We start from the raw sequence: 70,662 nt of genomic DNA on the forward strand, positions 1-70,662 counted from the left end.
AGGGAGAGTGCCATACCCAGGTAAGGAAACAGCCTAAGCCCTGCTTCACCTGGGGAAAGGAGCCGGAATGAGCCGTATGCTTAAATTGGAATGTTTATTTATTTTCATGGGGCTCAAAGGAGAATGGTTATCATGCCTAAGTTCTGTGTATGCTTGAAAACTCCATTTATTCTGTAAGTCTGGTTCTCTGCAAGGTTTGATGACTGTCTGAATGTATGGTATTACCCAATCTCTTATAAACTCTTAAAATTTCAATCCTTGCTTTCAAGATGAACGGAAAGGAAAGAAACTGATTGTGTAATGCACAGGCCGGAGCTCATGGTGGGGTCACAGTGGGGCCAGAATCTCTGCATGGGGGAACCGGAGGCCCCATGGCTCTTTGTTGGAACCCTGCCAAGTATCCAGTGGATTAAGATTTGTAGGAGGGGTGATTGGATCTGCCTATGCAGAAAGAGCTTTTCCTTCTGTCGCCCCCGCTGAAGACTGTAGGCATTCAGGTGAAGAGGAAAGGAGTGAGCTGAAAGCAGTGCATCACATGGAAAAGAACTTAATCCCTTCACTTTCAGATCAGCACAGATAGGAACAACGGGGCATCTAGCTGCATCTTTATTCTTTTCATATTAAAAAAATTCTCTATAATACTTACCAGTATGGCTGTGTGCACTGCAGCTGATTTAATGGAAAGTGCCCTAAAGGAGTTTCAATTTCCCAGTCCGTGCCACGGCCAAGCACTCAGATCCATACATTAAATAGAGCAGGAGAAGCGTCAAGGTGGAGTTCAGTTTGTCCTGTGGTACCTCATGCCACTTCAGAAAGCTGAACTCAGCAAAAGCTAAACTCCCAGAGCTTTACCAGGAATTTCAATTTTGCTAGTGTCTAGCAGCCAGTGGCTGATATTTGGGAAGAGAATATGGGGACTAGAAGGCTTCTTGTGAATTTTGGCACATTTAACAAGGAACAGCTTAGCAAAGCTGCGGTTGTGACAACAGAATGAGGTAGCAGAAAGTGAGATGACGTGTTTCTGTAGGATGGAGCAGTCCCTCTGCCCAGCACTTCCCCGTGTGGTTAAAGAAAAGGGGGTGTTGCCAGCACACGAAGTGGCTGTGTCAGCTGGCACAGAGGTCTTCTTGCCATGAGGATTACTGGCAGTGGTGTGGGAGAACTGTGATTTACACAACTGTATCGAGGGTTAAATGCAGACGTGGCACAGCACGCAAAGGTCGAAGGCAGGGGGAAGACGTGTAAGGCTTAGATGACACGGTGTTGCTCCCAGAGGGTGGGCAGCGCTCCTCGCAGGGCTGCAGGCAGAGGAAATTCCTAGTCACTACCAGTGGAGCGGGTAGCACAGGGGCTCTCGCCAGCCAGGGCAGAGTTAAGGTGAATTTTTTTTTTTTCCCTGAGCTCCACGTGGTAGGGGCAGAGATGCTTAGTGAGTAGACTTCTCTCCCATCACGTGCATGAGCACCGACACATGCACGCACACAGGAAAAATGCTATTCCTGGCAAAAGTGACCATCTAAGCCCCATGTTAGCTCGCAAGTTTGCAACTGAACACAGTGTTGGCCATGGCACCAGAGAACGTCTGCGCTTCCCAAGTGTTCCTTTCCCTTCCCCAAGGAGAAAGAGGCCACTGGGTGTGCATTTAAGTGTTTGCAATGCATAGCTTCTTGTAGGACCCGTGACAGAAATCTCAGGCATGGTCTGTGTCCTGAAAATGTGGACGGTTTTATTACCTGGGAGGTTGAGCACATCAGAGGCAGCCCGCGGCTCCTCTGCTCTTTCAGCGCTGTCCTCCCCCCGCCTCCCTCCCTGCCTAAAGCCCTCGCACACTGAAAGTCCTTCCGGCTCACTCTCCCCCACCCACGCTAGGAAGAGGCCGAGTAGCTGGAAACACCCTTTTGTGCATCACATATCCCAGAGTCAGCAGTTTGCCGGGTGGCCGTGTGCTGCCTTGGCATGCACTGCCCGAGCCCCACGCCAGGGCCCTTCCACCCACCGGGCCTCCCACACCTGGCAGTCAGAGGGTCTTAACCATTCTCGTGGTCGCCAGTCACTCCCCGCTCAGTCAGTTTTACCTAAGGGCGGCCTCTATTTTAAATGTTAATTTCCAAAATCTTTAAATTCAGTTTGAACTCATTCCCCACACCCTAACTGAGAAGCCTTTTATAGGCTGAGGCAACGATGGAGGGGAACTGGGGCCTTCTCAGGAGGGTCTGTCTTTGCATGTGGGTTGAAGGGAGGGCTTGGATTTCCCAAGGTGACAAAGACTTACTAAGCGCCTCGGGAAAGGCTCTGTTTTCCCCTGACATAGGAAGAATCATCCATCCCTGCTTCTTGCTGGGGAAAGGAAGGCCCTCCTGGAAGGATAAGGCTGCATGAATTCAGGTCCCTATCTGGGGCGGGGAGTAGGGTTCAGGTGCACCCACAGGGCTTCTCCTGCCATCACGGCATGGCTCGCGTGGGGAGGAAAGGAGGGGAGTTCAACGATGCTGAGAGGCAAGGCTCAGCTCCAGGGGACAGCCTGTAGGTGAGGGAATGCAGCCTGGAGGCACTGCCAGCCGCTTTGGCACCCAAGGCGTGGGTTTGCGAGCCCTGGGAAGGGTCAGCCTTGAGCCAGAGAGGGTCATGGAGCTGTGGCTCTGCAGTTTCCAAGACATTTGTGGGCCTGCTGTGCTGATGTCCCTGTTTACAGCTTGTAACGGGCTGGGGGAGCGGGGAGAGGCCCCCAGAGGGATTGCTCACTCGCTTAACTAGGCGTTAGTGCCTGGAGAGGTTATTTATAACATACACACCAGTCCTGTGGTGGTAACCATGCCTGCAGGGCACTCTACCTCATGCCTTGGAGAACCCAGCATTGCTTGGAGCTTGTGCAGAAGGAGGGAGAAGCACGAGGAGGAGGACAGAAGGAGAAGTCAGGCGGTATAGAGGAGAGGAACAGGCTGTGTGGAACAGGACTTGGCATTCGTTGTCCCCCCAGATTTCAACCAGTTCCTGACCTGATGCTTCATTTTGGGAGAGAGGCTGGAGCAGTGGCAGGACACGTGAGCAGTAAATATTTTCGTAGCAGAGATGAAGATGAAGCTAGACTTCACAAACAAGCTTTGCCCCAGACCCTGTAGCTTCCACAAGCAAAACTGACTTTTTGACAGGTGTCCTCATCTTCGTCTTTCAACCGAGCCTGTTTCTCTGTCAATTGATATAAAGGACTGCTGTGATAACTAATTTATTAGTGCTTTTTCTAGCCTTCCCTAATGCTTTCCCATTCTTTTCACAACGCAGCAGATTGAAATAAACAACTTTCACAGTCTTTCTGAGGTTCTATTTCCACTATTACAGTGGGGAAATAAAAGCTAGATATGGGCAGAAGAGGAGCCAAGTTTAAAAAACAGTTTGCTTATTCAACCTTTTCCAGTGTCTGTTTCTTTCCCCTTTTACAAATTCCCCTTGGATCTTAGTTTTGAGTTTGTTAATGGAGTTCAAGAGTAGAAGGCTGCATTTCTCTAGCAGTAGTCAGAGAACTGGGGTTTTGTTTGACGTGTTGCCTTTTGGATAGGCAAAAATCTCAGCTGCACTAAGCAGGCACCTCTTAACTTTTCCCCTCTGCTTTCTGCTGCACTTGTCACATCAAAAGCATTTACGTTTCACGTCTAGTGTGACAGCCACCGCGATAATATCCACCTTGCTGCCTCTGGCCAGGCAGGTCTTTGAGCTTGGGCTCCAAGCAGCTCTGCGGCCCCTGGGGGGGTGTGTTCATCCCCGGGGGAAGCTGGGCCACAAGTCCCGGCGGGTGCACGGGACACTGCCCAGGGCTGGGGCACATCGGTGAGCCGGCACGTGCCTGTGGACCGGCATCGTGGGTGGTGGATAAGGAGTTAAGAGAGATTCGTACTCAGCACGTGGCACAGATAAGCTCAGGTGTGTTTCTTTGTAAGCAGGAAAGCTCCTCTCACAAATGCTGTAGCTCAAAGTTGCATCTCTTATACCAAAGCAAATAATGACTTATTTAAAAAAAAAAAAAGAAAAAGAACAAACAAACAAAAAAACCCCCAACGGATATTGAAAGCCTAGCTTTGTGGGAGTTTTGAGGATGAGGAGTTGATGGGGGGTTTCAGGCCTTAATTTCTAAATGAGGTGGCATGACTTCCAGATTTTTAAAACTTGTTACTACTTTTGCACAGAAATAACTAGGTTCGTGTTGTACTCTGTAAGAACAGCGTTATGCTTCAAAGGTTGTCTTCCTTTAGGAGCAGCTTTTCTGTTCCCTTCAGTGCACTGTCATGCCTGTGTACAGAACAATCTCTCTGCCTAAGTCCCCTATCCCATTCCTGTGCCCTCCCCTCTGGCTTTTGTTTGGGGCTGTCCATGGAAGTTAGAAATTCTGCTTCTAGATCAAACGTGAACAAAACCCCCAACTCAACCTGTCTCCACTGTACCTCTCTCTTTTGAGAGCTCGCTCGGAGTGCCAGCATGACCCAGCCCCTCCGGAGGACTAGGCAGTTTTACCTTCTCAACTGTACTAGAGAAGGGCCAACATGTCCCCATCTGAGGAACCTCTGAAGATGAGCAGAGGCACAGCTCCGGGCTCTTGGAGAAGCTGAAAGACAGCATTTCTGGGGATGGACAGCAGCTGAGCTGTTATTTTAAGAGCCCTACTTTAAGCATTTTTTTTCTGTATTAGTTTGATCACTGGTCTGAAAGCATGCAGTGGGTCTTGAAGGAGCGTAATTCTCAGTCCAACAGGAGAAAGCAAGAATAAAGTGGCTTAAAACCATCGCTGCCCTCACTGAACTTCACGTTGCCCAGAGCAATCTGTACAGCTTCTTAGCTCTGGATGTGGGGATGCTGCCTCATTACCGTAACGTTTCCTCTCTCCTGGAGGAGCAGCGGTGCCCGGACCTGCGCTGTTTGCACATCTGCTGGGCTCCAGCTAATCAAGCTCTTCAGAGCACTCTAAAGCATTTTCCAGTGTTTTCTTTAGCCACAGCTGGAAACTCTACATCCTCTTTTATGGCACAGTAACTCTTACTACTGCAGGGTTTCTAGGAAGAGTCAAGCAGCATGGTGTTTCTGTCCCCAGTCCATATGGGCAGTCGATTTTTATTGTACTGAGCATTAGAATAGCCATATCCCGTGACAGCCTACGGTTACTGGAGGTTTCACTAACAAAGCTGGATGGTGGGAGGTTATTTCATTTTGGGGCTTTTCAGGGAAAAAAGCTAATGGAAAATCCATCTTTTGGAATTTGGATGTTTCCTTCTGTTTCCTTCTTGGTCCTGAATGGTAACTCTAGAAACATCATTAGCACAAACTGATTTTTCAAGCAGGTGAAATAGCTGCAGTCTACAGAAGAATATTGCTGACTATTTTATTCCACAGATTTAAGGATTTTAGGATAAACTTTTAAGGGGTCTAGAAGCGTACTGCAAGCAGATTTCATTTATTATTTACTAAAGGAGTTGAAACTCTCGGGTATTCATTAGGAGGGAAGAGTTGTGCAGACTGCTCAAGTATTCTCTCTGTGGTGTTGGAAGTGCAGATACAACAGGCTCTCACTATCAAAAGAAAAACATTAAAACTTGTAGGATAAGTGAATATAGACAATAGATTTGTAAACATAAATAGACCTTTTCAGATGTAAAAAAAGTGTACCTGAAACACTGCTATATTTATAAGTCTGACTAATAATCCAATCAATTTTGAAAAAAATGTATTTGAAACTCCTTTTTTAAATTAACAGCACACGTCAAAACCGACAAAATTTCTTTGGCAAATCCTAGGCGCTGCAGCCTTTGCTGTATGTATGAATTCCAGTAAGAAAGATGATGATTACTTGGTTTAGTTTCATATCTGGTTTTACTGGGAGAGAGGGGAAAGGATAAAGGAAACGAAGGGCATTTTCCTGGATTATACTGGGATGAGAAAACCTGGCTTGACTGACTTTCTAGGGACAAAAAACTGACTATGATTTCAGACTTCAATGTCTCTTTTATGTTCTTTTTTCTATCTGTTTTTTTTTTAAAGGAGGAAGTGAAAAGCTGTTTATGTTTTTCCTCCCCCCTCTCTCTCCTCAGGGTTTTTCTTCCAGCATACAGTTCATTATCAAGTTTCAGAGTGTGCTTTGCAGCACTCAGTAATGCACTGGGTAAAAATACCAAACATTTGATATCTTAGAATAACAAATCAGTTGGGAAGGAGCTTTTCTGCTGCTGTTGCTTCCCCTCATGTTGTACTTAAAGGGGTAGTGCCAAAATAAAAACAAAGGATGCAGTTTGTTTGTGGTTTAGGTGTATACTGTAGATGAGTTACTGGTAACACTTTCATAGCCTTTAACATGTAAGGGAAGCAGAGCGCAGCAGAAGTTCTTACCCCAAAACATAAGGTAGTTCAGCAGATTCAAAGACAAGGATATGAAAAAAGGGTGCAGATTTTTGTTCAAAATATTAATTAAAAAAAATAACATTGAGAGCACAACATGAGCAAAACGCCCATTTTTTTTCTTGTAGCATCTTGTAAACAGCAAGACCAGAAGACTTGGGTTGATGTTGCCTTTGGGTTAGTGATGACTAACAGACCACTAGTGTTGTTTTGTAATTTAATAAAAAAAGTAAAATATGCTTGAAAATGTTCTTGCTGGATGATGAGGAACACCCAAACATCGGTTTGGAGTCAATAATACAGGAGAACCTTAACTCTACGCAGAATCTGATGTCTGCAGAGGACCGCTATTACTCTGTTTTCGTCATCTGTGGAGTCCCAGTCCCAGTCCCCTTTAGGTGCCATACAAAGTGTTTGCTCCTACTCATAAACATCTAACACCAAAAATAGAGTGGGTGGATGCAGGTGACAAATCACACACAAGAAACCAGTGCTGAAGTGTTGGTCCGCACACTAGGAAATACTGTAAATCAGAAATCCAGCCTTTCTTTTTGCAGTTATCAGTGCTAAAGGGAGCGGTAAGGAGAGGTCTGTAGGAGGAGGAGGAGGAGGAGGAGCAAGTGGCAAGTCCATGCAAGAGGTGGTTACAATAACCGGCTGGGAAAATGATCCTTGCAGAGACACTGCAAATGGATATCAGCAGGAGGGAACTGCTCTGTCAAGATACGGGGAGAAGGTGTTTTGTAATCCTAACACGAGATGATCTAGATGTGGATGGTCAGGAAAGGCTGTATTTTGCAGATGCTTCTTTCAAAACGTTTTTAAGACTTAAACACAGCCAGGACATGGGGACACGGAGTAAAGACCAAATCCAAGGATACAGCTAAATTACCAGCCTAAATCCTGTGCAGTGGAGGAATACTACCCCCACTAGTCAAGGTTTAGAGTAGACAAATGAATCTCTATTGAAGAAGGTGGTTGAATTATTTCTCACAAATAGCTTACCAAAAATACGAGGCAGAGACAATCCCGTGGGTCCTGAAGTTGGGCCAAGAAAATTCTTCAGGAAGACACCCTGAAAGAACAGGGTGGAGGAGACCCAAGGAAGGATGGTGTCCTGGAAGCCAGGGGCAGGATAAAGTAACAGCAAGAGTAACATCAAGGTGCTGGTTTCTAGACTTGGTCATGGAGGAACTTAAGTGTCCCTACTAGTCCTCCTGCAGAGCTGCTTGGCAGGACTCACCAAGTCAGGGGAGTGAAGCCTGCGGGCATTTTTCAGCAGAGGCCTGGGGCAGGGCTTGCCAACGGGCAAGCCACAAAGCTTGCAGGCAGTGTGCACGCTTTCTCTGAGTTACTTCTGCACGCCTGTGGTGCCAGTCTTGCCTTTGGTCCTGTTAAAAAGCCAAAAGGAATTACTGGAAGAGATATTTAAACTAAAGTTGAGGCTGACCGCAATTAACGTATGGTGGAAAGCACTTCAGCAGAGGAATCAAGGGTTGAAGAGGTTGCACAGAAAAGACAAGGTAGCAAAGGGCCTGGCTTGCCTCTTAGAGACAAGCATGATGGTAATAACATTTTTTTGCCTTTTTTGAGAGAGAGCCGTGGTTCTGCATTGGAGCTGTTTTGCTTGGTGTTTGACTTGTCTTCTGAGCAACTCCTCTGGGTTGGGATGGAACAGTGGAATGTGGTGGAAACAACACTAACCAGCACAGGTTAAGGGAGTGCAGCTCAGCAGCCGCAGCGAGGTTCAGATCTGACGGTGAAGGGAATGCTGCTGGGCATCCCTGGTAGCCCAAAGCAGCAGGGTTTGACTTGAAGTCTCTGCAGCACGACCTCACAGAGCACTTCAAGGAAGACCCACTCTCAGACCACTCTCAGGTTTCAAAAATTCGTCTTAATTTTTAGAATTTTGAATAGTATTTGTTGCAATGCATTTATTTTCCTGAACCACTTCCCATAATATTTTTCACGGCTACTGTTGTTGGAGAAGGAAAGAGCCAAATCCTTCCCATTGGGAGTAAGCCAAGAGGGTAACCCTGGGGGCTGCATTTTATTCCTCACTGTATCCTCAGACCCTCTCTACTGAGAAAGAAAATAATCCGGGTTACCTTGCAGTAGGTGAAGAACTGAAACAGGACATTGGGGTGGTTTTGTTTCTCTTGTCTGAACCAAAACAAATTCGTATGATCGAGAAAACCGTATGTACTGTGGATACACTGATACTCGGGTTAATTTTCCTGTAATTTAAGTGTGGATTTGTCTGCCCTTTGCAGGCATGAATAACCGTGAAGTCTTGGAACAAGTAGAACGTGGTTATCGGATGCCATGTCCTCAGGACTGTCCCATCTCCTTGCACGAGCTTATGATCCACTGCTGGAAAAAAGACCCAGAGGAGCGTCCGACTTTCGAATACTTGCAGGGTTTCCTTGAAGACTACTTCACTGCAACAGAACCCCAGTACCAGCCCGGCGACAACCTGTAAACCCCTGGTCCCCAGACACTGTCATGAATTACCAGGCGTTTCTCAGCCCTGCCCCACCTGCCCTTCACCTTCCAACTCCGTGATCTCCAGCGTGCAGCATCTTCCAGCACCGCCGTGCGCAGGAGGGCTGAAGCTGAGAACTTCTGCAGCCCTTGCCTATGACCACTTGTCCTAATAATCTGAATGTCCTGGATGAAAAGGAGAAAAACACTTGGGTTTTTTTCTTAATCAAAGACTCCAAAACTGCATTGTATTGATGTTATGTAAACTGCAAAACCTCTGTTCATTGTAAATAGTAACTCAGTGCCAATAACTGATCCTAGTGCTTTCCTTTTTTTAAAACGCAAAACTTATGTGATTTTAACTAGTCTTCTCCTGATTCAACTAAAAGTATTATTTTCCAGAAGTGGCCTCTTTGTCTAAAACATTTTTTTTCATGTTTTAACTAATAAAAAAAAAAAAAAAATCAGGACAGGTGTTTGGTTTTTTGCTTTTTTTATATATAAAATATATATAATATATATACATACCTGTACATACAGTATATGGGTGCTATTGCAGGGGAAACTCATTTGGAAGTGGATGACTCCTGCTGCAGCAGTACCCAGAAAGCGATAATTTTACTGCAGACATGAAAACACTGGTGGGATTCTGAAAGCCAGTGATCTAATTTTTGGCTTTTGCCAAGCATGATTTTTTTAAATTGGATTGCACTTTTTGTTTATGATTATGTACCTGTAGATGGTTGTAACTTTGCTCTTTCAGGAATCATGTGCTGTATTTACAGTAATGTTTCCAATGTTTGACAAGTGTGTGATGATTTGTTCTTGAAATTAAAACGAACATATTTAAAGCAAGAAAACTACACCATCACCGTTTGAACTGGAAAATTGAAACTGCAAGGACTTCTTGGATCAAAACATGTATACTGAAATGTTTCAAAAAGATTTATTAAACAGTGTAACCACATTCAGATGGTCTTAAAATCATAGCATTTTAGCCATGTCCACCTGCTAAACTGTTGGTCATGCAACTAGGATTCTTCTGTTTTATGTGTAACATTTTTCCATTGTAAAATAAGTGTGTTAAATGTCCTGTACTGCTAATGAAATTACTTTCTTTATGTCTGCAAGTTCTCCAGTGGAATTACTATGCACTTCTTTACATTTCATGGGGGATGCACAGAACAAAGTATTACCTTTTCAGTTGTCTGTACCAGCCTTGAATTACTTACGTTTAACCAAAAAAAAAAAAAAAATTCCTTTCTATTTCTATTGAGTTTTTAATACTGAGTTGCAAATTTTAAAGTCTTAATTGCATTTTGTTATGGTTTATTTGCAAGTTTACATTTTAAAACTGTTTAACTTTCTTAATTTAGTAATTAAAAACAAAAAAAAAAAGAGCATTTTACATTCGGATAGTTGTTCTTTTGTTTAAACTGTGGAGATAATTGTGGAGATAAAAACTTTTCAAGAAGGGGTGTCGTGCCATTTGCGGCATCATATTTCATAGGAGTACGCAGACCAGTTGCCTATGGGACATCATTTTCCAAATTCTGAAGTCGATATGTTTTTTAAGCAGCTGGAGTTCAACTGTAAGGAAGATGGTTGAATGCATATCTAGTCTCTCATTTATCTGTTCTACAAACAGTTTTTTCTTTAACAGTTCTGTTGCATTTAACGTGAATACTTTTACATTTATCAGTGTTGCAGGAAAATATTTTCTATGCCTTGTATTTCTGTTATCGCTTTAAAGTATTGCAGCTGAGTAAGGCTTCTTATGGTTGAAACTTTTTTTTAAGTTATTTAATCCTCAGATTGTGAACTCATATTCCGAATAGTCACACATCTTCTAAAGAGAACCTTCTTCCGTTCCTGAAAACTAACCCAATAGTGAATTGAGATTCAGAGAGCAAATTGTCATCGTTTTAGTATTTTCTATACAAAGCACTGACTGAAAATCCTCTTGCAAAGGAGGCTTCCACACCCGGCCTTTCTTGGAGTGTGAATTTGTATGGCAGTGTTGCTTGTTAGCAGATTTCCATGGCAAGTCAGTCGGTTAACGTTTTACATGTCGAGTCTATACGTAATGCTATGTGTACACGGTATATTCGGCGTTGCTGTACCCGCAGCTGTGGAGTACTGAGGGGGCCCATCGACCTGGCTGGACTTGTGGCTTCCCCTTAGCACTTACGCAGCGAGCCGTGGTCCTCTTTTTTCCCCCCACAGCTACCCCCCCGCCTTAAGGCATCACGCAGCGTGCCGGGGACCCTGCAGTAGCCCAGCGGGCTGGCAAGGCCGCGGGCTCGGCCCGGTGCCGCCAGGTGCCCCACCAGCCATCGCTAGGCCACAGCCGCGGCCACGGCGCTTGCCATCTGTAGTGCAGGAGGAGCCGAAAACGTTCCTTTTGCCTGTGCTCCTCGCCGGAAGCAAGACTCGGATGGGGCACCGCTGGGGTGTTACGGCCTTGGTTTCTGACCCTTGGGTTTGCTGTTTCTTGTATCGCGTTCGGCCTGCGAGCGCCGTGCTGGTCTCTGCCGCACCTCTGCCTGCAGCCGGCTTTGTGTGCAGACTGCTGCCACCCGCGGGTGGCAAATCCGGACCGCTTCTCATCGGTAGCTCTTCTGCTTCTTTTTCTTAATGTTGGGAGTTTTGTTGTTTGGGTTTTTTTAATCTCTCAAATAAAAACATTAGCAAAAATTTAAACAAGGTTGTTAGCATCTTTGCTATAAATTAATAAAAGCTTTTTCTCCAGTACTGCGTGTATACCACAAATAGCTGTGTGGTGACTGTAAAAGTAGAATTATGAGATTAAGAATCTCCTGTGCTGTCCAGTAATTTTTTTTAATGTAAGGCTAAACGAATCCCATCCAGATAAAAACAACTGGCCACACGCTCCCCCCACCCGCCCACCCAGCTCCCGACTGGTCCGTGGTGCGGTGGCGAAGTTCCAGCGGAGGTGACCTACCAGCAGCTGAAAGGACTCCGAGGGGTGACCCAGGCATCTCCAGGCCAAGCTTAATCCAAAACCAGTCCCAGGAAAAATGACAAGCGGAAATGCCACGCTGCCACGCAAGCGACGGTTGGTAATTAATGCCTGTTAGCATTCCGCTGTGGGAAGGAAATGGTGTGAGACTTGGTGGGTCTTTGAAAAGGTCCAGAGCTCGTCAAAGGATCCAACGTGGTCGTCTTTAGCTCCTGCAAACAATGCTTGGCTCAGTTCTATGCGACGCGCTGGTTTTGATTTAATTACCGCAGGTAAATGCAAAATTAGAGAAGTGATTAACTGCTAAAATTACAGTAAGCACAAATGGATAATCTGTCTCCGGTGCGAGTGTTTCTGCTGAAGCCTCTAGACTGGAAAGGACTACCTGCGGCCGAGAAGGCAGATTGCTAAGCGTATTTGACCTTGCCACATAGCTTCAAGGTGAGTGGGAAGTTGCTCAAATTTATTTTAATAGGCACCATCCTTTTCTCAAATGCTGCAATAAAAAATGCAGTACACTAATGAATGCTACCACGTTGTACCCAAGGGGCTTAAGGGCCTCCCGTGGGGCTGAGCCCAAGCGTGCAAGAGCTATTAGGAGATAGACAGTAGCTCCTCTTCTAATGTGTAGACAATATTCATTCATCAAAGAAGTCTTTTCCTGTCTAATGGGAAATTACCACCAGTAGTGCAGACAAAAGGATATTTATTTTCTCCAATTGTGTCAGTTTGAGGGTCTGTCTGTCTTTCGGGAATAATTGAAGTCTGTTTGTAGCTCAGAAATCTCATTGTGTTCTGCAGCCTTGGTAAGCAGTGATTATAATTTCCTGTGACTCATACACAGGGAAATTTTATCGCTGAAGGGGCTCCTGTCAATTGGGGCAGCATTCCCTGCCATCTTAACTGAAGAAGGGGACACTTCAATTTTGGCTTTTCCCACACAGACCAAACCAGGACCCATGTTCTTTCAGCAGAAAAGGGAAAGAGGCCCCTTCCTAGGACGCCACTGGTGCAGGGTGTTAGTCTCTCAGTGCTTCTGAATTTGTCAGGAGAAATTCTGACAGCTAAAGCCGGGTTACTGAGGTTCATTTTGAATGTCAGAGGGGAAATGCTAGCTTCACTTAAGCCTGTGAGATATTTTCTGTTGATTTTTAATAAAGCCAGTGTTGTTATGTGTGTGCATATATATCTCAAAATGCAATTTGCACACAAAACCATCTATACCTACACAAGCATCTAACCATCTCCTTCTATTCCTCCATTGCAGCTGAATGCTTAACAAAAATGTAAGACCAGGACATGAGTAAATTAGAGAACAGAATGGTGTTAACAGCAACAGAGCTTCTCTCTTTTTTTTTTTTTCCTCTCTTTATCTGTGTTTTTTTCCTCCCCTGTCTCTCACTACATGATCAGTTATAATCCCTGTTCCCAGGCCAGGGGAGGGATGGTAGCAGCAAGCGCTGCTGTTCGCAGCCCAGTGATGCTGCGGGTCTCTCGCTACTGCAAAGAGCAAACTGTAGCTGATTTCAAAGTCGGGGGGGGGGGGGGGGGGGGGGGGGGGGGGGGGGACGGGGGGGACGGGACAGAGAAAACATTTCTCCCAAGGGCATGGCTGGAGTCTGGGGCCTGCGGCGTGAGCATGCAGGAGGGCTGGAAAGGGAGAGCAGTGCCCTAGGGAATACAGGTCATCAGCTGGCAGGCTGTGCACCCTGTCATGCAGAGGGAGATCCAAAGGTTGCGGTGCTTCGCCCTGCCCAGGGATTTAGGTGACCAGGTTAGAGCAGGCTGGTGAGCATGAACTGCAGCTTCCCTTACCAGCAGTAACTATCTTCTCTGTTACCGGGTGGGGGTAAATAGTGTACATCCAAGACAGGGGGAAAAGAAAAAAAAAAATCTCAGGACGGGTGTGCCTGTGACTGGAGGGCAAGTGTTGCATCTGACTGGGCAGGCCAGGTGGAAGTTTGATCTTTTGGCTCATTGTTTGGAACAACTCGGCGTTAAGACCTGTGAATAGCTAAAAGAGCAAAGAGCAACAAAATGAGATTATTCCCCCTTCCCCTACAGCTGAGGGCTCTGGTTTGCTTTTTTCTGTGGATCAGCATCCGTTGCTGAGCTCCCGCACCCGGAGTCTCGTGAAGTTTGCTCAGCCACTTGCTGTCACAGCTTCACACAAACCCCCTGAGCCCTGTAATGGCTGGGTTTTCACCTGGAAGAAGGAAAAAGGGCGCAGGGAAGCTTTCGGACCGTGTTGGAGCCTCACTTGCTGACCCTGGGGCCCGCCTGCCCAAAATCCCTGGGAGCGGCGAGGCAGAGGGGCCCCCGGGTTCCCCGCAGCCCCCCCGGCTGGCTGCGGGGCTGTGGGAACAGGCCCCCGGCCCGGGGACAGCGGGGAAGCGGGTGCTAGCTCCTGCTCTCCTGACAAAAGCAGAGATTCGGCAAAGAGCCGAATGGGGAACCGCTCTGCCTCCCAAAGGCAGGCGACAAGCTCCGTTGGATCACCCGAGAGCTCGAGTGCTCCCTCAAATTCCCGTGCCTCCCAAAAGCAGCACGGCCGCCAGCTGAGCTCTGTATACGACCTCATGTACATCCAGCGTATAAAACACACGCCACACACTGAACATTTGCATATGTTACACATCTTTTGTTCCGCTTGGGTGGCCTTCTCCTCCCCTTCCCCCTACCTCTCGGCCCGTTACTCGCCCACGCAGCTCCCCTCACGTCATTCTAGACGTGTCATTTCTGAAGGGCTACACATCCCAGTCCTGTGGAGAGTGGGGGCTCTGTTAATTGTCAAATGTTGAGGGGGTAATGATCAATGGATGACTAATTGGAAGCAAGAGGGTATAAAATAGGTATTACTTGGCTTCTGCTCTTAATTAAGAGGATGCATAATGCTGTGGGGAGAATCTTAACAAATGGCAGGAGGGTTTTTGTCGTTATGCAAGGTTTAATGAGAAGCACTGAACAAGCTAACAGCCAGGTACTGTTTTCTTTCCTTTCAGGTGTCTCTCCGGGGCGTGACAGAAAAATGCCAAAGCAAGAGCCTTAAAAAAAATTAAGTGGAAATATTTTTGTAGGCATGTGCCTAGCGATCTAAACAGCAAGAGATGGAAGAAAGCCCCAGCTTCCCTCACAATGCAAAAAGCAGCGAGGGGAAAGGCAAATGCAGAGGACCGGAGTGAGAGCGTGGAGCGCGTTACGCAGAGGCAGAGGGGATTAAATGCTGGTTGCAATGTCTCCAGGTTAATTCGCAGCACCAGTGTTAGAAATGGAGCAACGTGACAGTGCTTTATGTGAACAGTTAATCATTTGGAAGCAAAAACGTTTATGATTTAGTTCTCTGAATATATAGATGCAGTAGGAAATGCAAGAAGCAGCACTTGACATTGACATTATCTTCCTAATCGAAAAAGAAATAGTACAAGTCCTGAAAGACGAGGAACCACTTTCTGTAAACAAGCTTGCCAATGACAACACTCATCCTGCACTTGAATATTAATCTGCACTTTCTATGACGGGCCCAATATGACGCACCACGTTCTGCTTGTAAATAATGTACAGATGAGATACTAACTTTAAAGAGTTCAGAGTTTGATCCAGCTTTCAGTGAAGTCAGTCGGAAGACTTCAGAAATAGAAAACACAGCTTCAGAAAGCAATGAGGACGATCTCAATTTTGGAGACAGGGGAGGCTTTTGAAATGCTGAAATAAACTTGGGTATCTGTTATCTAAATTTCCTAATCCAGAAACAAGTTAATTGATAGCAGTTCCTACAACTCTGTGGGAGGGTACTTAGGTTTGGGCTGGACCTCATCTTTGCTTTGAAACCCACTCAGCAGACAGTGCTGTTAACACAGTCAGCAAAGAGTGTCTTTCAAGCTCTTTTTTTTTTTTCTTTTTTTTTTTTTTTTTTTCCTTTCTCAGGCTGCTAAGAAAGTACATAAAGCTCATGTAAAAGGGACTGCTCCAAATCCCTGCTGGTTTCTGTGGTTTGGCAAATTAAAGAGAGGACAGAGACTGGTCCTTTGGTCGTGGCTACAGACACCTTCACTTCCATAGGTGTGATTTCTGGACCTGGAAGTGCTCACACACGGGCCAGATTTCACAGCATATTCCCCAGGCATCACGTCCTTAGTGGCTGGGCTGCTCTGCGCTCCTTTCTTTGGGCCACAAATACCGCTTCCACTGAAGACACGTATGAGCAGTCAGGATGGAAATAACCCCAGGAGACTGAGTGCTGAGTGAGCTAGTATTAATTCCAAGGGGCATTTCTAGGTGGCCAGGCAAAATATATCTGGAGCTACTGGACAGGGTCCTGTGAAGTGCCACAAAGATGATGGACTGGAACATCTGACATTTGAGGAAAGGCTGAGAGGGTTGGGACTATTCAGCCTGGAGAAGAGAAGGCTTAGGAGGTACCTCATCAATGTATATAAATACATGAACGGAGAGTGCAAAGAGGATTGAGCCAGGCTTTTTTCAGTGGCAAGACCAGAGGCAGTGGGCACAGACTGAAACACAGGAGGTTCCCTCTGAACATCAAGAAACACCTTCTCACTGTGAGGGTGACCAGGAACTGGCACAGGTCGCCCGGGGAGGTTATGGAGTCTCCATCCTTGGAGATATTCAAAAGCTCTCTGTTCATGGTCCTGGGCATCTGTCCCTAGGCGGCCCTGCTTGAGCAGGAGGCTGGACCAGGGGACCTCCAGAGCTCCCTTCCAGTCTCAGCCCTTCAGTGATTTTGTGTGTGACTCTGTGTGAAAACTAATAGCCTGAGGCTTTGCGACTTCTCCGTCCAGCCACATCCCATATGCTTCAAACGCGTGCTGGCCCCCGGGCACCCCACCAGGCAGGGGCCCTGGCCAAGCTCTGCTGGGGCAGACGGGTGGGTCACAGCCACAGCCGCCCTCCTTTGGCCCAGCTGGCAGGTGTCTGCAGGGGGGGCGAGTGGCCACCGTTATTTGCTGGATGTTGCAGCCTGGTCTGTGGCGTGTGACTGATGGAGGATGGAAGAAGAGTGTCCATAACTGTTGTCGGCAAGGCAGTCTGCTCTGCTCCGTGAAGGGAGGTGTGTTTAATGGCTGCACAGCCGAGCCCTTTACAAACAGACCCCACGAATGCGGGTACTGACACAACATCCCCCTGGGAGACTGCCTGCCGCGTCCCCATGCCCATGGCAGCTGCCCTCACCCCCGGGGGAGCTGGTCGATGAACTGCAAACTCTGCCCAAATCCCTCACGTAAGCCCCGGCAAGGCCAGGCGCTTCTCAGAGCACCTCTTTCTCCCCACCCCGATCCCATCTACATTCTCTGATTTTGGCCTCGGCGTGGCCTCGGGCCCCCCGCCGTCCTTCCCCACCGTGACACACGGGCTGCAGCGAGCCCGTGGCTGCTCCGGGGTGGGAGACCAGCAAGGGAGGCAGCCCCCAAAGCCGGGTGAGGTGGCAGCCCCGCTGAAAATGCCGGCGCGTTCGTGGTGCAGACCAAGTGTGCAGCGGAGCCGCCGCGCTGGGGTCCAAACCAGAGGGATTAAACCTTGAGCTGAATCCAACCCCCCGGGGCTGTAACGCAGCCACTCGGGCCACGGGCACTGACCGCCCGGCGTGTCTGGGTCCTGTCCCGGCAGTCTAGGGGCGGCGAAGGGCGACGTCGGGGTGCCCCAAAAGGCAGGCCTGGCGTCCTGCTGGCCTGTGCCTCGGCGGAGGAGGGAGGAGGGAGGGATGCAGGGGGTCGGGACCGCCAGCCGGAGGGCCAGGCTGATGTGGGGCTTCTCCGTGGGGAAGGTAAGCTCAGGCTGTGGGGCGTCACTGCTCTGCCGCCGCCCCTACAGCCGTATTTCCTGCTCTGCCCAGGGGCACGCGCTGCTCCCAGCCGCTCGACTTTTCCCTCCGGAAACGTGGGCAGTCATCCCCTGGCAAGAGGAAACAAGAGCCTGGGTTACGGCTTCACCTCGCGACCGTAAACAGGGACTGGCGGGGCGGCGGGCACCCGGCCAGGGCCCGTTTTGGGAGGGGGGGGCGAGGAACGCTCCCGCCTCCGCCCCCAGTGCCCCGGGAAGGAGAAGCGGGGGCACTGCCCGAGCGAGGAGCTCGGGGGCGGTTTAGCCATCCCCGTGAGCGCCGGCCGGCCCGCCGGGCGTTAAGGCAGCAGCCCGTGGACTCCTGGAGGATGGGGGGCCGTGCACAAGTTGCAGCCGAGTCAGACTCCTCCTAGGGTTAAAGTAAGAAAACGTAGGCTAAAGACCAGGAAGAGCTTCTTGGCTGGGAGTCGCGCTGAGTTGGGGGGTCAGGAAAGCGGCGTGGGCTGGGACGCGCAGCTGCTGGGGAGCCTGGCACTGCGCCGACGAAGCGGCTGGTGGGGCTCAGCGGGGCCCCGAGCCCCACCGCCCCGTGCCATCGGCGCTACGCGGCTTTCCGGAGCTGTGTGGATGCCTAAGGGTTTCGGCTTGCAGGAAAAGCGAGTTCCTGCTCCTTGTGGGTGTAGAGAGAAACTTGGAAGGGTCTAGAAGTCTAACCTAAAAGAAAAAAAAAAAAAAAAAAAAAAACAGATGAGAAATCCTTTTTTTGGTTTTGTTTTTTTTTTTATATAGTTCTTACACCCATCATGTGACTGCCTTCAGTAGCCTGAATCACAGTTGATTTAACGTTTGGCATTGACCGTAAGTGACCGAGGACTAAAAGCAAAGGATGAGTTTCCTGGCGGGGCACGTTGTTTAGGAATCACACCGGGCTTCCCCTGCAGTTATTTGTCTGCAGGGCTCACACAGAGGCAGGCTGGCTTCCTACAAGAGAGGGAGCGAGCCGCACGCCGGCATTGCGAGCGAGTTTTAAGCCTCAAAGTGTCACTCCCCCACGGAGGCTCTCCCACCAGCGCGCTGTGCAGCGCCGTGCCGTGCATGCCTCTTCCACTTCCTGCTGCAGAGCCAGTTCTGCTGCTTACCTGGGAGAGGCAGGGAGGGTGTCGTAAAAGGAGGAAAAAAAAAAAAAAACCAAACCAACCACCCGGCCGGCCAAGGAAGGAGACCCAGGCACGCCAAGAGAGCGCCGGGGTGCACAGGAGGCACGCCAGCCCTCTCGCTCTCCTCGGCCAGCCCAGCGTGAGCCTCCCTCACCCGCAAGGTAAGTAGTGTTAGAGGTGCTGCCTTTCTCCGTCCCCGCTTGTGATGAGCTGTTGACCCACTTCTGGCTCTCGGTGGGGGTTTGTTTTCCCTCAAATTGCTGTCTCGCTCCCTTTCTCCCCCTCTCTCATGTAATGATAGCCCGAGTTTCACAGATGGTTACAACATGTTTCAGCCATTTCACTGCAGTTTTGCTGGGTTTGTGTTTTGTTTTGTTTTGTTTTGTTTTGTTTTTTAAATCAGGAGGGGTTTGGGGTAAACACTGGGAACAGACACGCCTGGTGTCGAAATGCTGTCCTGCCTATTTACGTAGCTGCCTGGCAATGCCTGGCAGCCAGGCCTGATCCCGCTCCCGCCCTGCACGACTGTGCAAGTTCAAGGTGGTTTGTTGGCCAATGGCCTCCTCCTCCCTCTCCCTCTCCCTCCTCTCCCTTTCCCTGTCCCTCCTCTCCCTCTCCCTCTCCCTCTCCCTCTCCCTCTCCCTCTCCCTCTCCCTCTCCCTCTCCCTCTCCCTCTCTCTCTCCCTCTCCGTCTCCCTCTCCCTCCTCTCCCTCTCCCTCTCCCTCTCCCTCTCCCTCTCCCTCTCCCTCTCCCTCTCCCTCTCCCTCTCCCTCTCCCTCTCCCTCTCCCTCTTCCTCTCCCTCTCCCTCTCCCTCTCCCTCTTCCTCTCCGTCTCCCTCTCCCTCTCCCTCTCTCTCTCCCTCTCCGTCTCCCTCTCCCTCCTCTCCCTCTCCCTCTCCCTCTCCCTCTCCCTCTCCCTCTCCCTCTCCCTCTCCCTCTCCCTCTCCCTCTCCCTCTCCCTCTCCCTCTCCCTCTTCCTCTCCCTCTCCCTCTCCCTCTCCCTCTTCCTCTCCGTCTCCCTCTCCCTCTCCCTCTCTCTCTCCCTCTCCCTCTCCCTCTCCCTCTTCCTCTCCGTCTCCCTCTCCCTCTCCTTCTCCCTCTCCCTCTCCCTCTCCGTCTCCCTCTCCCTCCTCTCCCTCTCCCTCTCCCTCTCCCTCTCCCTCTCCCTCCTCTCCCTCTCCCTCTCCCTCTTCCTCTCCATCTCCCTCTCCCTCTCCCTCTCCCTCTCCCTCCTCTCCCTCTCCCTCTCCCTCTTCCTCTCCATCTCCCTCTCCCTCTCCGTCTCCCTCTCCCTCTCCCTCTCCCTCTCCCTCTCCCTCTCCCTCTCCCTCTCCCTCTCCCTCTCCCTCTCCCTCTCCCTCTCCCTCTCCCTCTCCCTCTCCCTCTCCCTCTCCCTCTCCCTCTCCCTCTCCCTCTTCCTCTCCCTCTCCCTCTCCCTCTCCATCTCCCTCTCCATCTCCCTCTCCCTCTCCCTCTCCCTCAGGCCAGCACACCCAGTGAGGGTGTCTGGACATCATGAGGAGAACAGCACAGTAGTCCCCACTTGCACCGTTCTCCGTGGCGTTGGTATGGAAACCCTGGGAGCGAGGCAGTAGCATTTCTTGTTCATTAGAATGAAATCAGCCATCTAAAACCCGTTCCCACTTCACACCGTAAGAGATCGGTTCAGGATGTGGGTTCCGCAGGGGTAGCGTCGGCTCCAGGCTCGCGATTCCCTCGCTGAGCACCGGCAATGTCTTGAAGCATGCCGTATCTTCCTCCTGGTCCTTTTCACGGGGTCGGGTTTTCTTTTTTGCCTCCCTAAGGCTGGAAACAGGGCACGTGCAATTACGGCGCTGGTGTCTGTCAGTGCCCTCCACGCCCAGCAGCGGGTTTTGAAGCTTGGCCGAGGGTCCACGTCTGACACATGCATACATTTCTGCACGATTCATGAAAGCAACCGAGAGAGGCGGTTCTCACACCAGCTGAGGGAGGTGCGTCAGGCCCCCCGGGATTCCCCCCACCCTCCCACCACCCACGCACCCCCCGGCCCTCGTGGGGAGGGCCGTTAGGGACGAGGGAGGCGTCAGCCCTGTGAAATACTGGAGGTTCTCCCTTATTAGGAACTGGAGACTCCAACATAAGGCACGAATCTAGAGGAAAGCAGGCTGGGGAGATTTATGTCTCTTGGGGTGGTCCCCCCCGTCGAACTCCACTCAGGTAGCCCCAGTTTTGTGCCAGGAATTTTAGATGTCCCAGGGCTGTGGGATATCCCAGTTAGGGGGTTATTCAGTGTCTAGGGGAGTTTTATTAGCATCAGAAATGGATGGGAAGTAATCTCTGGAAAACAAACATATTTTTAAAGATACCTAAGATCACTGCAGACATTTTTATATTTCACAAATATTAGAAAACTGGCAGAGAATGCTGCCTATATGTGAGGTGCCTGTCTGGGTCCTGCTTGGAGGTATTGCTCTTCTAATCTTTTGCTATTTATTGCCTCGTATTCCTATTACATGCGTGTCAAAGTCTACACTAAAGATGCAGAAAACATCAGGTCTACAATAGCCTTTGCACCACGGATTTCCCACTGAAGCAACATTGGTGCTGCAAAAGGGAACGTGATGTTTGCCATGCAGGGAGGGTTGGAAGTCTGTTCTCCTGTTCTCCTGGTGCATGTAGACTTTCATGCCACGGCTGCAGAAAATACATAAGAGCAACCATATAGTCAGTGAGGAAGAGGAACTTTGTTTTCATATTCTTTTTCTACTTTTACCAGAAGTCGAAAAAGTAAACAATACCTGCCCTAGGGGGCTTAAAATCTGGGCTAGGTACATGACACATTGCCTTAGTCTTCACTGTGGAGGGTGCCCAAGGGAGAGGGCCCATGATGACAGCAGCCAAAATTCTTCATGAAGTGTGAAACTGCAGTTTGGATTTTCCTGGATGTGTTTATTTAGGTTGGAGACCCAAAACAGTTCCCACATTTGCACTTGCTCCTCCTAAAAGGATTTGTCTCTGGGGTTTTTTCAGGCGAATTTTGTCTAGTGTTTCTGTAGAGAAAGCTGTACTTAACGCAAGTGTACTTACACATTTACACTTATCTGACCCCATGGCAACAGCATTTGTTGCAATCTCGACGTGTGCATCCTCATGGCAGCTTACAGATTCTACATCTGCTTACTCCCATCCTGCAGATGGATATCAGCAGCACCAGGGAGCTTAAAGGATTCAGCCAAAGTACACAGAAATTATTTGGAAATCAAGAAATTCCTGTCCATCCTTGCCCCTTGTGATCTCAGCTTTGCCTTAATCTACACGCATGCCATTTCAGAAATGCCATGACTGGTGAATAAAACAACCCTTCCCTTGTATATTGTTTACCAATGAAGGTGAAATTTCTTTTTCAACCTAATATTTTCTTTTTTAATAATGTAGACAAATATAACTTTGATCAAAAGAGCAAAGACATTTTCCCCCTCTCCGGAAGTGACGTGGAGCGCAGCTTTGCTCACTTTGCAGTCTCCGTTCTGTTTCTTCATGTCAGAAGTTTTCTAATCAAAAACTGATAGATGGCTAGTTTGTGTTTTGGGACAGCTCATCCTGACAAGTCTTTGTTCTGGGAAACAGATGAAATACTTGACAGACTGGTGTATAGAAAACTGCCCGTGAGGCAGCCCCATGCGCTGGCAGCCCAGAACCCCCCCGTGCCCTGGGCTGCAGCCAGAGCAGGGGGGGCAGCAGGGCCAGGGGGGGGGTTCTCCCCCTCTGCTCCGCTCTGGGGAGACCCCCCTGCAGTGCTGGGGCCAGCTCGGGGGCCCCCAACAGCAGAAGGACCCGGAGCTGCTCGAGCGGGGCCAGAGGAGGCCACGGAGATGCTGGGGGGGCTGGAGCAGCTCCCCTGGGGGGCCGGGCTGAAAGAGTTGGGGGGGTTCAGCCTGGAGAAGAGAAGGGAGACTTTGTTGTGGTCTTTCAATATATATGGGTCTTATAAGATGGGGAAAGACTTATTATCAAGGTCTATAGGACAAGGGACAATAGTTTTGAACTGAAAGAGTGTAGATCTAGATAAGCTATAAGGAAGATGAGGATGGTGAGGCGCTGGCCCCGGGTGCCCAGAGCAGCTGTGGCTGCCCCCTCCCTGGAAGGGTTCAAGGCCAGGTTGGACGGGGCTGGGAGCCCCCTGGGCTGGGGGAAGGGGGCCCTGCCTGGGGCAGGGGGGTTGGAACCGGATGATCTTTAAGGTCCCTTCCAACGCAAACCGTTCTGTGATGATTTTATGATTTTGCAATCAGCTGCAAGAAAACTGCACAGATGACCCCGAGCCCAACGCTCTTCCTGGCCAGCCCCTTGCCTTAGTTGGACATTTTTTAGGGGGATTTGGCCCTTGCTTCAGATTTGGGAGCTCAGGACCTTCCCTCTTGACCTGCAGAATATTTTCTCCTACATTTATACAGTCCCTGCAGAATTCCAGGAGTGGCCATCACCAGCAGTGGCCAGCCACGAGCAGGAGGGCTGGGCAGCCTCCCTCCAGCCTCCTTGGCAGAAGCAGTGGAAGAACTTCCCCAGCCCTGGGAAGCCTCACAAGGGAGCTGGGATGGGATTTCTTCCCAGGAGCTTGGGTCACTGAGCACCCACCCGGGAATGGCATTTGCTGAATTAATGCATGTTTCAGAACTGGGTGTATGAGCAGAAGAAGGAAGAGAAGGAGAGAAGATGGTTTAAGGAGTTCCCTCAACATTTTTGAGAGCAGTCCAGGCCGGGCTACTTTGTCCCTTTAGGAAGGGCCTCTTCACTTTATTACAAGCAGGAATATATGCAATGGCTCCAGCTGGTTATCAGTAATCTCCTGCATAGTCATAGGTGCAGGGGGAATATTAAATTCTCAAAGCTTTCTGGCAATATCATGATCTGACTTGAAGCTGCAGTGTCTTTGGAAATGAGATCGGGCACGATCTACACTCTCCAGCAGTCTCCGTGCCAGAAAAGGGATCAGGCTACAGGTTTCTGAGGGTATTTCAATATGTTGAAGCATTTCTTTACCCTAATTCTTCAACGTGGGACACCTAAGTGAGTGATTTTTCTATCCTATGCATAACTACACTTGCAGGATAAGCTAACTAGAAAAGTCAAAGGAAACCTAATGAAACTTTACAGCAGGAGGTAACATAAAATACCAGGATAATGGGCTCAGCATTGGGTCTTTTTCCAAAAACTGAGGATCTTCAGCAGAACAGAAACAACATCCTGAAGCACTGCTTTATGGAGGAGGATGTTTCTGAATCATCTGTAACATTTCCAGCAGCATGGGGATTTCTCTCGGGAATTCCCATCCACACACCATTGCCAGCATTGCTCAAAAAATGTTCAGCACGTCCTGGGGTTAATTTATCCTCAGGGCCATCTCTATAGACAGAGCTCTGCTGTTGTAACAGCTTCTCTCTCCAGCCAGAGCTACTGAGGGAGGAGGAGGATGAAGTCACTTTTCCTTCTTTTTAATGATGTGTCTGTTTTAACACCAAAGCCTCAGCCCCTCGGTGCCTCCTACCTCGGCCCTGCGGGAAGAGGGGCTGTGCGTGGGTATCAAAGCTCAGCTTTCACTGCTCAGCTATCCTGCAGCAGGGTCTAAGCAAAATCATATTTTTAAAAACTAGAAGCTTTTGTAGGTGAAAAGACAAGTGATGGAATCAGGTCTCTCTTTTGTCTGACCGAATTGTTTTTATTCAGGTATTTGAAGTCATTTTCATAATGTTTAGCTCATGCTACACAGGAATGAAATAAGGCTGTCATTTAAATATTAAGTTGATTTGAGAGATAAAGAGCCCTTTATCCTTTCAGTGGTCTAAATAGGAAAGACATTTTTAAACTATTCTGAAATAAGCCATTTGAAGAGTTTGGTAGCTGATCATTTACGATACAGTTTAATAAAGTCTTAATATCCCTCCTCCAAAAGGCAGAGTAAATACATCAAATAAGAAACTTGAAGAAAACAAGTCTGAAATTTTTCTGCCTATGTTGTGCCTTTTATTAGGTTCACACACTCTGTGCAAGATCCTTTTCACAGATAGCCAGATGTTAGCAATGGAACTTAAAAAAAAGACCAGAAACCTTGGAGGTTGTAGTCTCCAAAGGAATTTCGTAACTTTAAATCCCAACAGACACCCAGTCCAAAACCTACTGAAGTCAATAGAAAGCTTCCCATTTGCTTCACTGAGTTCACTCTGGGCTGAGTTCTTGGTTTCTCTGCAGAAATCTGTTCTTGTCACGGTGCTAAACTAGAGGCTCTTGAATATAGAGGATCTGAATTTGAAGTGTTTTCTAGCATTTTGATCTATTTCGGAGACCATCAAAGCAGCGTCTTAGTGTATCAGGCATTGAAAATTTGTTTGTGAAAAGCTGCGTTTGGGTGTTTGCTAAAGATTATATCTAATGGGAGGGCCGCTCAGATAACGTGTGGCTAAAGAGGAGGAGCTGCACCCTGTTCCCCCACAGCTGACCTCGTGCTTTGTGAACACCGGGGTGAATTTTGCACAAGGAAGTTCACTGGAGATGCTCACCCCGGGGGCGAGGGGGAAGAAGAGTTTGCAGTATGATTTGTGCTGCCCGGGTGTGTGTCATTCAGCTTAGGAGCAAACGGACAGAGGTGGCCACAAGCCACAGCGTGTCTGAGCAGGCACTTCGAGGCCAGATGATCCAAGGGTCGGGTTTACAAAGCTGCTGAGATGAGCAAAAGGCAGCTGCCCTGCAGGGAGTCTGACGCCTGACTTCCGCAGGCGCGTCCCTACGTCTGGCAGGGGACCACTCGGCAGCTTCGCACCCCGATTTGTGTAGAGCTGACTTCGCGCTGCGCTGTCCTGGTGAGCTGCCACCGCAGGGCAGCCGTCGTCTGAACTGCCGTCGGAGCAAAAGTCCGCGGAAAAGGACATCTTTCCCACCGCCACAGAGGACAGCACAGCACAAGTCCCTGTCACCGCCCTGTGCTGGTTGTGGGAGCTCCAGCTTCTCCCTTTCCCGTCACATCGGTTCCGGCTGTGGGCGAGCCGTGGCTCAGCCAGCACGGCCGGCGTTCGTGGCGTGGGGGTAGAGGAAAGGGGATGGAAGAACCACAGGGAGAGGCGTGCGATGGTGGCGAGCCGACTGTCGGAGCTCAAGCCCGGGTGCTTGTGTGGGAAGGGGCCGGCCTGGCACCCGAGCCAGCGCGCTCACGCAGGGGGCTGCAGCTGTCAGAGCAGCCGCGCGTGCCCCGTCCTGGGGCAACTGAGAGCTGCCCTGAGGGCTTGCCTACATGGGAAAATTCACCAGCGAAATTATCCCACTGTAATCATCCCAGGACACCTCTCCCTGTGGACGTGCTTAGTATAACATAGGATGTGCATCGATCTATGGTAAATCTTCTGCGTATATGGGTTTTAAGTTACACAGAGGAGGGATATTTACATTGCAGCCCAGCAGCAGAGCACAGTTTTTATCCTACTTTCCAGCAAATGTTACACCCAGAATTTTCTATGCCAGAGGTACTTTCAGGTGAAAACACATGTTATTTGATCTGATCAGCATGAATGTAAAGCCTCGCTCTTGCCCTGTAGCACGGGCTACCTCATTTGCTTTTACAGAATCGCTGTGGGTGTCGGGGTAAAGGTTGGCACACTGCCTTATAACTCTCTGTGATCCTGTTCAACTGTTTTTAATACTGTGGTCATTTGAATATGTTCCTCGTCTGACCTTTCCGTTCAAGCTACTGCGATTGAAGTTGGGAGAAATCCTTGGATCGCTAATAGCTCCTCAAACATCTTGTGATTTTGGCTTTTTTTTTACCAGTCTTTCAAGCCAGATTCTGTTGCCAAACATTGTCATTCCTGTTGCTTGAGTGCTTAGGCCATTTGTCTTTGATAACTCTCCTACTCGGGATTTTAGCTTCCCCAATGTGATAGAAGGAAAATGGCCGGGGAAATGATGAGCACCAGGCTTGTTTCTCTGTGCTCCATAGTAACAGATAAAATTCACTGGGAGCAAGCTGATCTGCACCCCTACCTAAGAGGCTGAAGATGGCTGCACTCAACATTCTCTTATTACTGCTGCTGTCATTCTGCGTGAAGGTGGAGCAGAGGCGTCCATCATCAGGGATCACTTGGCTGGACCAAATTTATTGCCAGCACCCTGAAAAGGAAGTGATAATTTTGATGTTTGGGGGGGGAATCCAAAGAGTAACTAACATCTCTAAATTGTCTTTTAATTTTTGATGATTTGAAATAACAACAGCCATGTGATAATAGGCTGGGTGAAGCGGTTTGATAAAATAAGCAGCAACACTTGGAAACAAGCTTTGGAGTTGAAATTGCTCAGCTAGGTGCGTGGTGAAGTTTAGATCCAAAGCGTCAGTGTGAAGCTATTATTAGAAGGTCCAGAGTAAAATAATTGCAAGTGATTGCAGTCCCTGGCATATGCCTGAGCCAAACCTCAAGACCCAAGCAGCCTGCTCTTTTGTCAGGTGCAGAAATTACCTCTGAGGGACAGTTCATGCTTTCTCCCCCCCCCCCCCCCCCCCCCCAGTCTCAGCAGGAACAGTAAGTTCCAGAAATCCCATAAAAGCGTCTGTTTTGCACAATGTGATTTCCAGAACCCTAACTGGTATTTCTTTTCCAGTCTCTGAGATAGAGTTATTTTAGGATTATTGCCTGTGTGAAACTGTACCATGTTCAGAAGAGTTCTATCTCTTGTTTTCCAGTTTGCTGGAAAATCCTGGCCTTGCAGTGAGGCAGCTGACTCTCGTTTCCAGTGCGACTGCAGAACTTGGAAATGGCCTCTGGGTCAGGTTAGTCCAAATTATAACTCTGAGTTAGCCACATTCCAGCTAACTCTCTACTTTCTTACCTTGCCAAAATTTAGCCAGACCTTTTTTGCTGTTTTCTGCCTGTCTTAAAAAAAAAAAAAAAAAAAAAAACACAAAAATACAAAGAGTATAAAGAATACATATTGCTCTTCAGTACTCCAGTCATTGAGTGATGACTGATGACAGGCATTTGTCTGTACGGCTGTCCATCTACAGTGTTTCTTCTCTCATTATTTTCAGGCACTTTTGTGAGTCGAAGCATACCAGTCGAAGTGGATGAATCAATGCCATGGTCCCCACTTCCCGAACATGTCTTGGGAAAGGCTTTGCAGCCTTCTGGAGAGGATATGGAGAATGAGGAGTCCCAGAGACCTTGTGTCACTCGAACGCCTCAGCCCGCGGATGATCCATCATGCTTCTGCAGAGCACCAGCACATCATCAGTCAGCTCCGTCCGTGGAGCCGGACAGCAGTTTGTGGTCAAAATATACAGATCCTGATGGAGATGGGCACTTCTGTTCCCCCGGTGAAGCAATAGCTGGAGTAGTTCCCTCCGAGATGCATCTTGTAACTGTGGACAAAGCAGTCATGCAGCCCAGAGCCCAGCTTTCACCTGACACTGGGCACAACTCCAGTAAATCAGAGCAGAGCTTGTCTGATGCTCCGGAGGACTGGCTGGAGGAGAGCAGCCAAGGGAGCTCATGGTCACAGCAACCCTCGGGAAACAGACCCCCAGCAGAGCTGGGGGTGGTGGACACGGGGCACAACTCCCAGTCACGAGACGTCATGGGCATCAGGCACCTGGAGCCCCCCTTGCCACTGGTGTCTGTCCTGAACCCCCAGGACCTCCCAGGACCGCTGATCTCCAGGGAGTTCTTTGGGCCCGAGCATCAGCAGTGCCCCATGTGCCAACACGTGCCCCGTCCCAACGTCTCCCACCAGACCCATGGCTACTTTGGGCACCACTGCCCGGCACAGCAGCACCCCCAGGGCCCACGTGAGTAGCACCACTAGCCCCACGGGAGGTTGTCCAGGTGTATCACAGCCGTCACTCACCAAGCTGGTGTTTTCCTGCTGTACTTAATGGCAACGCACAGCATGCACTAATTAACCTTTTCAAAAATCTCTGCAGTCCATTTCATATTCCCAGATTTTCGGGTTATGCAGTTGGACTCTCTGAGGCGCAACCTCTGAGCCAGAGAAAAAGTTAAAGAGCTCACAGTCACTCATCAAATGAAGGCTAATGATTTTGCCTAGAAACTAGCCTTTGTCAGTCACGCTGAGCATACACAGCCTCCCTGCTGTTATTTCATATTCTAGTCATTTCCTTCCTCTTTGCATCAGTCATTCAGCAGCCTCCTATACTGACTTAATTCCTGTTGTTTTCATAGATGCCCTTGCTCCCACTTGGAACCCCAAAGTTGAGAATCTCCTGCCAGAATCAGAATGGGAGGTTACCCTTGATCTCTGCAAATAGTATCTCCCAGCATTATGACCAAACTCACCCATGTGTTTTATTTCTATGTGAAAAGAGCGTGACATCCATCATCCTCATTTTTTTTTCCTGTTGTCAGCTAAAATGAAAGCTCATTACTTAAAATGGAGCCCTTTCAGCTGCTGGTGATTGTATCGCTGAACGCTGATGTGACTCCGTCAATATGGGTGTTTTGGCTCTTGGAGACTACGACACAGCTTACAGCCTGCTATTAATTAGTATTCCTTTTCAGTCTCTGAGATTTTTATCTGTTATGAAGTGAGCTTTGAACATTCGACAGCAATATCATTGTTTTAATATAATTTATATTACACCAGACTCATGAGACCCTGACCCGCTTTGGACTGGCTTTGTAATAAAAAGCTGTAGGCCTGTTCTGATAAACCTTTTTTTTTTTTTAACCTTCTGTTGATTCCACAGCATTTATATTACATTTGCTTAAAGAGTTTTGTCATTCTAGCAATGTGCTATAATTAGGTATAGGAAAGAGAGAGGGTATCAGAGCCTCAGTTTTCACCTCTGATCTTGGAACTTTGTAAAGGGGAAGGGGCTCCAGATGGACTTTCATCAGTGTCTACAGCTGAACGTTTGCAAAACATCCGCTGGTTTTCTTTTCATACCTTCTCCTTTCAGTTCAGCTTTAAGCAGACAAAGAGCTGGTTGCACAACACCCCTGACTCTTTACCTCCATTTACCTCTCCACACGCGGGCATCGTGAGAAGTAGGACGCTTACTGAATGAGGCCATTTTGTTTTAAAGCAGGAACTCTGAAAGGCTTTCTTTAGAAAAATCACTACCACTTCAGCCATATCCAGAGGGCAAAAAGAGTAAAATAAACTCAGGTGGCTGGAGCAGATTTGGTTGGTCCAAGAAGCTGGCAACTGTACTCCCGTATCTCAGGTGCCCGGTGCAGCGTGAATCACCTCCTGACAGCTCCTTGCGTTTCAGATAATTGCTGGGCAGCGGGAACCCACAGCGAAGCTCTGCAGCCTGTGTGTTGCAACACGCCTGTCCCGGGGAACGGCGATTGTGCCCGCAGGCTCTAAACAGGCCCCGGACACCTGTTATTTGAGATACAGCAGCAAAACTGCTTCCGAAGTCAAAGAAACCGGGGACCATTATTTCAGATATTTACACATGAGAGCGGTTGGTGTGTGCGAGCACGCACGCTCGGCCATGCTGTGCTTCTGAAGTGCAGTGGTTGCACCATTAAAACACTGTAGTGTCAGAGAGATCCAGGGGAAGCCGGTGAAACGTTGGCCTAAAAACCTGCAAACCAGACTGAATGTCCCCGAGCCCTGCCACCTGCCCCAGAGCTGGTCACCAGGAACCCATGGGAAGACCATATTTACTTTCAATTTTGTTCTCTCAGCCTCTTTCAACCTGTCCCCTTGCAAATAGTTAAGAGGGGGAGCAGGAAAATCTCCTTAAACAATCTCAATAAGTACAATGTTGCCGACTCACAATTTCATCAGGAATCTCTGCAGTTGTGGCTTAGTTGGGTTTTTTTTAAGTATTGGCTCCTGGAATTGGACTGTTTCATCAAAGCTTTGTTTTCTTTCTTTTTTTTTTTTTTTCTCCCTTTTTAAAAATAATTTTAGTCCTCATGGCTGCTAGGAAAAGGAAAGCATGACCCCAAAATAGCTAAAAAGATTTTTAAAAACAGTCTAGGGGGCGGAAAAAAAGAGTGTTTGAGTACTGCAGCTTTCAGAGCTAGCTCATAACACCGTAATCATGCAGCGCTAATAAGCCCTGCCAGGCTGGACTTTGATCTGCACACAGCAGCTTGAAAGTGCGCAGAGCTGCTGCCTAATGAAAACTGCAAGCAGAAAGGCTGAAAAAAAAAAAAAAAAAAAAAAAAGTTTTCCCCATTTGGGAAACAAAGAACTTACATTGCTTTCTCTTTCAGTTTATGCCAACAGTTCCACTGCACGTTAGTTATTAAACATTAAGCATTACATGTGCACGGCCAACAACAGTAAGGTTTGTCAGAATTATTTGAGCAAAATTGTCACTTTGGGTTTCCCCTGCAGCCTCCTGGATGGCAACAGGAGCAGCAGCAAGGCCTTACAAGGTCACTTAGGCAGAAAATTCATACAGGGTGAAATATCAAATCAAAAGATTCTTTTTTCTCTTTTCATTTAGAATAATCACAATCTGGTTAGCCTTAGTGTTGTAAACTGATTTGTTCCGGGATTTCGCATCTGCTTTCATGAGAACATTGGGATGATTCATTTGCACAAGCTATTGCCAAAAAGAAATTTAAAAAAAAAAAAAAAAAAAAAATTACTGAGGCACGGTAAATGTAGGGACAAAGCAGCCCTGGATGTTTTACTGTCAGTTGTCCCAATAGCCCAACCCAGGGCGGGGATCAGAACCATGCTGCATATGAATGGGAAATAGGAGACTTCAGACTGCAAAATGTTACTTAATCCGGCTTCTTTCAGACCGAGATACCTGCAAATGCCGTCAAACTGCTCAGTTTCCCCAGACGCAAAGGAAGACCTGCCTGGAAAGGAATAAACAGAAACCGAGGCAAAGGTGTATTGGCTGAAATGATAGTTGCTGCCTTTATTTTCTCACCCTCCCAGATGGCAGAGCTCCTTACCAACATTTTGCACATACATCGCAACCGCTTCCTCCTGTTCCTGGACCTTGCATGAGAATTATCCGCCCAGCCCAGCAAGTCATCCCAAACTACTCAAACCTTCGTGCTCCCAAGGGCACCGGGGACCGACCACCCCCGAGGACGTGCTCCTCCCCTGCTCCTCCTCGCTTCCCGTAAGTGTGTCTCGGGGGGGGTGGGTTGTGGGGGTGAAAGCTCCTCTGGTCTGATTTTGTGGGCTTTCCACCAGTAATTCTGAAGCCCTGTGATGTTAGTGTGCCCGGGCTGCAAGGGTACAAGCAAGTCGCTGGGTAGATTTCTTTATTTGCTATTTTGCACTCAGCGGGGGCCTGACCTTACCCTAGGGAACTTCAAAGCCGGATACCTGATATGTTGTTACAGCACCCCCTGAAATGCACGCATTAAGGAAGATAAATGCTTGAAGGTTAAAGGGATGAAGGGTTGAAAAATCTCTCTGTTGAAACCTTAGAGCTCTCCTGCTCAAGAGCAAAGGTCAATTCGGCGGCTCACCGCGGGCTTCAGCTTTAAGCTGTACCAGCCCGGGACGCCTCAATCATTGCCTTCCAGTGATTTCCTTCTTATCTCTTCTGTAGCGGAGAGAAAAAGGGAGAAAAATCTTGTCCGTCGCTGACACATCTCTACATTGCAGTTTGCAGCCTTTTCTATTATTTTTCATATAGTAATAAAGCACCACATGTCTAGCACTTTTCATTCAGGGTTTTTTGACTGCTTCTCAAATACTACTGAGCCTTATATCTCCCTCCTTATAAGTATGTCATTAACAGATGGGAAATACTATCCATGCAGGGTTTTCTCCGGACTCAGCTACCTGAAGACAAAATGAAGCTTTGGGTATTGAGGACATCTAAAATCAGACCGGTTTTAAGTGCCACAATCCATTTAGAGGTGCTAAACTTACAGGCAGCCGTGTTTGAAAACGTCCACTTACGTGACATGGTCTTGGCAGAAAACTGGGAGACCAGGAGGAACAAAAGAGGGTGGAAAACTGAAATACCACGCTGCTCTGGCCTGTGAAAAGTTAGGTGCTATGACAGAAAAGTGGCAGCAAGGTAAAGCAGTGCCTTTAGCACTGAAGAGTGTGTATGAAAATGTAAAAATACTGACGAACAGTGGGTGTCCTCTGCAGTAGTAAAATTTAAAAAGGGACTCCTCATTTTTGGCACATTTGCTAGCTAAGGTGAAGTTTTGGGAAGATCTGTAAATTAGCTACAGGGTAGTTTTTTGTGGCTGTTGATGAGGTATGTGTTATTTTTCTTGGTACTTTCTTCTGCTAAAAGAAATCCAGAATATGCAGGGTCTGTCCTGCGGCTGAGAGGCTGGTGTTTGCATGCTGATTCCAGGAACGGCAGTTATATGTTGGTAATATTTGCCTATAGAGTATTTTGTAACAGAAAACATCTGTACCGAAATGAATAAACCAAATCTTAATGTGACAACAGAAAACATGCTGTGACCAGCCTGTCATCATTCATTTAAGGAAGGCAAAGGAAAAAAAAAAAAAAAAAGAGAGTGGGCTTGATTGACTAAACATCACTGCTCTGTGGGGAAAAGCTCTCAGAGAAACCTAACACTCATCCAACAGATTCAACCCAGCAGATTCAAAGCACACCTCACATTAAAATCTCTGTAGATTCACCTTCCTATTGACTTCAACTGTGAGGCCAAAGCGTAGTACGACAAGAACTGCTCAGCTTTCTAAAATCATCCCTTTCTCTCTCTTTGTTACAATGGAGAGGACACTAGTCAAGGTTTTTTGCAGGTCTGGAGCACAGATCCCTGACATGAGAAACCCTTGTCAGGTCTGCTGCTGCTGGTCAAGAAATTAACTTTGTTCCCTCTAGTAAAACTTAGAGTTTTGTCCAAAACTGGGGAGCCTTCAAGCTGTGCCAGAGCTGGAGGTGGAGTGCCCTTATATTCCCGTTTTCCCCAGTCCCCACCTTGCACTGTGCCTCCTGTGCTGCACAGGACATCCCGAGAGCATCCAGGTGCCATGAAGCACCCTTCAGATAACGGGAAGAGGTTACCCAGGTGCCACCCTGCTGCTAGATGTACCCAGCAACATCCACGGCACAGCAGTATTCTCACTCAGAAACGGCCTTTGCTTCTGCTAATTACAACCTGAACAGTTTTCAGCTATGAGGTGCATTTACTTCCTGTGGCTAATGTTGCTTCTGCAGTCAACTGCTTCTTGTGGTAGACTGTCCCCAAGGTATCCGATCAAAAGATGCTGAAATAACTAAGTAGGAATGCCAAGCTAAGCATTTCTACAAGAACTTTTCATAGCTAATATGCAGATAAAGTTCTTCGTGTGTTACTAAAAGAAAAAAAAAAAAAAAAAAAATCTGAATTTTGCCTGAAAAGAAACATCGTTTGAATCTTCACTTGCTTTTCTTTGTAGAAACCAATTATACAACCAACTACCTAATGGTCAGCTGCCCCCCAAGGCATGTGGCCCGGATGAAGCATGCCGTTGTCCTGACAATTTTCCATCTCCAGCTGCTGTCCCAAGACCTCTCAGTAACCCTGCAGCCAAGGGAACTCTGAGAACCAGCAATCTGCCGGAGGAGTTGCGTAAGTGGTTAGCAAATTTGTTCTGTGCAAGATTTTACAGCGCAGCCTGACAGCTTTAGGTGGGAAAGCTCCGGGGGGGAGAGGGCAGGGGGACCAACATTAAGACACAAAGACAACAAAAAAAGAAAACACCGAGTGGCATCACATCTGTAGGGTGTGAGCATTTGTGTTTGGTGGGACGGAATTATCCCCTTGAACCCTGAAAACATAATTGTCATTGATTGCTTGTTGTTTTGTTTGCAAAAAATAGATACCGTTTTGATTGCTCTCATGACTTCTTGCTAAACAGGATGTCCCTTTGAGGCAGGAGGCACCGAAGCTTACAGTAACAGACTAATAACAAACAAAGCCCCGGGGATAAAGCGTTTCTGCCTGTCCCAAACCAGACAACTACATCAAGTCTCGACCCCAGTTTCTCCCTGACCGGGTGACCGGGGAGGGCTTTGGGAGGGCTGAGGGCAGCACAGGCGCTGGCTGAGGGGCTTCCCCTGCCACCAGCCCCTCAACTGCTTTCACCCTCCAGCTCTTACGGGACAGTCAGGCTTCCGAAAACTGCTCCCTTCTTCATGCCGTGCTGGCTCGCCGGTATATACCGTTGCTGAGAGCCAAAACGTCTCTGCATCTCTCCCGAGGTTCTGATTTTTCCTTTATCCTTCATTTTGCGCAGCACCCTTCAAATCCAGAGCTGCATCTCTCTGGCCTGTAGGAGGGAGTTAGGACACAGGGTACCACGCCTGGGTAGTCCCTGCTTTATCAGTTAGTGTGCCCTGGGTACAGGAATCCCTCAATAAAACCGTGCCATTTGCGATACACGCGCAGCTGGACTAGATTAGCCAGCTGGTTTACTCTGACCTGCAAACCCACGATTCCTCAGTTAGTAGGAAAACTCCTTCCTCGGCGGCAGGGACAGCTGAAGACCTTGCTGTCATCAGCCATCCCTCCCGCCTGCGCAGCGCCCTACCGCTGTGTGCCCGGGCACACGGGGGGAGCCCGGGCACGCGGTGGGAACCCACTGGGCACGTGGTGGCAACCCACCGGGCACGTGGGGGGAGCCCGGGCACGTGGGGGGAGCCCAGGCACGCAGGGGGAACCCGCCGGGCACGTGGGGGGAGCCAGGCACGCGGGGGGAGCCCGGGCACGCGGGGGGAGCCTGGGCATGTGGGGGGAGCCCGGGCATGTGGGGGGAGCCCGGGCACGCGGTGGGAGCCGGGCACGTGGGGGGAGCCCGGGCACGCGGTGGGAGCCGGGCACGTGGGGGGAGCCAGGCACGCGGGGGGAACCCGCCGGGCACGTGGGGGGAGCCCAGGCACACGGTGGGAGCCCGGGCACGCGGGGGGAGCCGGGCACGCGGGGGGAACCCGCCGGGCACGCGGTGGGAGCCGGGCCTGACGCCCGGCAAAGGGCGGTGGGAGCCGCGGCTCCGCGGCCGCGCAGGGTGAGCAGCAGAGGGACGGTGCCCTCCGCGGCCTCCCCAGGGCCTGGTAAATAACCCAGCGAGACACAGGCGGGCAGAGCCCACGGCAGGGTGGAGGAGGGGGCCGTGAAAGTCTCGCCCGCCGAAGGGCGCGTTGTGCCGTGTCGCACGTTCACACGGGCTCTCTCTCCCAGGCAAGGTCTTCATAACCTACTCGGTGGACACAGCGGTGGAGGTTATGAAATTTGTGAACTTCCTGCTTGTAAATGGATTTCAAACTGCTGTAAGTATTTCTTCTGGAGAAAATGACTTTCAACCAGGGCAGAAAACTGACTTTTTTTTAGAAAAGCAGAGGTGATACGCTGTCCATTTAAATGTTTTTCTGTTTGTCGTCACATTTTGTACGTTAAAGAAGATACAGAAAGAATGAACGAGCCTTGGCTCTAAAAGGTGCAACTTCAATGATTTGCCCTTTGGTTTGCCCATATTTTAACTGAGTTTTATGCTTTGAAATGTGTTTTAATAATGACCCCGGAAAAATTTCATTTTGTGACACCAGATACCAGACGCGCATTAGGATGAGGTTTTGTGAACTATTCCATTAACATTGTCTCATACTTGATCCATAATATCAATATTAAAAAAGGTCAATTTTCATGTTCATCCCATCCCAGCTTTTTTTTCTGTGATGCTATTACATCGTTGGTTCTTCAGATGCGAAGAACCTGTCTGCTAAAAAATGATCTAAAATCAGTGTATTTCACACAGCTTAATGAAAGCCCATCTCATGGTTTCATTTGCTTTGTTATACTTTCAAAAGGGATTCTAAAATCACTGGCCTGAAAAGGTCTGTGTCCTACTCTCTAATCCAGATTTTCATTTAACTTCTTGTGAGTTTGCTTCATCATAACAGCCCTCTCTAAGGGAACCATCCACAGAGGCTCTAGGATTTGGTGTTCATCAAAATCTTGATTGATATTTTCTTATTTCAAGTGCATATGCTATCTGACCCCTCAACCTTCACTCTTTGGCTTCAATTCAGGAAAGCATTTAAGCAAGTGGCTATCATTAAACTGAATGAGACTCAGTGGGGGGCTTTGCACACTCTTATTTATTTTCATGAATCAAAGTTTTTTTCCAGAGTCTGCAATTATACTTCTCTCCTGCAGTTCTGCACTATGACCAATTCCTAAGAACGCTTTGGGCACGGTAGAGGTATGGACTAGAAGGCTCATTAATAGCACCTTTGCTGGACAGGCGGTTCCTGGAGCCTGCTGCAGAATAATAAATACAGCTAACTGGCCCCAAAGCAGGGGAACGGATATGTTCTCTACTTTCAAAAAGGGAAAAAGAAAGACTTGAGAGAAGCACATGACTCTTTTATCAGAAGCTTGGCGAAGTTAATACCTGTTCCATTGGTCACAGTCACTGAGTGCCAGTTTCTGGGCTTACTGAGCCTGCAGGGCAGTGAGCAGTCTCGGCCATGTTCAGTCCTGTGAAGCCCTCCACCTCCCTGCTGTCGCTGAAATCTGGGTTACTGCAGCCAGTATTATCAATGACCTGGCTGACTTCCTGCCACACACCCTGAAAATTTAGTTCAATCTGAAGCTAAAACTTGATCCTCGGTATATACCCTTTGTGTTGGTTTTTGCTGGGATACAGTTAATTTTCTTCACAGTAGCTAGTATGGGGCTATGTTTTGGATTTGTGCTGAGAATGGTGTTGCTCACCACAGATTTCCATTCTCTTGCAGATTGATATATTTGAGGACACAGTACGAGGTATTGACATCATTAAGTGGATGGAGCGCTACCTAGGTGATGTATGTAAAAGGCAATTTAACCTTGTTCGTGGCAGAGGTGACCTGAATGAAACGACTGACTTATTCTAATAGCAACAGGAACAGAATCAAAATGCAAGACCCTACTGTTGTCTTCCCTGCCCCTACAGAAACGGCAGAGGTCTTGCAGAGAGAGCATAGGCAAACCTCACTTTCTTCTGTATCTTACGGTCCCGAAGGTCGCTCTTTAAGAAACAAAATTCTAGTCCCGGCTTTCCTGCCAAATTCCAATGCTGGCTGTTAAATTCAGCCCGAAGCTGCCATTGGGCAATTGTTCCTCCATCTCATTTTTAAATAGTGGGGTTTAGCGATGCTTGGTTAAACTGATACCTGTATTTCAGCCCAGGCTGCATGGCAGTTGCTAACGTTCATCCTGCTTCTCACTTGTAGGTTTCAGGTTGCTATCTAAAACACTGAGGGGTTCTTCTGGATAAACCATCCTATATGTAAACTGGAAATTGCTATTCTGTTAGTTGAAGGATAGATTTGTTCTCATCACTACCTATCGTATCTACCTACGCAGTAAAATAGAGGTATATGGTCCTGCCAGTGCAGTTCCCCACAGCAACAACTTCCTCTGAAGTTCAGCTGAGCAGTGAGTGTACATCTCCTTTAGGATCAAGCCATTACGCCAGCACAGCCGGACACAAACTGGAGATTCTGTCGCCTGACATCTGCCCTCACGGGGCGGCTTCCTTTGATTCATGCCTTGCTGGGCAGCCACCAGGCCTCTGACTCACTCTGGGCAGATCTCCTTGGCTCGGGAGCAGGATGACAAAGTGGTGGGCTCTCTTCTACCCCAGCAAGGAATCTCAGCCGTCTGAGACAGCACTACAGAGGTTTCCCAGAGGTGTCCAGCAGGACACCTTAGATCAAGCTCACTACCGTGCAGGCGTGGTTCTGCTGCATGCAGAGCCAGCTTGGGGCCTCTGCTGCAGCAATGCAGTCATGCCTTTTGGGGCTTTCACCAGCACAAATGATGCTTGGGCTCACCATGTGTAATGGAGGTACTTGGAACTGGAAGCCAGGGTGAATTTGCTTTTGTCAAGAACATCATTATCGCTTAAAATAGACTGGCAGATCTCCTCTGGGACTCCTGCACAGTCAGTAGGAGAGACCAGTATGTGCAGAGAGCAATCCCCTGCCTCCACATGAGGACCCTTCTATGACTGCTTGCCCCAGAAATGTTTGTTTTCCTCCATTGACTGTAGAGGCAGGTTCTAACCAAAACTCTTGCACGTGTGAGGAAGAAGGGACTGCTCGGACCCAAGCAGGGGGGTGTGTGCAACCAGGCATGTCTCTGCAAACCCGCAACATCTGTAAGTGCTTACATGCATGTCAGGCACAAGCAAAAGTCATTCTGGAGTATGTTAAGTCAGTACAAGGGATAATGGCTCCTTACCATATTTGACCCTGTGGTGGGGCAAATTCCCTTGATATTGCACAGGAGGACAGAGTTAATTAGGTGCCAGGCTGCCTATGAGCCGCAGACTTGGAAGCCTCACACAGCCTGAGGTGGCAGGGATGAAAGACAGGCCCTGGGGAAGCGCAAGTAGGAGGCTTTCGTTAGCGGAGCCTCTTCACCGGCCCACGGTTAAGGAGGAGAGACGTTTCCCAGGTACAAGGGATGGCCCCCCCTGTGGAAACCTGAGCTTGGTGGGGGCCTGGGCTTAAACAGGTCAGAGGCAGGATCCGGGCTGTCCTGGCAAGGCGAGGAGCACTGCCTTCTGCCCACTGCGGCAAGGTGGGACGGAGCTGCTTGGTGCCCCTAACCCTGCCCGGGTCACCTGCAACAGCCCACCCCTCTGCACAGCCACATCTCTGCACACTTCACCGCTAAGATCAGCAAGAGAAGTTGCTGTTTCTGCTGCTGAGAGCCCTAGCAGTACATTCCGTAGACAACTGTCACAGATAACATAAAGCCTTCAGTGGCTTTATGTATAAAAAGCCATCGATGGTTAAATAGATGCACTTTTACATAAGCTGTTGGAAAACATTTAGGTCTGAATTTGAAGATAAAACTTTTCTGTGTATGTACATAGACACTCTACACTGATAAAAAGTAGCTTCTTATTACAGGGATTCCAACTGTGAACTGGTAGTTGCTAATATATCTCCTGACATTTAGTTTTTCTATATTATGAGATCTGGAGAAATAATGAGGAGAACGAGTGTACGAGTTTTCCTGTATTTCCTGCCAGAATGAATGAGATCCTCTCGTGTTTGCCAAGAACATAAAGATCACTTAAAACACAAACTGGCAGATTTCCGATCTGCCTCTACCAAACACGCTGCGTTTCCCAATTTCATAAAAGTGCTTTTCTCCCTAACAGAAGACGGTGATGATAATCATAGCAATCAGTCCAAAATACAAACAGGATGTGGAAGGGGCTGAATCCCAGCTGGACAGGGATGAACACGGCTTACATACTAAATACATCCACAGGATGGTAAGCAAGGACATGCATTTGCTGTTTTACAAAGACTCTGTCTCTTCTTCTCAAAAGACAAATCTGTCTCCAAATGGCAGGTTCTTTGCTTTGTTTTCCCTAATCCCCATAGTTAAACACCCCCCTTTGGAATTCATTAATCCTCCCTCTCATCAGCTCCGTATGCTCATTAACATCTGCTAAGAGGTTCAAGGAACAAAAATCCTATTAAACATGCTCGTCTTACTTCTCCATATTCTTCACCGTTCCAACGTTTTTCTCCCTCCTTCACCTTCTCGAGCCTTGTTGCCCCATCGCATAGCCCTGAGCACAGTCTTGTCTAACAGAGCCTGACCCTCCTGCCTATAAACCAGCCTCTGCCGCTCCGGCCACCCCGCAGCTGAGGTCTTCCTTTGGGCAGCAGTAAAGCTGACGGAAAGGTGGAATTGCAAAGCGAAGGCCGGGGCTGCTGGGGGGTGCAGGGCGGCAAGGGACCAGTGGGGGCCACAGATGCTCCCCTCTGCAGCCTGTCACAGGGTGGACATTTAGCCCAGAAGAGCCCACAGAGCTGTGGAGCTCGTCCTCTCCCCCTCAGCTGGAGGTTTGCTGCCTTTCCCAGCCTGTAACCCATCTGATTCTGCAGTCAAACTTCTCAGAAGCTGTCACCAACAGATGAGCTCTCAGCGGTACTTTGCCGTCCTTACCACCTGTGCCCAGGGACACGGGGAGCAGGCCAGATCCCAGCTCAGAGACGGAGCTGGGACGTGGGGAGCAGGCTGGCTCCTAGCCTGGGCACAGAGCTGGCCTCTGGCTGAAACCTTTCGCCCGCTGGCCACTGAACAGGGGCCTTAGTCGAGCTTCGTCAGCTCTGGATGGATTGCAACTGCAGCTAAACCCACAGTTATTTCACACCACAGAGCTAAACGCTCAAGAAATGTTGACAGATCTCTCCTGCATCATTTCTGTAGTAATGGGGAACCAGATTAAGTGGCCAAACAAAACGATACCGAGTCCACCAGCAGTAGATCAAATCGCTTAACAGAAGAGCAGTTTAAGTAAGCCACAAATGTTTTTACACATAGGATTCAGATGCACACGAAGGAAAATTAACATGTCGTTACAATAAATCTGGCAATGTGTTCTATTCTAGATGCAGATCGAGTTTATACAACAAGGAAGTATGAACTTCAGATTCATCCCTGTGCTTTTTCCCAATGCCAAGAAGGTAACATACATATATACTTGTCGCACGGTTAAGCACATATTATTTTGATCACAGTGCACCAGATGAAATCTTAAAACCCAAGCCCTCAATTTCTTGGTTCTTAATATCCCACCAGTAATATTACAAAGCTACATTTTACATGAAAAGTTTATAGCTTTATGTACACACAAATAAAAAACATTTCATCCACAATATAAATCAGCACATAAATTTATTTCTGATGATGAATGTACGACTAAAACTCAAATTGTCTTGAGCATTGAAAGAATTTAAATGGAGAGAGACAATCTATCCAGCAAGCATGCTTTTTATATTAACCCTTTTATAATTTTGTCCAGATGTAACGCTGATGAGTGAGATGGGAGAGATTTACGACTGATGTGAAGTGAGGATCTGGAAGAGGGTGGGTTGAGAATATAAAAATAAAGGGGATAATAAATATTAAAGTACTAGGCTGTTGCTTGAACTTTGATGGGCCCATCAAAGCAAACTGTAAGGTTTTTTAGGACTTGTAATTTCATCTGCCCTCCTTACTGGTTTTGAAGATTCATTTGAGAATAAGAAATAAGCAGTGCAGCAGATTCCCGCCTCTTCTTCCTCACTCTGAGAGAATCTCTTGGATTTTTACAGGGCCAGAAAAGTTAAATGGCTTCAGTTATAGTTGAGAGATCGCATTCTTCCCCAAATGTAGAATGGATGTATTGTATTCGTGTTCGCTTTTCATCACTAATTGCTGTGTGCACTGTTGGGTAGCTGTCACGTTACCCCTAGGTACAGCTGCATTTTGGAAAAGTACGGAAGAATTCTTTACATTTCTTTGGGTGCACAAATTTTGGAACATGAGTCAAAATTTAAACAATGTTATCGGTGACTGTATTGCTGTGAAGTCTCACTGCACTGTGAATTTTAGTGTAACGAAGTTCTTTATTTAGGCACCAATTTAACGTAAGCTCAGAAATCTAATGGCATGTCCCCGGGTATGGAAAATACGTGAGGTCCTTTGGAATGAAGGGTATTTCATGGCATTGGGCCCCCTTCCTGCATGATCTCGGCCTGGGACTTGCCTTAAGTGTGGAAGCGGGGCCGCGGCACCGGTGGGAACTGGGCAGAGCCAGGGCGGGGAGCCGGTCAGCGTTCTCAGTGAGTCCTTGCAGGCTGGCCTGGGCAGGGGCAGGGCAGCCCCTCGCCGTGGGGCTCCTCGGGAGCCTGCCACACGAGCAGCCCCCAGCCACGTGGCCCCTTACGGGCCGCGGAGGGAAGTGGCCCAGCGGGCACTATAGCCGCCGCGGGGCTTTCAGGCAGACGCGAGAACGACAAATTTACGCTAATTTTGGCTGAACTTCACGCATCAGAAGGCTGTTTAGCATATAGCAGCGGCTCTCTCAGACAGTGATCTAGAAGGAATTTCCAGGGTTGGTTTATTCAGCTGCTCCTATCAAAGCATCAGGCTCCAGGGAGCCTTCCTGCCCATCCTCTGTAGTCCACGTCGCCCGTCAGTTTCTCAAGAAGTGCCTTTCTCATCTAAATTATGCAGATCAGCACTTTCTATTGCTGCTAAGCTTTGCTCTATTTCTCCACACATTTCTTTGGTACATCATCTACCGTCATCTAGCTAGTGAATGATCATATAACTGAGGGCATCATGGGTGGAAGGAGGGCACCAGAGCCTGAACAAGTTGCAGTAATGAAGCCTGTGGGCAGTCAGAGGAAGTGAGGTACCTGAAAAATGCCACACGTATGTACAATTGGATGACACTGGTGGGCAAATTACTTTCATTTTCTCTTTTTTATACTGTCCTTTGCATGTTCAAGTACTACCATAGCTGGCAGAGGAAAAGAGCAGGAAAGCAAGACTTGGAAGGTTCCGTCTGGGAACATGGCTATTAGATGAGTTAATATCATCTAATCTCATACGAAGCACACCATTGAGCACTGCTGGTATGTGAAAGTTAGTCGGCCTCCGACAGGAACGGATCTATGTGATCCAAAGAGCGTTCATGAGGAAACTGGATAATGAGGGGGAAAAGCACAACACCCAGTTAAGGCGAAACTGGCGCTTTCAGCTTCCCGTCGTACGCTGCTAGAGGAGACCCGGGCCTTGCCGGCTCAAGGCTTGCACCGAGCCAGTCCACAGAATTGTGTCCCCCTGATCTGGTCACCCGATGACCAAAGCACGAAGCCGCGATTGCCCCATGCTGGAGGTTCCCTCTGGAAGGGCGGGGGCGGCCGGAGGGGTGAGGTGGGCAGCGCCGGTGCCAGGGAGGGCCGGAGAGCTCAAACCACCCTCCACCGACACCGCCCTGAATGCACGGCCCTGCCCTCTGCACTGACGTGCTTTGCCCCCTTCCTACCACCGTGATCCCCAGAGTTATCGAATACTCCCTCTGCGGTGAAAAGAGAATTTCCTCTCAGCTTACAGATACCAAGCCGAATAAAAAAAAAATTGCAGTGGTGATAACCATTTTCCCATTAATCCCACCCGCAATGACAGTTGGTGTTGTGTGGCAAGGAAAAGCTCCCTTCTCACTTTTTCTGCTCTCCTACTGGATCAAAATAGTAGCTATAGCTACCCCTTTACCCCTACACACCTCCCTCCAGTTAAAATCATTGCCAGAGTTGATTAGCATGCAGGTGCTTTTTGCATCGAGTTCATTATGGAGGATATTAAATGAAATTGGCCGCAGGAGCAGTTCTGGAAGAAAGGCACAGAGCCTGTCTCTGGACGTATAGTGCCTCTCTCATTATATCCCCACTTGCTGGTTTCTTACCTACTATACATTTCTCACACTAATTTCAATCTTTTCAAGCTTAACTAATGATTTCCCATGTGGACCTATATCAAATGCTTTACTGAAGTCCAGGTCAACTACATCTACTGCATTTCCTTCCTCCAAAAAATGTAGTTTCTTATCAAAGACAGAGAAAGGGCTCATTTGGTAAACCCTTGCTATATTTCATTGTGTTTCCTTTTATAGCTCTTAACAAGATTTAGTAAAGAAACAAATTTTATGTTATAAGGCTGTGCACGTGCACACAAACATAGTTATCTTTCTTTCTCCCAGTAACATTTGAATCTCTTGGCCAATTTCAAACAGTTTTGTCAACGGCGTAAAGTTCACAAAGTTTAAAATCCATTCCTATGCAAAAACAGACTTGCAGGTGCAGGCAAGAAATCTCATTCATTCTCCTACCAAAGGGAACGCTGCCGGATCTTACCCTTGCTGGGCAGCGAGATGTCCACCTGGAAGAGCAACGTTTTAAAACCTCCACTTTGGGGAGACCACTGACCAAAGTCTATACTTTCTTGGCCACCGCAGAAGGAGAAAGGCCAGGCTTGACAGATACCTCTGCCACTCACCAAGCTGCTTGTTCAGAGGCCTAGGTGAGGTCAGACTAATGGGCCTGTAGTTGCCTGCGTGACTTACCTCCTTGTTCTTATCCATAACTTCTATAGATCTAACAAAGCGGTTGCATCAGTTTACACCAACGGCTCCCTGAGCAGTGGAAACGATGCAGCCTTGTGCCTACAGCCGTACAGGCCAAGGAAAGACAGCCGATGTGAGAGGCACTGGGCTCGGGAGTGAACGACTTGGCCTGCAGCAGGGCTGTCTGCTGGCAGGCAGGACACGTGCTGCCCACGCCAGGCCAGCCCCTGGCGACGTGCCGGAGACCTGGTGCACGCCAGCAGGTTTTCGCTCTGCCCTCTCGGAGCTAGCTCCGCTGGCTTGACAGGGAGTGTGCTGCTCCTAACAGGGGCCGCCTTGGGAAAATACTGCCCTGCCAAATAAGAGGTCCAGGGAGCAAGTGCTGGATGTCCTGACTGCTCACGGTGCTCACCTGCTATCTCACTTTGGCTGCGTTTTGGTGTCTCCAACAACAGCTCTCCAAAAAGAAATCTCCATCCCCACAGTGGACGTGAACTGGATTTGGTCAAGGATCAGTCTTTGAACCTCTTTTAGTTCATTGTATGGTAACAGCCCCTCACCCCTACACATCCAGGTTGTCCACATGGAAACCTCTCAAGGCCGTGGAGACAAGGGAACACGAGGTCTAAGCAGGCTCCTCTCCATCAGCCTGCTGTCACTGTCCAGGGCCACGGTGGTCCCAGCTTCATTATGTTAACAGTCATTAGCCAGCCCCTCTGAAAGGCTGCACCTCTCCCAGGAGGCAGGGAGTGGTGGGGGTTTGACCCTGCTAACCTGGAGATGCATTAGCCAGAGGACACCACGCTTGGTGAAGGAAGGTGCAAGGGGAGGAGGGACAAGGCTGCCAGAATGAGAAATGCTCTCCTGGGGACCTGCTCCTTCACTATTGATTCTCATCTCGAGGTTGAACATGTTGTGTGGATCCTTCAGCAGCTAAGGTGGCAGCCTTTCCCTGGTAGGGGCACTGAAATGTCTCCCTTCTCCTCTCAGTGCTTATTTTCACAAGCCTTTAGATGCCTGTCATTGAGATCAGACTGCCTTTGAAACGTGGTGAGATTAGCCAACATGATGGCAGAAAAGAAAGAGACAGGCAAGCTGTGAGATCACATGAAGTTCATTTATTTAGGAACCCAAATACAGTTCTGGAGCCAAATTAAAATTTCTTGTTTTTACGGGAAGTGCCTAGAACAGACAAAATGAAATCTTGCTTGGCGGGGCCTGATGGAATCTGCGAAGTTCTGGTACAGATTCAGGAGTATTTATGAGATTTCGCCTTTTGTTTTTCTTGTTTTTCAGGAACATGTGCCTACCTGGCTGCAGAACACTCACATTTATAACTGGCCCAAGAATAAGAAGAACATCCTTTTGCGGTTACTGAGGGAGGAGGAATACGTTGCTCCTCCAATAGGACCTCTACCAACACTCCAGGTTGTGCCGTTATGAACGTTATTACTTAAAGTGCACGACAAGCAGTTGTTAAAGGGTTGTTGTTGGCAGGGAGCCAGCGCTCTTCCAGATGGCTCTTTTTGATGATAGAAGACACTCTTTCTGCTAAAGGAATTGGTTGTCTTGGGTAACTCAGGCTCAGATTGTTCTCTACCATGTTAAACATCCATTTCTGAAGCTGACGGGGCAGAACTCTTTTCTCTGGATCTTTAAATAAGCTGCAAATGGAAAGAACGCCCGGTTTTATTTTAACATCTGTTTTTAACATATTCCTTCATTAGTTGATATAGCAAACAAATACCAGAAATAATGTTGCAATAAGTGTAAAATAAAAATTACATCCTCCTTTTTGCTCAGGGTTTCTTTAAAGATATTCCTGCATTGTATAGCATTATTGAACGGTTAATTTGTATATACACTATTAAATATATTTGCCTTTTGTAAGGCAACCTTATATATTGCGTCAGCTTTTATTGTTGCTGGGAACAACAGAGGAATGGTAACTGTTGGGTAACACGAGCTTTCCTTAGCCTGTCTTGCATAAAGACACTGTCTTCAATTAGAGGACTCTCAGATCTGAAATCTCTGGAGTATCATTTCCTTACAGCTCAGCCCCTAACACCTTCAGCGTGTTGCAGCAACAGTCCACAAAAGGAGAGCTAAACTCATGACTACGTGTGTGCTGTCAGTATCATGGAACGCTGCAGTATTTTTTACAGCAGGCCTTTAGCTTCATTACTGCTCTTCAGCCCTTACTTAAAACAGAGCATGTCAAAGGGCAATTGGCATTTGGAAAGCCAGCGATTGTTAAGAAAAATAACATTGACTCCTACAACTTGTATGCTGTATTGAACAATAAAATAATCAAAGATGTTGGAGAGCCACGGGGTGTTGGCAACCAGGAAAGCTCGACAACATCACATCTGCTAAAATCTGAACTTTTTTTTTTTTTTGCAGAGCACATAAGTACGACTTTGGTGACGGTTTCGTTTTGTTGGGGTTTTTTGTTTTTTTTTTTTTTGTTTTTTTAAATGCCTTAACCTTACCGAGGTAACAGTGGACCCTGTTGGCTTAAAATTCTGCAGGCCTTATCCTTTAGAGTAGTCGTGCGAGACTGTCCTGCTCTGACACAGAGCACTTCATGCCTGCTCAGTGCAGGCTCTTTACAAGATCCTCCTCAGCTTTATTATTTGTTATAGAATGACCCAAACACAGCTTTACAAAAAAGTACATGTGCTTGGTAGTTTGTAAAGTAAATTAGCCCAGAAGATGATACTCCTGTTACATTACCCAAATTATTTAATTAGCTTTCCACGAAGGTGATGCCAGTGTGGTGTGTCGATACAGGACGTGCTTTGTGGTGCTCATGAGACACTGCAGATGTACTCAGCTTCTCCTTCAGCAGGCTACTGCATAAAGAGATGCAGCCATTTAAGAGTACTGGGAGAAGGGTGTATCCGGTGTTGTCAGCTCTTATAATTTTGACTGTGGTATTTGCTGTGCTTCTTACAACTCCAATTTCTACAGGGAAGTTCAACCAGTGAAATAGGCTAATACCTGCCGTGCTGGCAGCTTCCTGACAAGGCACAATACAGTCGTCTCAGGTAGTGGTACTTCTTGTTACCCACTCGCGTGTGGGGAGGGGAGGTTCATTTTCCATGTGATAAAATGAAAAACTAAGCTTCCAGTTAAGAAAATAACTTCCTAGTATATGGTGACAAGCCTAAATCCTTCTTGAAAGGTCAACAAAGTGAAGACAAGAGGAGTGGGATGTGGGTACCCACAGGCTGACATTTAGGGTCACCTGGGGAGCCCTATAGCACTGAGCTCAGCCTCCCGGTCGAGCAAGTCTCCCGAAATCCTCCGGCATTTCTGCCAACTTCATATGGCCGTCTCTGGTATTTTAAGATTTCCGAAGGGTTTCAGCACTGTGAACTAGTCTGTCTCAAATGGCTCCTGAGCCCCTCAGCCAATTTCTACCACATTTAGCAGGGAGAAGCTCAAGGGTCCCAAGTGCCCCTGAGTTTCGCCGAAATAATCACCGCAGCGAAGAGGCAGCCCCACACCTGCGTGCTGTGGCTGGCCAGCCAGGGCTAGCAGGAGTCACAGCTGGCCACCCGGCCCCTGGACAGGGCTGGCAGGGACCTGGGCCACACGGCCTGGGTAAGGCTGGGGGAGAGAAATGGGTAGGGGGTGAGGCTGTGCCAGGTTTGCTGCTTGCAGAGCAGCGTATGAGGGAGCGCAGTTAAGCGTTCGAAATGATTAGCGAGGCTGGGTAGCAAATTCCTTTCATCGTTTTGGCCGTCATCCTAAAATGTGTGCTCTAGATTTACCACAGATTTGCTTGGTTTGGGCCAGGGAATTTCATTAAGTAACTCCTGCATCATGTGATGCACAAGGTTGCATTAAATGGTCCAGCGATCATTTCTATTCTTCTGTTTCAATGGTCCTTTTATGAAAAACAATGCTAGCAGAGTGAGAAAGAAAAACTAAGTATTGGTGTTTAGGAAGTACAAAGAGCCCAATCTATTTAACTGCTGGGGCAGTATTTTTTTTTTTAATTGAATAACAATTCCCAGGATTCATTGATCTTTATATTAGTTAGAGCATCCTACAAGGACAGAAACCATGATGGGGAGAGTGTGAGTAATGAGCTAGCAGCCCAGTGAATCATTTCCCCTAAAGCTTTGTATTTGTGGAGAGACAGATGGTGGGAGCTGTGAAGAGGGAGAGGGAGGAGAAAAGCTGGTTTTGCAAACAACAAAAGTAGAGATAGAGGACAGTGAAAAAAATAAATAATCAGCAGGTAAGGAAGAATAAGAGGCTGAGAATACACCAGCTGTTTCGAAACGAATATGCTAGTGTTAAAATGTATTAGGGCTAAGGGAAAATATAAGAAGGAAATTACAGAAAACAAGAGCTTTGTGGCCAAGAGGGGAAAAATGTACTAAAAGCAGCCCTAAAAATGTATTTGTAGGTGAACTCTTGAGTCAGTTATTAACTTTATGTGTAAATAATGGGGAAGTAGCTAAAAGTATGCAAGTCTCCCTCCCGCAGGCTGGCAGGTACCCACGGAGCCAAAAGGCATTGCCTGGACGGCAGCGGTAGCGCTGGGGGGTTCTCTCACAGTCCCTGTACATTTGCAAGGGGTGTGTGGGAGAGGAAACACGCTATCCCTAATGTGGAAACTACGCAGCACAGCAAGAGAGTTACACAGTTAATGGTGGGATGAGTGCAGCATTAAGAGAGAGACAGAGATCACTGAGAGAGAGCCTGCTTTGCAGGCTTGCCAAAGCTCAGATGACATTAATGCATGTAAAGATCTTTTTATGCAAGTCACCTGTGTGACAAAAATACAGTTGTAATTGCCCTCTCCAGTGAGGGAAGTATACAGTGGCTCTAGTACAAAGTTAATGCAATAAAGCCTTGCATGCAAGACATGAAATGCTGCCCTAAGAGCTCATTTTCTCCTGGTAGGTTCTTAACTGCCATCATTCGGTGCCATTTAAGAAAATAGAGCAGCAGACATCCCTGCAGCCTCTCCGAGACCGGCAGCAAGGCAGATAATGAAGCTGGCTCATTAGAGAGCAGCCCCACTGAAGGGCACCTTGCTAGAAGCATGACCTTCCCTCGTCTCCAGCCAGCGACCAGGCTGCAGGTGCTGGAGACCCAGGCACCTTCATACCAGCATCAGTCTGGGCAGCAAACTTTGGCGGCATGGTCAGGGGAGCTCCACAATGACGTGTACTGACGGAGAAAAAGGAGCAGCTGCTACCATTTATCATGCTTCTGGGTTATCAGATTGGAGGCACTGGTAAAGCCGAGGGCGATACCTGGTCTTAAAAGGCAATGCAGGGGGAGAAGGGCGAGCTGCAGTGGAAAAGGTCTACTGTGGTAATGGAGGAAACGCACTTAGGAAAGTTTCCTCACCCTCAGTGTGCAGAACAGGTGCCCGTTATCTTCCAAAGCAAACATTTCTTGTTATGCTTTGGCTTTAATTTAACAGGTTCCCCCATGCCCACACCTGTGGGAGTCCTGCCACTGTTTAGCGTCTGTTTGGGAAACAAATGCTGCTGGAAAGGTCACGGCTTTCAGCAGTCTCCCTGCCACCACCCTTTACCAGGACACTGCTGCAGGAAGGCGCTCCCTTAACACTGGGTTTGCAGCCCCGGTGGGCTGTCACTGCCCCTTCCCCCCCGGCCCCCACACGGCTCTTTGGAAGTTCAAGGCTGGCGCACACAGCCCACCAGTACTGCTAGAGATCTTCACTGTGTCACTGCGGCTTGAGCTGTGCCAGTGGCTGCTCGCACGGGTCCCTGCGGCCAGCATGGACTGCACTGGCACAGGAACGTCTCAAAAAATCCACTTGCAAAGCCCTCTCTGAGACGCTAGGCCTTCCGACGTGCCCCCCTCCCACCTTGTCTAATGCTATTCTAACTAGCGGGGGAAGAACACCACCTATATTGGTGCAACATTCGTATTAAAGCTGTTACTGCTAACAGTGAGAGGCGTTCTCTGGTCTGCAGTTGCAGCACGCCTGGAGCAAGCAGAGGCAACCATCGCGCGCCCGCTCTGCGCCGCGGCTGCGGGCGGGCGCTGCACGCTGCTGCCCACAGGGGCAACGCCAAACCAGGCGCTCAGGCTCCAGCCCCGGGGAGCAGGAGGCAGCGCAGCAGCCTCTGCAACACCGGCTCCAAATTCAGCCAGCAGTAAGCTGGCTCAGCCCCGCTCCGGCCTCCGCAGGCTCCGCGCCCTGCCGCAGCCCGATCGTCGTGGAGGTGTGCGCAGACCAGCTGTGTGTCCCTGCCTGCGGCCAAGACCACTCGTAGACAAACAAAAAACCACCTAAACCCAAGGTTCCCAGCCTGCCCACATCGGCCAGCTGGGCTGCACTTCCAGGGCTCAGCGGTGCGGATAGGACCAGAGATCTATAAACGCATGTATCCCCCCATCGCGGCTCTGGGCACTGCACGCTGCCATGCAGATCCATGCAAAGTGGAAGAAATGCCACCAAAAAAAAAAAAAAAAAAAAAAAAAGGCAGGGTTTTTTTTTCAAACATTTGTTCTTCATTGTAGGGTATCAGGGACGTCTCCAGTTTCCGGAGGGTCAGTGGAACTTTGCAGCAACTTCTGCAGCCACCAAGCCCACAGGTCTAATGGATGGACCCAGGGAATTTCAGGCGAAACATGGATACACCCAGTGGGTGTAAATCCCTGCAGGACTGGCTGCTGTGGAAAAGGGAGAGGAGTGGCCCAAATCCTACCAGGGAGTAGGTGACTTCCCAGCACCTCGTTTGCAGGTTGGGCAGATTAAGTCCGCTCTGTTGTATCATGCCAGTCTTCTAAACTGGTGGTGGAAATGCATGCTGTGGGAAAGCCCCAGGGAACCACAGAGGTGTGGGGTTTTATGGGGCTGCAGAAAAAGTTACTGTAATGGCAGACACTGGAGGAAAAACAGTGATTAAAATAGTTAATGATTAAAATTGATTTTAAAAAATCATGACCAGCACCACCTGCAGTGAGCTCATCCTGGCTCAATTTCATACTTTGGATTTTCCTTTTTTTTTTTTCTAAGAGAGTGTATTCTGGAAATACTCTCTCAGAGCCTTTCTTCAGAGCTATCTTCCTTTACCTCAGCTGACAGTCCTTACAACATGTCTGTTCTGTTTTTCATCAGCTACCTCCAGTGAAAATCTGCTAGATGTGGTGCTTTGTGACTGGCACATTCAGCACTGCAACGCTCTCATGTGCCAGCCTCGGGATTTCCAGCAAGCAGCAGGTGCTGCAGTCCACCGTTAAAAAGCCTGCAGCCTTCAAAGGAAGCAATTTAGTGAGAAAGACTGCTAAACAGCTAACACTACCGGGGATTGAGTTGAGCGGCCCCGGAGCTGCGGGTGCATTGAAGAGTCTTTCGTCCCCAGGCTGGGAGACAGAATTGAGCCCGGCTTGGCACTGACCGCACCCAGTCAGGGCAGTGCCTGGTAGCATCACCTCAGCTCTCAGTGGGTGCGGCGTGCAGCCCACTCACGCGTGAGTGCACAGAGCCAGAGGCACACGGCTCCCGCCACAGCCCTCCTCCCAGAGCCTCCCCCCAAGCAGGTCGTGCAGAGACACGGAGCTGCAGCCCCAGCCTCGGTGCGGGCACTAGTGGCTCCCGAATGCCAAACCACCAGCACGCCGCGGGCAACTGACCGCTCCTCTTCACAGCAGACTAAAGATATCCCTGTCGACAGTGATCCCAGATGCTCGGCGCTGGCTCTCCCCACGTACCGGGCACTGGGTCAAGCCCTGAAAAATCATTTGGAAGACAGAAGTTTTATTCTCCACTTTACTACTGCATTGCTGCAAACAGTTACCAACTCGCTCCGCTCCAATCTCCTTACCTAAGAAGCTGAGACCCAGCTAACTGGCCACTTAGGTAAAGTTACTGGAGACTTACTGATTGAAGTACTACGTGCATACAATCAGGATTTATTTTTATGGGTCCGTTCTCCTCCCAGCCTTACAAGAGAGACGTTTTTCTCTTGAAGCACTGGCTGCATAGAAGCTGAAACAGCAGAAAGCCAGCAGTAAGACTGTCCCAAAAGAGAGGTGAAGGAGGGCTCTTTCAATAGGCACAACAGAAATCAAGAAGACAGACAGAAAGTATGATAAAGGGAGAAAGAGGAAGGGAACTATACTGTAATAAAATTGAATGAAGTAGCAAAACTAACCAGCTAGCACAGATTCATCTTTTTTGGCTTCATGCTTTATTTTAAAAGAGGTAAAATAATTTAGCATTTACTACTTTTAAAATGAAGAGGGAAACGACAGCAAAACAGTACTTTCCTCCAGGCTTTTGTGTCCTATTTTAACTTACTAGTTGGAAACCAACCTAGTAAAGCAGCACAGTCCCTCCTGAGGACACAGCCACACCGATGCCAATTTGATATATCAGTATATCAGCAGCAAAGAGCCCGATGGCTGCATCAGGACAAGACAGCCAGGTACAAAGTACGTGGAAAACGATGAGGTTTCCTCTAACACAGTGAACGAAAACTGCACATCTCAAGCCCTCACATCTGTTGATTGATGCGGGCCAGACCCCTTGCTCACTCCAGGCTGGAGTTAATTACTGCCAGGAGTAATTAACAGGTTGAATTTTAAAGCTCTGGGCTGGACGGACTTTGGCATTGGAGAGCCAGGTTTCACAGCTCCCTCAAAGCGGTGCCCGGACAACGGCATAAATTTTGTGACCTGCTTCACTGGAGCTACGCTGGGGAAAAGCATCATCCCCATCAAACCAGCTTGGGGGGGTTCTGTTTCTGTTGCCCGTATTTCTCAGTCTGCAGACTTCCCTGGTTTTGATGTCTTACAGAGTAGCTTGTCTTGAACTGCCAGATGCTCCTTGTCCCGGCGGCAGTTTCCAGTACACAGAAGGGTTTGTCTGGAGACCCACATCAGGCTCAGCCTGTGCACCCCTACACAAAATCAACGTTCAGTCTGGTGTGATCCTGTACTGCCTTCACACAAGCTTGGGAGGTGAAAGAAGAGGGGCAGCCAAGCAGCGCTATTGTCTGGGGACACGGTGGTGCTTGGGAAAATTATCCAGGGCATTTCTACATTAAGGTTGGTCCAAGCCTATATCTGCGGTGGTACCCAAACTGGTCTTCAGAAGACAGAAAGAAGGCAAGCCTTTATGAGATGCTGTCTGTGAAACAACGTCAGTGAGAAAATCCAGCCAGTACTAGAAAATCTGGTGTCACACTGCTTGCGACAGAGCTCAGTAAAATGAATTCCTTCAAGGAGGCAGAGCATCCCTCAACCTGCCTGCTCCCTACGGCCAGAAGAGTTCCTAGGTACAGCACAAGGAAATGCACTTTATCCTACCAGACGTCGAGTGTGCAAACTCAGGTTGCGAACGGCATGTCTGTGAGCTCCTGGCTTGTCAGACGAGTCTCATACCTCAAACCCTAGCGCACGCTGGGATTTAGCCGGCTTTCAACGCATCTTGCATTAGCCTAGATTATTGGCTCTGCTACCACTATAGAGTATATGTGCTACTGCCCAGCTAAAAGCATGGTTTCAGTTCTGATTTCTCTTTTTTTCTCACATGCTTTCATTAGCTAACCTCTAATCAAAAGCAGCAAATAGTTTCTCATGTGTCATCTGTATTTTACAACATTAGAGCCAGCTACATAGATAGCTGCTCCGTGCCTAACGCTGGAAACCAGAAGGCTGTTCTTATGAAGAGCTTACAGTCTGACTCTATCTGGGATTTGAGTGGCTACCTAAAATCCTTTGCAAATTATCTGTCGCTTCTTTGTAAGCCCTGCTTCCTTTCTTTGCGTCTCAATTTGGACTGGGGATAATGAACTTCCTGTATCATAGACTGGGATACAAGAAAACTCATTGTACACTCACCAAGGAAGAGTATATCAGTAAGTAGCTTATAAGGCAGCTCTGAAGGATGTTGTTAGAATGACTTATTCTCTGAGTTTCAGTGGTTTGATTAAGTGGATCATGTGATAAACACTTATAATGAACTTCTTCAGATGCTGCCAGGGGAAACCCAGCAGATAAAACACTGAATCCCACGGCATTGCTCTCTGCATAACAAACTGATTACAAATATGGAAAAATCCTGCAATTCACTGGCTGCTTCTCCTACTCAGGACAGCATAACAGTGTTAAACAATTTTTTCCCTGCTGCCCCAAATTAAAATATCCTTGCTACTAAATCCAGTTCAAACTAGAGCAATTTTCCTCCTACGACTCACCAAGCAGATTACAGCTAAATGTAACCACTTGTGAGCAAGTCTAGTCATGCTTCTGCGTGATTTCTTCCTTGTTAAAGAAAACAAAATACAAACGAACCAAAAAGCCCCCAAACAGCCTAAAACGGAGCGTAAACTCACAGGTAACATATGCTAGTTTGATTTGTTTAAAAAAATATAAATCTAAGTCAATCTGAATCACCACAGAGTAACCCTCATTTCATTGGCAAGTAAGAGAGGCCAAACAGCAGGCCATGTTAAAAGTATCTCTTGCAGTTTTGGGCAATACCTGTAGGACCAGTGGCCAGGGTGAGATACCAGCATCTGCCACGCTCTCTCCTCAGCCCCAGTTAGCGGCCCGTTGTTTCTCCCTCTCAGCAGCACAGCCTCTCTTCTTCATCCCCCTCTCCCAAGCTGTCTCCACGTCACAAGCTACAGCAGCTCTGCAAAAGGCATCATGGCTCGGGCATGAAGCATGGGATGTACTTGCTCCTGCCTCGTCACTTGGCGTAAATTACGGCACTGCTGCTCCAAGGCCAGCGCTGTATCCCTGACTGAGGTGTAGGCAGCACCACGTGTGGGGGATGGGGTGTCTTTAAGATAAGTCTTCTCCAGGTCCTGGGACTGAGGTGAGGGAAAGACCCCAATAAAGCCTCTGTTCCCCAACTAGCAATACCCACATGCTTCTGCTACCCTGGGCAATAGCTGTCTGCACCAGGACACACGTGTTGGTCTGACCCGCTGCGTGATGAAAACATCTGCCAAGGCTCTGCTCCACACAGAGGGCTCGGAGCTCTGCTGGCACTGAGGCGTGGGGTAGGGGAGGCAATCCTTTCAGCTGGAACGGTGCTGGTGTCAGCGAGCACGTGGAGGGACACGCAGCTGCTGGGCTCTAAGTGACGTAACTGATTTTACTCGGGACCCTTAGTTCAGCAAAGGGCTTGTGAGGGCGTGAATGATGCCCTTCCTCTAAGCTGCTTCCTGCCGGGTTTCCCCCAGTCCAGATCCCAGAGTTTACAGAGCGGTAGCTGAGATGGCAGGAGCTGCAAGGCCAGCCCCCTGCAAAGCCAGCCTGTCTTCAGGCTACCGCACACCGTAACAGCCCACTCGGTAATCAGCTCTTCAGGGTCACTGGGTGAGCCGCCTCACAGGGAATTGCGTTGGGAGTTCAGGCATCAGGAGAAACAAAAAGGCTAAAGGCTGGTAAAAGGCATGTCACCTCAGCACTTCTGTCCTGCACCTCACCAGCACGTCTGGCATCTGTAAACGACGGGTGGTGGAACCAAGCCGGCAGTGCCGACTCCTCCACCACACTTACAGCCCCTCTGTTTCCCTCCTGCCCGGCAGCCAGTGGGCACGAGGCAGGAGTGCCAGCCCGGCACAGAAGAAGTGTGATTGCTTGTGTATCACCCCGAAGAAGCACCGAAGGCCACAAGGCTGCCTTTGCACAGCGCGTCGCACAACGGTCTTGGTCATGTCTGGCACCAAACGGTGCTCCCCACTCCGTCTGCTTCTCACGCACACAACCAGCGTCCGCTGTACCGGGCAGTGTGTGCTGTGCTGTGCAACACCACGTCACCTCTCTGCTGTACCGGGCAGTGTGTGCTGTGCTGTGCAACACCACGTCACCTCTCTGCTGTACTGAGCACTGTGTGTTGTGCTGTGCAACAACATGTCACCTCTCAGTTGTACTGAGCAGTGTGTGCTGTACTGTACAACACCACGTCACCTCTCTGCTGTACTGAGCAGTATGTGTTGTACTGTGCAACAACATGTCACCTCTCAGTTGTACTGAGCAGTGTGTGCTGTGCTGTGCAACACCACGTCACCTCTCTGCTGTACCGGGCAGTGTGTGCTGTGCTGTGCAACACCACGTCACCTCTCTGCTGTACCGGGCAGTGTGTGTTGTGCTGTGCAACACCACGTCACCTCTCTGCTGTACCGAGCAGTGTGTGCTGTGCTGTGCAACACCACGTCACCTCTCTGCTGTACCGGGCAGTGTGTGCTGTGCTGTGCAACACCACGTCACCTCTCTGCTGTACCGGGCAGTGTGTGTTGTGCTGTGCAACACCACGTCACCTCTCTGCTGTACCGGGCAGTGTGTGTTGTGCTGTGCAACACCACGTCACCTCTCTGCTGTACCGAGCAGTGTGTGCTGTGCTGTGCAACACCACGTCACCTCTCTGCTGTACCGAGCAGTGTGTGCTGTGCTGTGCAACACCACGTCACCTCTCTGCTGTACCGAGCAGTGTGTGCTGTGCTGTGCAACACCACGTCACCTCTCTGCTGTACCGAGCAGTGTGTGCTGTGCTGTGCAACACCACGTCACCTCTCTGCTGTACCGAGCAGTGTGTGCTGTGCTGTGCAACACCACGTCACCTCTCTGCTGTACCGAGCAGTGTGTGCTGTGCTGTGCAACACCACGTCACCTCTCTGCTGTACCGAGCAGTGTGTGCTGTGCTGTGCAACACCACGTCACCTCTCTGCTGTACCGAGCAGTGTGTGTTGTACTGTGCAACACCACGTCACCTCTCTGCTGTACCGAGCAGTGTGTGCTGTGCTGTGCAACACCACGTCACCTCTCTGCTGTACCGAGCAGTGTGTGCTGTGCTGTGCAACACCACGTCACCTCTCTGCTGTACCGAGCAGTGTGTGCTGTGCTGTGCAACACCACGTCACCTCTCTGCTGTACCGAGCAGTGTGTGCTGTGCTGTGCAACACCACGTCACCTCTCTGCTGTACCGGGCAGTGTGTGCTGTGCTGTGCAACACCACGTCACCTCTCTGCTGTACCGGGCAGTGTGTGCTGTGCTGTGCAACACCACGTCACCTCTCTGCTGTACCGGGCAGTGTGTGCTGTGCTGTGCAACACCACGTCACCTCTCTGCTGTACCGGGCAGTGTGTGCTGTGCTGTGCAACACCACGTCACCTCTCTGCTGTACCGGGCAGTGTGTGCTGTGCTGTGCAACACCACGTCACCTCTCTGCTGTACCGAGCAGTGTGTGCTGTGCTGTGCAACACCACGTCACCTCTCTGCTGTACCGAGCAGTGTGTGTTGTGCTGTGCAACACCACGTCACCTCTCTGCTGTACCGAGCAGCGTGTGCTGTGCTGTGCAACACCACGTCACCTCTCTGCTGTACCGAGCAGCGTGTGCTGTGCTGTGCAACACCACGTCACCTCTCTGCTGTACCGAGCAGCGTGTGCTGTGCTGTGCAACACCACGTCACCTCTCTGCTGTACCGAGCAGTGTGTGCTGTGCTGTGCAACACCACGTCACCTCTCTGCTGTACTGAGCAGTGTGTGCTGTGCTGTGCAACACCACGTCACCTCTCTGCTGTACCGGGCAGTGTGTGCTGTGCTGTGCAACACCACGTCACCTCTCTGCTGTACCGGGCAGCGTGTGCTGTGCTGTGCAACACCACGTCACCTCTCTGCTGTACCGGGCAGCGTGTGCTGTGCTGTGCAACACCACGTCACCTCTCTGCTGTACCGAGCAGCGTGTGCTGTGCTGTGCAACACCACGTCACCTCTCTGCTGTACCGGGCAGTGTGTGCTGTGCTGTGCAACACCACGTCACCTCTCTGCTGTACCGAGCAGTGTGTGCTGTGCTGTGCAACACCACGTCACCTCTCTGCTGTACCGAGCAGTGTGTGTTGTGCTGTGCAACACCACGTCACCTCTCTGCTGTACCGAGCAGTGTGTGCTGTGCTGTGCAACACCACGTCACCTCTCTGCTGTACAGCAGTGTGTGCTGTGCTGTGCAACACCACGTCACCTCTCTGCTGTACCGAGCAGCGTGTGCTGTGCTGTGCAACACCACGTCACCTCTCTGCTGTACCGAGCAGCGTGTGCTGTGCTGTGCAACACCACGTCACCTCTCTGCTGTACCGAGCAGCGTGTGCTGTGCTGTGCAACACCACGTCACCTCTCTGCTGTACCGAGCAGCGTGTGCTGTGCTGTGCAACACCACGTCACCTCTCTGCTGTACCGAGCAGTGTGTGTTGTGCTGTGCAACACCACGTCACCTCTCTGCTGTACCGAGCAGTGTGTGCTGTGCTGTGCAACACCACGTCACCTCTCTGCTGTACCGGGCAGTGTGTGCTGTGCTGTGCAACACCACGTCACCTCTCTGCTGTACCGGGCAGCGTGTGCTGTGCTGTGCAACACCACGTCACCTCTCTGCTGTACCGAGCAGCGTGTGCTGTGCTGTGCAACACCACGTCACCTCTCTGCTGTACCGGGCAGTGTGTGCTGTGCTGTGCAACACCACGTCACCTCTCTGCTGTACCAAGCAGCGTGTGCTGTGCTGTGCAACACCACGTCACCTCTCTGCTGTACCGAGCAGCGTGTGCTGTGCTGTGCAACACCACGTCACCTCTCTGCTGTACCGAGCAGCGTGTGCTGTGCTGTGCAACACCACGTCACCTCTCTGCTGTACCGAGCAGTGTGTGCTGTGCTGTGCAACACCACGTCACCTCTCTGCTGTACCGAGCAGTGTGTGCTGTGCTGTGCAACACCACGTCACCTCTCTGCTGTACCGAGCAGTGTGTGTTGTGCTGTGCAACACCACGTCACCTCTCTGCTGTACCGAGCAGTGTGTGCTGTGCTGTGCAACACCACGTCACCTCTCTGCTGTACCGAGCAGTGTGTGTTGTGCTGTGCAACACCACGTCACCTCTCTGCTGTACTGAGCAGTGTGTGCTGTGCTGTGCAACACCACGTCACCTCTCTGCTGTACTGAGCAGTGTGTGCTGTACTGTGCAACACCACGTCACCTCTCTGCTGTACTGAGCAGTGTGTGCTGTGCTGTGCAACACCACGTCACCTCTCTGCTGTACCGGGCAGTGTGTGTTGTGCTGTGCAACACCACGTCACCTCTCTGCTGTACTGAGCAGCGTGTTAAACCACCTCCCTGAGTACCAACGTATGAAACCGCTAGGCACACACAACTACGCAGACAACCTTCCAAGTGAGGACGTGTGCTTGCATTCTGCATGGACAGTCGAGCTGGCCCAGAGGCAAGCCCAGGAGCACCCTTGAAGTACAATACCAACATACTAACATGCTACACGGGATGAGAGACTCATCACACCTAGTGCAGCTGTTATAAAGAGACCTAGGGATGAAAGAAACACTTGCCAGATGAAGAAGACATACGTGAATATCAAACTGACTGGTCAAATGAATCAGAGCATCAGCAAGGTGGGGGGGATGACTTGCTCCCTGGCTTGACCCATCAGAATACTCATCCATCAGTTCTGCTTTGAGGAACGGTCCAGCGGTTATGGCACCTCACAGAACTCCTAGGGGATGGCAAAAACTGTCTATGTTTTCTTCAAGCAGCCAACCTGTAAACAACTGCAGCTTAAAATGTACATTAAGCTTTGTATATTAGTTTTCCCATGCACCATTACTAGCCATTAAGTTTCCCTAGGTCGTGTTATTTTTCAATTAACAGGATTGCTCAGGTGTAATCGAAGGGATCATATGATACCAATCAGCTCTCATCACTTGTGATGACATGTGAGAAAGAGGGCCTTGTCTTGATTTATTTTACAGCCTAAGGGAATTCATGCATCTAATAGTGAGAAAAAAAAGGTGTCTTTAAAACATACTTTCTATGCAATCAGTAAGAATCAATAACTGTAATGATACTGCTATTCGACTCAGTCATCAGAGAGCAACAGAATTTTAATTCTGTAAACCAAGTGAAAATCTGCTCTTTAAATTATTTTGTTTCCACTTGACAAGGAGGACTACTGGAAATGTCGGCTCATTGTCCTTATTCACATTTTGGTATTCTTGAACTGAACATATTCCCCCAAAGAATTCCCTTCAGTTCTACCTGTAAATTTGGTATTTCAGATTAGGTATGGATGTTGGACATGAAAGGATTCTTCTTCCCTGCTTCACGCTTAAAACAATACACGTAAAAATCATTTCATTCTAGGAAGCAACTAAAAAGGAAAAAAGCCAATATGTTTTTTATGTTAAATCTGTGTGCCCCAAGCTCTGTGTGGCCCGTTTTAAGAAACTGAACCCCTCAAATTCCACAAGAACTAAAGGAGACTTTTGAAAATGTGACACAAACTGAAGCTAGATATTCCAAATAGAAAAGCAGGCTACAGTACTTCATTTTTCACTCATCTAGCATCACATAATCCTATTACACAGGTCTACTGTGAGACTTTAATATTTAAATATTTAGCAGCCGAAGAGCATCAGTGAGCATTAGTTAAGTAACATCTCTTTCCAATTTACTAATCTTTACTGTGTCTCTTCCTTCTATATGGCAAAACAGATAAAGGTGTTTGTGGTTTAAACCATGGATGCTAACCTATCCACGATCTAGTCTGAAATTTTGAATTAGGTCAATTTGGAGTACCATTCGGTAGCTGCCTTTTTACTAGTCTCATACTTGTATGTATTAAATTACGTCCAGAGATTTCCTGTGTAGGCCTGTCCCCAGGGACTGAAAACCTGGTGTACACAACTCATAAATAAAGCTAGTGAGACATGAGCAAGAAAAAACATAGCATACTTCTGGGAATCACTCCAGGAAAATAAATATGCAAGATGGCACATCACCCTACACAAAGCTGGCAAAGGTAAAATAACATTTGGGTTTGATCATTACGGAAAATAAAATAATTCTGTGCTCATATGTACATACTGGTCTTCCACTGAAACAAAAGGGCAAAGGTAAGACTAGAGTTTGACTCAGAAGAAAACAAAGCTGCTGGTAACAGTTGTAGCTTATTTAACTAAATGGGGGGATCAAGTCTGAATTTGATCCCTGATTATCAGAAGGCCCGTGAATTCTCTAGAAATGACTACCATAATTTATTCCCTCTCCCTGTGGTTCACTGCTCTACAGCAGATGCTTGCTTTTAAGAGCCCATCTAAGTTCTAGGTGTATCTTTCCTTAACAGTCACAATGCATGACTCTGTACAGAAGTGCTATTAAAACACGGTGAAGAACAAAAGAGGCACAATTGTCTTGCTTTCCTATAATGGGTTTGGATGAACAAACCCTCCCGTTTCCATCTGTGCTTTACTCTTTTTTTTCTTGAGAGTAGGATATTGCATTTACTGGCATTGACACTTTCCTCAGAGCTTACTCTTTTGCAACCCTTCTGCTCTGCTCTCATTTTCCCAGTCTTTTATGCTTTTTTTTTTTTTGTAGTCTCCTGAATCCTTATTTTCCTATCCAGCTTTGTACTATCTAGTCCCCAGTTTTGTTTACTGTTGTTATTTATGAGACATTGAAAAGTTCAAGCCACTGTACATAAGGTATGACGACAACATGGTTACAGAGAAATGCTCATTAGTTAAGGGATAAATTGGCAGAATAGACACCCTGCGACCATGCAGATTGTAGACAGACGTCTACCTGCGCTTCGCTTGGCTGTAATTTGGAAACGTACACAATTCTTTGAGAGCAAATGTGATGTGTTCTTGCCAATTTTTATTTCATTATGGATTGGTCCATACTTTTGCTTTTAGGGATGAAGGCTTACCGTTGTCTTGTAATTGTTTGCCTGGTGATGTTTGTTGGTAATTTTGATTGGGTTCTTAAATATGGTACGTGTCAGTAGAATTGCACACTTCCTATGCAGAGGAAGCTTTAAAACAAGCTATTTATTGATGTCACATTTCATTAGAAAGTTTTTAAATTTGGAAATTTTGAGTTTAAGAATAGTATCTTAAAATTAGCAATTTACACTATTATGAATGTGTTTTGAGGGAAAAATACAGACAGATGGATTTTCTAGTTCAGATGGAGCTCCCTAACCATCATTAGCAAAAATTGGAGGATGCCATTAAGTGCTCTGTACCCACTGGAGGAGAGGGATCAGCTGTACTTCTCCCTCACTCGTGACTGAAGGGATGGCCTCCAGGAGGTCATCCCAGCTGACAAAACTCACCAAGCGCATAAAATTTTTGTCAAGGATAGGGACTCCTGGGAGCTGATGGGTCCAGGCCAGGTTCCAGTCTGAGGTGGGAGAACTAGCATATTTACCTTGCTTGGACCCTTCAAGAATCACAGTTGAGTGAGGTGAGAGAAGCCAACAGATACAGGTGCTGGAAGTTCAACTTCTTTCAACCTTTCAGGATTGGTCACTGCTCTAAAGCCAGAAGACAGTTTAAAATGTCATGTAGCAATTCCTTAAATGTACTCAAGATATTTCATAGCTCCAGGAGGAAAATCTCATTTCCTTTGCCTATTAAATTTGCCTCAAAGAGGTCTTCTTACCGTTGATCAAGACTGAGTGAAAAGCAGCACTTCCTATTCCTAACAGCCATCCATCATGCAGACTAAGAGAGGGAACAACTTTAAGCACAGATATCAAACCATTCTTGGATTCATTGGCTCCAAATGCAGGAAGCCCATAAATTCTGCAGATACTCTATTCAGGATATCTGGAAACCAGGACTCTTTTGGCAAGTGGAGATTAAAAAGGTTAATTTTGCTGAGTCCTACTTGATTTTGCCAAGTAATCTGGGAATTAGAAGGACTGACAGGTAAGTATAAAAGGAAATGGCTATGCCTGGAACATGGAAATCATTGTCTTGTTGACTTGTGCTGTGAAGATGTCCGTTCAGGACAACTCTATTTTGAGAAGAGGCCTTCAAATGCTTTTTATTTCCTGTCTGTGTTTTGAAGAGGATTGTCTGCTGAAATCTTTTTCCCAGCTATTCTGCAGACTAAGCACAACACACAAAAAAAGATTTTATGCAAGTGCCACAATTTAATTTCTTCCTGGCACAGAGAGCAATGCCACATTCTCACACTTGAGACATATTGACATGAAGCCATATAAGATTGCTAACAATCATGATGGCTTTCCTGATTTAGGTATGTGTCCACTGGGAACTGGTTTAAGGGTCTGACTTAACTGGAAAGAGGCCATCCAAACACTATCAGATGACAATAACTTTCTTGTCATGACTATTGTGGTGTCAAGATCTAACCTATATCCTGTGAATTACCCATTTCCTACAGGAAATTCATCTTTCTACTATCACACAACAGAATAGCAACCACCTATTCTGCACTGAAATATTTGTCTGCTTTCTAGTGTTTCAGTCTAGCAAGCGTAATTCCCCTAAATTGATGGTATTCTTAGAGTAAAATGAGAGGTAAGGGTTCTGTGGTTTGAGGAAGCCAAAGGGAAATTCAATGCCTGATTCAAAACCAAATTTCCTTGTGACAATGTGCAAAGTGATGGGTTTCTGTTGCTCACTGTCTCCAACGACAAAAATAAAAAAGTTGAGGGATGATTTGATTTCTATGTGTGAAATATTCAGCTAATCTTCCTGCCTGACTTGTAAGAAACTGAGTGATGCACTCTGGGTTTGTTTTTTATTCCTCAGTACTCGGGAGCTCCATCTCCCAGGGTAAACGCGACCACCACAGCTATGTCCACAATGTAATGGAACAAAAAGTCCTCTAGACCAGAAGCAAGCACGGTACAAACTGCACCCCCTCTCCCCAAGCCCTATCCACTCTAGATGCACTACGGCAGCGAGGACCACCCGCTCGTGAGCATCAGAGTGCCAGTGCACCAACGCAGGCAGGCACCCAGCTGCCGGCAGCTCTAAAGAAGAGGTGGTATGCCCATATCCGAGGCCAGTCCCCTATGCCTGCAGCACAGAATACGGGTTAATGTGATTTTCAGCAAGGTTTCAGGTTTGCTTTCATTGGAGTACAGATCAAGGTCTTAAGCGATTATGCAAATGTAGTAATTATGTAAATCTAGAAGACTTATGACAATGGGAATTAAGGCTGAGAATGTAAATACGGACCTTGTTATCTTGCATTTGGTGAGAAAAGTTTTACTCTTCTGAACAACGTAACACATGAAAACCTCAATTCCAACACAAATCTTTACTAACAAATCAGGTTGATGGGTGGTAGGATAAAGGTTAAGCACAATTTGTTATTTACCGTTTTCAAAGTCATATACAAATCCCTGTGTTCTGAGTGCTAAACTTTTACGCCCCATACATATGTTGTTTGTTTTATTAGACTACATGTGAATGAAAAGAACAGCTGTGACCTCTCCTTGCACTTTGAAAGGGCTCTGACAAAAAAAAAAAACAAACAAATCCTCTTTAAGAAAAAATTTCTTAATTTGAGTTCATTCATTCTGCATGTGTAGAGACCCACAGAATTATTCCATATTTTCATTACATTAAAAATTAATACTGAAAAGGCAGCTAAGGTAGAATTGCACACCTCTCCATTTTCAGTTTTGGAGTTATCTCTTAACATTTCAGTTGTGCTGCATAGTTGACCACCACTGTTTTCTAATTTAGAGCCAGGCTCGTTGTAAACTGATAGGATGTTGGCGTAAGCCTCTACCTGGTCTGAAACTGTGAGTTCAAGTAATGCCATTTCCTCTTTGCACAACCTTCAGTTATCTAAAATACATTATTAAAATGATATCTCTTTCCATATATAGTTTTAACAATTATTTGTTGGGTTGGGTGTGATTTTTTAAGCATAATCATTAAGCTGATACTAGCGTTTAGCTTATTCTTAATAAATTCACTAAAATTGCTGTATCTGTAATGCAGGTTTATGTTGGTTTTATTACACCAAATGATTTGTTCCAAATAGCTAATGGTATAGAAAACCTGGGTGTGTGTAGCCCATAGTTAAACTAATGCAAAGCCCCATATAGCCTTTTAAAGATTTAACTTAAGTCAGTGAATTAAACAATTAATTGGGACAAATTTTGAATGTGACCAAAACAATGACACACTTATTTCACTGCTCAGCACTCACAGCAATTATCGATCGCCATCCCTTCTCTATGTCTCCCGGACTGCACGCACTCCTTTTCTCCCCAGAAAATACAGATCTTCAAATACGAGCCCAAGTAATGGGAATACAACCTCAACAAAACGGCAGAAGAAGGCCTCTGAGCTGAGTCGGAGAAGGAGGCTGCAGCAAGGTGCTGAGCAGCTGGCCCTCCTGTGAGGCAGCTGCTGACAGCTTCTGCCAGGCTGCGTGCTCGGTACGGGACGTGGGAGAGAGGGGATACGGGCGCTGGGAGAGGAGCCTGGAAACAAGGAACTCTGCAGATCGCGCTATGGTGGGGAGGGAGGGAGGGAGGGAGGGACGGAAAATGCAAGCAAACAACTGTTTTGTGACTCACTGACACTGTATATTTTATTTGCCTTGTTCTTGGCCTGTGCAGGTTTGATGATCTCTGTCTTTTGGTCTTCTTCCACAGACTCCCACTGCTAAGCCTCCCCATGTGTCAAACGACCCAGATGTTTCTCTTCCATCAACTGTCTTCCGATTTGACGGAGCTACTCCTGTCATTAACAGGCAAGGGGTACGCGGACAGGGTGCATTTTCAGTCATAAATTATTCAGTGCACTCAAAACTAAAAATTAATTAAAATATTTTTGACATTTAGGTAATGGAAGAGTTCGATCTGGTGTCTACTAATTTTGTTAATTTTCACATATAATCACATTTAAAGAAATTGAAATTAGATGATATATTACCAAAGTCTGTTACACCATTTTTCATTTTTAAGACTGGAGTAACAGAAAATTTGTTCATGCTTCCCGTATCACCGCCTGAAGAGTTACAGGAACAGGCAAAGAAAGCAAGTAGAATATAGCTGTAGCTGGCTGTGCTCGCGTAATCCAAATATTTAATAGCGAAATGTTCCTAACAATAAATAAGCAATACTAATCTATTCCGTATCAAAGGATATATTTGAACTCCCTTGGCAAGTTTTGGCTTAAGCTTCTGAGGCCTGTCATAGCTGAAAGGAAACGCACAAATAAAAGAGAAACACTTTCTGAATTATTTTACCAACAAAGAGGAGGGGGCAGGAATTACCTACACGCCCTGGTCCGTGCTTTGCTCCTGAAACAGGCAGAGTAACTTCCCTCGGAGCACACACTGTGAGCGGCACAGCCTGTACCCGGCCTGGCCAGACACACAAACCAGTGCCCACCTGGAGTCACGCAAAGCCACGGGCACGTTACCTGCATGCCCAAAGGAGTGATAGGAGTTTATTTATCCAGCTGTGAGGCAAGTGCAGGAAATCTCTCTGTGTCATTTTCCCCCCGTGTTCTTCAAACACAGTTAGGTAAACCCAACCCACACTTCCCTCTTACTATGTGGCAAATATAATCCTCCCTCTAATAATAATAAAAAAAAAAAGGATCTGAATCTGAAATACCATGTTAAATAATTTGCAGGAATGATTAATCATTCCGCTGACTGGTAAAAATCTGGTTAGAGCAGCTAGGGTATGATGGCTTTTTAGGACTAGGATAAAGTTTATTCGATTCTCTGTAACTGAGTGTCCTCAGTTGAACCTACCAGCCCTTTGCTGCAAGAGGATTGTAACTCACGCTGCAGTTGGATCAGACTCCATTTCTATTTTTAGTGCAGATCTTGCTCCTTATTTAGTCCTGATTGCATAGCCAGAACTGCATTCTCAGCAGCTCAGTGAAAAGCCTGCTTGTTCCATTTTATAACTTTTCCAGACAAAAAGATGGGAAGCCTGTAGCTTTCCAAACAGTCTTATTTTAGGAGCTTGTAATATGATACAGTCCAAAACCCAAGGGCCACATGAATCCCTGATGAAATACTATTGACTTTCCTGGAGTTTTACACAGCAAGAATTTGGCTGCTTCCAAGTTAACCAGGATATTAAAAAAAAAAAAAAAAAAAACAAACTAAAACAAAAAAAAACAGCAAACAAAACAACCCCCCCAAAAAACCTTCTTCACCCTAAATACTTAAAAGATATTTATTGAAACAGTAACATACATCTGGATCGAATTCTCCAGAAAACATGTTATCCTCCTTAGATTCATAGTTTATAAATCCAATTCATGGAGAAAACTACTAGCCAGAAAAGAAATAAAGAAGAAAAAATGGAAAATGCTGGTTTTAAAGAATCTCTTAGCAGGGATGACCACATAGAAGTCATTTTCTGCCATTCAATTAAAACCATAAGAACATTTTTGGTTTTGAACAAAGTGCTCCCACTACAGCAAGAAGTTGCTGTAATTCTGTCAGAATCCGCTACAGTGCTTCACTTCTTGGACTTGTTTCTGGAATATCTCCTTAGACATATATACTTAATAAGTTATATTTCCATGTGTTGCCCATAAGCGCATGACTAAAAACCAAGATTAAGACGAACAAGGCCATTGTGAGGCTGCAAACACACAAAATGTAAAAAATCTACACTGATAATACACGTAAAATACATTTTTATCTACATGTAGTGAAATATCTAGTCAGTAATAGATCTCACTTCCATGTGTGAAGACACTTTGCATCCTACTACACACTGAAACGACACACAGCTCCTAATAGGTCTTTTATTCCCAACCCAAGATGGAGAGCCATGTCCTCACAGGCACAGGTCTCTTAGGTGTAATCCTAAACCCCTGCTCTCCCAACTTGCCATAAATCATTATGGAATTGTTATGCCGGTCAGGCAGTGATCGCTGAATTCAGCCATCTTCATCGTACGTGTGAGGATATCCAGCACTCCTCCTGCAGTGGGGAGATTGATTGCAGATGGAAATTTCCCTCAACTGCCCCTGTATTCAGGCTGTTGACTAGTCCTTTTATGCCACACTGAGAACACAAAGGCAGATTTAAAAGAAAATTAACTGGAGGAGTAAAGAATTAAAATCAGTGAAGGGAAGGATGGACTAATACATTCTCATTGTAAATTCAGTAATTTAATTAGCCCTCAGTCAAACACTGGACAAATTACAAAGCCAAAACAAAACAGAAGGGCCATAAAAATTATGTATTCAGCAGGTCTGAATTTGCATATCCTGTGTTCCCCAAATATCCTATTAATTCTGTGGAAATGAAGAGTATTCCAAATAAATGAAGTCAAGTTCTTTATCTTGATTTAAATTACACAAGCTTGAGAGAGAGAAGTTGAATGCCACAAGAAGTACTCAAGATCACTATCTCAAAGGCAGGAGGTTAGAAACTGAAAGGACTGGAAGTTATTAACTGAAAACAAAAGACCCGAGTACTTGAAAGCCTGTTCATCCTAACTGCTATCAGGAGCATTGCATCCTTGTACCGTAAACGGAGACTACTGAAATTTGGGTATTTGGGATATGGAGTGTCTTCACTGTGCTTCCCGGTGTGACACATAAAGTTGAAACTCTAACACATTTAGAAAAATATAATAAAAAAATACTGGTACTGAGGTGCCAATGCTTAAATCAGGGCAATGGCATAATGATATATGTGCCTATAAATGAGAAACAAAAATTTAAGCATGACCATTCTGATGCAAAGGTATTTAAGAACAGAGCTTTATTCTCAAAGAGCTGTGAAGGCCACTCAGATTTTTTTCCAAGATTACACTGAAAGAGACTGAACTGCATATGCAATCCTTCAGAAAACGCCTAAAAATATAACACAGCCAGAGACTATGCTAACTTCCTTTGATCCCTTTTCAAGAAAGGGCTTTTGAGCTGATGCATGTCAGAGGGGCCCAAGAAGCTGATGCTGAGCTGCAAGGGGCCAAGACACAGTATGGAAGTCTCTACACCTTGATGAGAATATACCATGTGCCAGGAAGGTCTGGAGGATCTTCCACAGGGAGACTCTATATCTAAGAATAAAATTTAGAGAAAACACCTTAAGGAATCATGACAAATTTTCTCTAGCAATCCCCTGGCATGAACTTTCTTATGAAACAGCACAGTATAGTGCAAAAAGTATCAATTTTCCAATAACTACATTCTGGACATGATTTTTAATAATAAAAGTGACTGCTGAATCCATTTGGAAGAAATACTGATCTAAGTATATGAATCTTTGTTTGTAACCCAGTACTATAAAGAGTACCCTAACAAATTATGAGTGTTTTGTGTCTGATGTAATAACTATTTCTGTATTTTCAGTTAGGAGTGACCAGTTCTGTGTTTTGAGTTAGGAAATGTGCATAACATCAAAATAAATTATTCAAGTGCCATTTTAAGTCAAAATGAAGTAGGTCACTTTGAAGTCAGCTTTGATGGGCAGTTTTGTTGTTGGGTTTTGGTTTTGTTTTGTTTTTTTTTTTTTTAAATGAGAACATGAGTCTGCTCCCTCAGCACCACTTAATCACTGGTCACTTTCATGAAGAGCAAACAAAAGGCCTCTTTTATTTATCCATTATGTTCCTAAGAGGTGAGAACAGCTTGATGCAAATGAAAATCATTAAAGCATTCTGCACTACCATTAACTGCCTGAATATCTGTCTATGCAAATACAGCACATAACCCAGTGAAACTGCAGCCTTGTGACCTTCTGCATTGAAAACCTATGCTTTATGACTCTCTTAACAGTTAAAATACTCTCTCTGATGTGCCTTTGTGTAAGTGCTCGGTTTGGATAGGCATGGAAATGGAGTGCAAGCAATTACACAGAAACATACCCAGTTTCAGATACCCCTTCACCCTGATGGGCAAGGGGTAACATCAGAGATATCTAACTTGTAATAGTGCTATAGTATGAAAAATAAGCTAAAATATGATTGCCCAGGTCTGATCCTGCATGCAATTACACCCATAACTTCATTCAAATGAATAGTTCCATTTAAGACACGATGAACATATAATAATGTGTCGTGGTTTAACCCCAGCCGGCAGCTAAGCCCCACCCAGCCGCTTGCTCAGGCCCCCCCAGTGGAATGGAGGAGAGAATCAGAAGGGTAAAAGTGAGAAAACTGTGGGTTGAGATAAGGACAGTTTAATAGGTAAACCAAAAGCCACGTACACAAGCAAAGCAAACCAA

At 47.6% G+C, this 70,662-nt stretch overlaps 2 protein-coding genes across 8 annotated transcripts in view; both read left to right on the forward strand.

Moving 5' to 3' along the window:
* FYN (FYN proto-oncogene, Src family tyrosine kinase) overlaps nucleotides 1–11,538 on the forward strand; it is a 149,595-nt gene extending 138,057 nt beyond the window's left edge. For all 5 annotated transcript variants that reach the window (XM_042796063.1, XM_042796062.1, XM_042796061.1 and 2 more), the window contains 2 exons: nucleotides 1–20; nucleotides 8,649–11,538. The exon at nucleotides 1–20 is cut by the window's left edge and continues 112 nt beyond it. In XM_042796063.1, the coding sequence (XP_042651997.1) occupies nucleotides 1–20; nucleotides 8,649–8,857 (229 nt within the window). In that variant the 3' untranslated portion in view covers nucleotides 8,858–11,538. The remainder of the gene's footprint in view (nucleotides 21–8,648) is intronic.
* A 6,872-nt stretch (nucleotides 11,539–18,410) lies between these two features.
* TRAF3IP2 (TRAF3 interacting protein 2) lies at nucleotides 18,411–46,553 on the forward strand. Of its 3 annotated transcripts, XM_033002902.2 has the most exons (10): nucleotides 18,411–18,959; nucleotides 27,504–27,590; nucleotides 27,849–28,604; nucleotides 31,694–31,883; nucleotides 34,148–34,320; nucleotides 35,929–36,017; nucleotides 37,488–37,556; nucleotides 39,908–40,024; nucleotides 41,154–41,228; nucleotides 45,950–46,553. In XM_033002902.2, exons 2-10 carry the CDS (start codon nucleotides 27,575–27,577, stop codon nucleotides 46,094–46,096), a joined length of 1,632 nt encoding a protein of 543 aa, XP_032858793.2. In that variant the 5' UTR covers nucleotides 18,411–18,959; nucleotides 27,504–27,574; the 3' UTR covers nucleotides 46,097–46,553. The 3 variants fall into 3 exon arrangements, with proteins under 3 accessions (XP_032858793.2, XP_032858794.2, XP_009970688.1); XM_033002903.2 differs by lacking the exon at nucleotides 18,411–18,959 and having other exon boundaries at nucleotides 27,471–27,546; nucleotides 27,825–28,604; XM_009972386.3 differs by lacking the exons at nucleotides 18,411–18,959; nucleotides 27,504–27,590; nucleotides 27,849–28,604; ... (2 more) ...; nucleotides 35,929–36,017; nucleotides 37,488–37,556 and adding an exon at nucleotides 37,564–38,893.
* The last annotated feature ends 24,109 nt before the right edge of the window (nucleotides 46,554–70,662 follow it).

This window comes from Tyto alba, unplaced genomic scaffold, assembly GCF_018691265.1.
Source record: "Tyto alba isolate M040663 unplaced genomic scaffold, T.alba_DEE_v4.0 Super-Scaffold_22, whole genome shotgun sequence".
Classification (NCBI taxonomy): Eukaryota; Metazoa; Chordata; class Aves; order Strigiformes; family Tytonidae; genus Tyto; species Tyto alba.

Bases quoted from the DNA above. Each gene is read 5' to 3' on its own strand.
- TRAF3IP2 (XM_033002903.2), top strand. From the start codon at position 27,471: ATGTTCAGAAGAGTTCTATCTCTTGTTTTCCAGTTTGCTGGAAAATCC. The intron at 27,547-27,824 runs GTTTCCAGTGCG...GTCCATCTACAG, and splicing joins CAGTGAGGCAGCTGACTCTC to TGTTTCTTCTCTCATTATTT. The intron at 41,229-45,949 runs GTAACATACATA...CTTGTTTTTCAG, and splicing joins TTTTTCCCAATGCCAAGAAG to GAACATGTGCCTACCTGGCT.